Source organism: Eleutherodactylus coqui, chromosome 10 (genome assembly GCF_035609145.1).
Source record: "Eleutherodactylus coqui strain aEleCoq1 chromosome 10, aEleCoq1.hap1, whole genome shotgun sequence".
In the NCBI taxonomy this organism is placed as follows: Eukaryota; Metazoa; Chordata; class Amphibia; order Anura; family Eleutherodactylidae; genus Eleutherodactylus; species Eleutherodactylus coqui.
The window spans coordinates 65,950,296-66,022,384 of record NC_089846.1 but is presented as its reverse complement, the minus strand read 5'-3'; the positions used below and the strand labels follow the sequence as shown (position 1 = coordinate 66,022,384).

Here is a 72,089-nt window from a genome sequence, read left to right as displayed (position 1 = left end):
AAATAGGGGAGAGATTAACTATAAGCACGAACGTGCATATTGACTTGTGAGATCCATGCGTATAAGATTCAATACAACGCATGGTTCCTTGGGTGTCTATACAGAACACTAGGACTCGACTCTGTCAACTGATATAATATCTATAAGAATAGACACAATAGTTATATGTTTATCATCAACAATATATTTATTATATTATATAACATTGTGTCATTCTGATTTATTAGATACACAGAGTGAATCATACGGTTTTCCTCCTTGGTGTGAGCATAATATCATCAAAGATAATATCACGCATATACACACAACTTATATTGTTGTGTTTTTTACCACTATTTTTGTTTTGTTTGTCACGTATTTTTGAAATAAAAGTTACGTTTTATCTTATTAGTGGTTCCCTACAGTGAAAAATATTCTACCTACGGGAACTTATTTGCCTCGGTGATACCCCCCTTAACCCACTAATAGTCGCATTAAAATTGGAAAACTTTCCCAAAAGTCCCCTTTTTTTTTTTTTTTAGTTTTTAAATTTGTCTCCTGTGAATATATTGGACACAGAACTCAATTGCCTAAAGTGCACTTTTAACCCCTTAGTAACATAACTCAGTTTAGCCTTAAGAGCCAGTAAATCTTATCTCCTCTTGTGTTCTAGTGGTCATAAGTTTTGATCTTTTCATTAATGTAGCTCTACAATACATTATATTTTGCGGGATGAGTTCTAGTTTTTATAAGAACCAATTTTGGGTACATGTCATGTATCGAATAATTTTGTATTAATAATTTTTTTTAAGTATATATGATTTTTGATTTTTTTTTATTTCTGTTTTGGGAATTTATGATGATCACAAAATAGCTATTTTGACTTTTTTTTTTTTTTTACAGAATTTTGCCATGTTGGATAAATGTATTATTGTATAGTACATGGTGTTATGGATGTGGCGATACCAATTACTTGGAGAGCTTTGTATTTTTGTTTTTTTCTTTCAATGTTTAAAGCCTTGTGTATGAAGAAAAAGTGTTTACATTAATTTTCTGTAAAAACATTTAGATGCCATGGTCACCAATGACTGCAGCATCTGCGGGGTTAAATGGTTTAGAGTAGTGATTAGATGAGCAAGTTCTCATTATTTCACTCCTTTTCTAGCAAAAAAGACCCCCATATGTGACAATCAGAGAGCAAATATGCTCTCTTATTGATGGTAGGGAACAAAAATTCTTTTCACCCTTTACCTGGGACAGAGAGAGAAACCTAGATCTTCTCTGCTGCTGGCTTATCCACCTCCCTCTCTGCTCTTCATACACTGACTGAAAAGTGACAGCTCTAAGTTTTGTATTCCTAGCCCCACTTCAAACAGCTGTAGCCCTACCTATGTAAGTACTACTGATGGTTTCATTTTAAAACAAGAATCATTTATCTTTATTTGGGGTTCCAACAGGCAGACCCCGCACAATCAGTTAGTTATCTCCTGTACTACAAATAGGGGATAACAATGTCACCAGAATACCCCTTTAACTGTAGATGTGACCAAAACAATTTAGCTTTCTTAGCAAACCATGAGCTATGATATAAAACAAATTTGCTATTGCATAAAAGTTCACTGTGTTATAACACGGTAATATAATATTAATGTTAATTAGCAATAATAAAGAAAAATACGGCAAAACAAATGACTAAATCACCTCTGAACAAGTATCTCTGTACCCATAGCATGAAAGGTTTGAAACTTAAAGGGCTTATCTGGTTTACAAAACCCATTCTTGGGGTTTAGCAGTTAGAGCCTAGTGTCTGACAGGGGTAGGGAGACCTAAAGGCACCAAAAAAGCGCTGCAGAATAAGTTGGCGCTATACAAATAAAGATTATTATATTATTACCAGTGTTAGAAATGGTACATGATATGTGGGGGCCCCTGTTGCAGATTTTGCATTGTGCCCAGGAGCTTCAGGTTACACCTCTATCCATTTTGAAATATTCTATTAAGGAATTCTAATTTATTAGAGGGACCTCCGGTTCAGGACCCTCATATATTCACAACAGTGGAGTTGAAAGCAATTTTAAAGAGTGTCTATTGCTTTGGAAGACCAGCCACGTCCATGAGGTACCAATCATTTCATTGAGAACTCTGTAATGTTTTATTTTTCCTATGGGAGCGCTGCAGAAGAATTGAACACTTTTGATGGGTTCCAACTACAGCTGATTACTGGGGATCGTAACCGTACCCAACTACAAATAGTGATTATCCAAAACATACAGCTCCTTTAATATCTCTAAATGATCCAAATTCTGGGTTTTAAGTTATGAAACCCCCATCAAGCTATGCCACTTCATTGGCTGCAATCTTATTACAAAGACATGATGTATGATGATTTGCTGCCTACCTGCTCATCCACCAAGGAAAAATCCATCCTTCTATCTTGCTTCAGTGCCAGTCACAGTTCATCTGTTCAGGAGAGAACAGTCCATCAGTTCACTGTAAGTAATTCTATAGCAGTTGTATCATTCTCCCGAGAGGCGAATCTGCCCATCCCAATGTAATCGTAGTCCGTGTGCGCAGGGAACGAGACTTTAATTTGTTAAATCTCTCCAGATGTTCAGGGGCTGATTGCATTTTGTTAGTCAATAGGATTAAGAAGTGTATTTCTAGCCCTGTCCAAAAGCCTGATCCTGGCACTGTATCCATGGCATAGAGGGCAGAGCCCAGAGGACACTCAGACCTCTAGAAGAGATGACATGATGCTCTCGGGGTAGATTCAGATGGCTAAGACGGCACTAAAATTAGGAACACATCCACTAGTAAGTCATACCTGACTCTTAAAGGGACACGTTAACTCATTCTTTTTGACACCTTAGAAAGAGACTTCTTTCTCCGAGGAGAGAAATAACGGAGTCCCTAAATTGTCATTTTCTTTTAAGTTGTTAAAAAAAAATCTGTTAAGCCATTAGTTCAATCCATTTTTGGGAATGCTGGGTGACCACTAAGATTACAGTGTGACTCCCATGGGGGAAGTGTCATCCAATGTTCACTGATTTCTCAATGGCCAAATTATCCAGATATCGATACTACTCTCACTCTCTCATAGCATCACATTAATGAACAGATGTGACCTTTTAGTGTCTAGAAGAGTTGGCTTATATGGGAAGCTGTAGTAAAGGGTGATCCCAAGCAAATAGTTTATCACCTGTGTACAGGATAGGTGATGCTTGATTTACCAATGGGACCCCCTGCAGTCACGACAGAGACGCCCCCGAGTCTGCCAGGTGAATGGAGTGATGGTGCAGGTGTTCCGTTCATTATGGAAATAGCTGAGCGATTTCCTCTGCTGTCTGTCAGCCCCAGAGATGTGGATGGATCAGTGGTCACACATACACGTCACCATTCTGTTCATCCAGTTCTCATGATCATGGGGCTTATATGATTGGAAACCCCTTCAGCCAATCATTTATCACCTATCATGTGCACGGGTGACAATTTTTGGTGGGACAACCTCTTTTAAAGGGAACATATCACCTTTTTTTTTTTTTTTTACCAATTCAAACTAGATAGTGAAAAGTTTTCCATTTCTCTAAGCGGTTTTAATTTTCTGACTATTTTTATTTCAATTCTGGTCTGTATATGATTATGGGGGCAGCCATCTTGCATGAGCTACAGTCTACTGCATTTGGAGAGATGCTTTACAGCAGTCTCATAGGCCATAGACACAACAGACAGGAGCTAACCCATTGGCTTTTATAGGAGAGTGTTGTTGGTATGTTCTATGATCCGTGCAGGCAGGGGGAAGAGGTGAGCTGTGCTCATCACCTATTGTGAATGGTGGATCCTGTGTTATCTACAGTATATATAGATGTTGCCTCTCATTGTAATCCTGCCTGTGATGATAATGAGATGACTGCTGAGAAGTTTTCTCAACAGAACAAGAAGCATTAGACTATTACTATGCTTAGTGGTCAGTGTGAGAACTGCAGGATTTTAGCAATTTTTTTTTAAGTACGCATCATGCTATAGAAAAAAAATTTTTTAAATCACAAATTCTTTAAAAATATTCAGGATAAATGCCTAATTTATACAGAAGGTCATTTTTTGGTGACACATTCCTTTTCAGTTAGCTCAGTGCAGGAGAACATGTTGCCCAGGTTGCACTTCATATAATTGCCCAAATAAGCAGTTTTAGGGCTCATTCACATAGGTGTGAAAACTGTGCAGAAGATAGCTGCGCAAGAAAAAAATTGCGGCAAGTTGCACGAACATTGCATGAATGGACGATTTTCCGCAACCAAGTCCCGAGCCCCATTAGCGTGAAAACCGCCCATTCATATGATTGGGAGAGGTGTGTTGCTGAAAAAATGCACTACTGCAAGAGAGCACAAAATCTTCCACTCACTACATACACCCATGTGATATTCTTTATCAGCACTCCCCACTGTTAATCTGACTTCCCCTCCCTCTGGCATTGTTTCACAAACTCCCTGTCCTTGCCAATCCCATTGTTTAGCAGTATTAGCTATACAATGGCAATGCTTAGCTAAAGACCCATTTACACAGAATGAATTTCAGGCAAACGATGCCCAACACTTGTCCCTGTGTGCACTCGCCCCTGTGCAGTACCACAGGAGCGAGTATCGCTGGCTTGCTCACAGATAGAGAGGGGTGGGGAAGAATAGAGAGGGGCAGGGGAGAGCGAGGAGTGAAATTTCCTCCAGCTGCCCCAGCTCCCTGCTGGCTGCTCTGTCAGAGAGCTAGTGATACTCGCTCCTGTGCAGCAGCATGGGGGCATGTACACACAGGGACTATTATCAGGCATCGCTTGCCCGACATTCGTCCCGTATAAATGGGGCTTAACTCTGCTGATCTCACTCATTTCCCCTCCCCTCCCTTTTTTTCCAGCTCCCATAGGAGTCCATGGACACTCCTGTGATTTGCGCACCAAAGATAGATCAAGACTTATATTTTTTGCGCAACAGGGAATTTCAGTCGCTGATGTTCCATTTTTTTTAGGTGTGATTTTTTTTTTTTTTGAGTCATTAACTTAGCTGCGCGAATTCCCTCATGTGAACGAGCCCTTAATAGTGTGAAAAAGATAAATAAGGCCAGACTCACAGGGGCATATTTGGTTGTGCAAAGAAAAAAATGTGGCTGCTCTATTTTCCTGTGCCTTTACGTACCAAAATTTCCCATGTAAGTCAATGCAGAAGCGCAAATGCATGCAAAATACGCTGAGAGGTGTGAATTATGCGTTTTTACGCAGGAAAAAGAACACATCTGGAACTCTTTAGACTAATTAGCCCTTTTAATCGATGCATATTTTTTGGCTGGGCACAAATGCACATGTCTTGTGTGCAGAAAAAGTATAGTAAAATACTCCAGTGTGGGTGCAAAAAGTCAACGTTCGTTCTACAAAATCACTACACTCGTGTGCTCAAATGCGTATGAATCTGGCCGAAATCCTGTTCGATGATTTTTTTTTCTTTATTGCACCTCAGGTATAATTATCCAGTGTTCGTGAACTCTGTGGACTTCTATTTTAAGGGAACGCTGTGGGCAAATCTGATAAAACTTTGTGATACCCCATGCAGAGAGAGAAAGAATTCTAGCATGACGCCATGTAATTATTTAACAATCTTAACTTGTAATTAAACAGGTATCCACAAGGGGGCAGTCTAGAATCATTACTCTGATCTTGCGCTGATTTAAACCTCAACCTCATCATTATTTAAGAAGTGTCCTAATTGGGTTACGGCTGATACAGATTTCCCCTATTACTGATGGTAAATGATTCTTTAACTATTGACATTGTATGTGATAAGATGATAAAGATAAAACTTCCAAGAAGTTCTAGTGGTCAAATTGGTCAAGACAATTGTTTCAAGGTTGATGCAGAATTTCCTATATTTACCATGCTATTGTTTTCTGGAATCTGGCGAGAAACCTTCTGTCACTGTATGTTTCAATCTGCTACATTGTTTTGGAAATGTGTCAATTTCTTGTTTCATTGTTGCTACATCTAAGGCAATCTATTTTGTTACATTTTTAAGGATATATCATATCACAACAGCTTAAAATGGCTTAAAATGCTGTTTTTGTGGCTATTTAGTGTGAACAAGGCTTACTAGTAGCAGAGTGTATCTTGATCGGAGGTTGTAAAAGACTTGTCTACTTGTCTACTTTTAAGAATCACTTTAAGGGCACCATTCAGGCATCCTTGGTAGAGATGAGCGAGCACCAAAATGCTCGGGTGTTCGTTATTCGAAACGAACTTCCCGCGATGTTCGAGGGTTCGTTTCGAATAACGAACCCCATTGAAGTCAATGGGCGACCAGAGCATTTTTGTATTTCGCCGATGCTCGCTAAGGTTTTCATGTGTGAAAATCTGGGCAATTCAAGAAAGTGATGGGAACGACCCAGCAACGGATAGAGCAGGCGAGGGGCTACGTGTTGGGCTGCATCTCAAGTTCACAGGCCCCACTATTAAGCCACAATACCGGCAAGAGTGGGCCCCCCCCCCCCTCCCAACAACTTTTACTTCTGAAAAGCCCTCATTAGCATGGCATACCTTTGCTAAGCACCACACTACCTCCAACAAAGCACAATCGCTGCCTGCATGACACTCCACTGACACTTCTCCTGGGTTACATGCTGCCCAACCGCCCCCCCCTTCCCCCCACAGCGCACACCAAAGTGTCCCTGCGCAGCCTTCAGCTGCCCTCATGCCACACCACGCTGATGTCTATTTAGAATTGCGTCTGCCATGACGAGGGACCGCAGGCACACACTGCAGAGGTTGGCACGGCTAGGCAGCGACCCTCTTTAAAGTGGCGGGGCGATAGCCCACAATGCTGTACAGAAGCAATGAGAAATATAATCCTGTGCCACCGCCATCAGGAGCTGCACACGTGGGCATAGCAATGGGGAACCTATGTGCCACACACTATTCATTCTGTCAAGGTGTCTGCATGCCCCAGTCAGACCACGGTTTTTAATTCATAGACACAGGCAGGTACAACTCCCTATTGTGAAGTCCCTGTGGACCCACAGCATGGGTGGCTCCCTGGAACCCACCGGCGGTACACAGAAATATCCCATTGCATTGCCCAACACAGCTGAGGTAGTAATGTCGTGCTTAATGCAGGTGGGCTTCGGCCCACACTGCATGCCCCAGTCTGACTGGGGTCCTTTTCAAGTGGACAGATGTAGTAAAAACTCCGTGTGCACCTACAGCATGGGTGGGTGCCAGGAAGCCACCGGCGGTACATACAAATATCCCATTGCATTGCCCAACACAGCTGAGGTAACGTCAGCTGTAATGCAGGTGGGCTAAAAATTCATTTGATTACACTGTAGGCGAGGGCCCACAAAAATTGCTGTATCAACAGTACTAATGTACATCAGAAAAATTGGCCATGGCCAACCAAGAGGGCAGGTGAAACCCATTAATCGCTTTGGTTAATGTGGCTTAAGTGGTAACTAGGCCTGGAGGCAGCCCAGTGTAACGAAAAATTGGTTCAAGTTAAAGTTCCAAGGCTTTTAAGCGCATTGAAACTTTTAAAAATTGTTCAGAAAAATTATATGAGTGAGCCTTGTGGCCCTAAGAAAAATTGCCCGTTCAGCGTGATTACGTGAGGTTTCAGGAGGAGTAGCAGGAGGAGGAGGAGGAATATTAGACACAGATTGATGAAGCATAAATGTCCCCGTTTTGGATGGTGAGAGAGAACGTAGCTTCCATCCGCGGGTGCAGCCTACGTATTGCTTACGTATCGCTGCTGTCCGCTGGTGGAGAAGAGAAGTCTGGGGAAATCCAGGCTTTGTTCATCTTGATGAGTGTTAGCCTGTCGGCACTGTCGGTTGACAAGCGGCTACGCTTATCTGTGATGATTCCCCCAGCCGCACTAAACACCCTCTCCGACAAGACGCTAGCCGCAGGACAAGCAAGCACCTCCAGGGCATACAGCGCTAGTTCAGGCCACGTGTCCAGCTTCGACACCCAGTAGTTGTAGGTGGCAGAGGCGTCACGGAGGACGGTCGTGCGATCGGCTACGTACTCCCTCACCATCCTTTTACAGTGCTCCCGCCGACTCAGCCTTGACTGGGGAGCGGTGACACAGTCTTGGTGGGGAGCCATAAAGCTGTCTAGGCCCTTAAAGACTGTTGCACTGCCTGGGATGTACATGCTGCTCGATCTCCGCACCTCCCCTGCTACCTTGCCCTCGGTACTGCGCCTTCTGCCACTAGCGCTGTCGGCTGGGAATTTTACCATCAGCTTGTCCGCAAGGGTCCTGTGGTATAGCAACACTCTCGAACCCCTTTCCTCTTCGGGAATGAGAGTGGGCAGGTTCTCCTTATAGCGTGGGTCGAGCAGTGTGTACACCCAGTAATCCGTTGTGGCCAGAATGCGTGCAACGCGAGGGTCACGAGAAAGGCATCCTAACATGAAGTCAGCCATGTGTGCCAGGGTACCTGTACGCAACACATGGCTGTCCTCACTAGGAAGATCACTTTCAGGATCCTCCTCCTCCTCCTCAGGCCATACACGCTGAAAGGATGACAGGCAATCAGCCGGTGTACCGTCAGCAGCGGGCCAAGCTGTCTCTTCCCCCTCCTCCTCATCCTCCTCATGCTCCTCCTCCTCCTCCTCTACGCGCTGAGAAATAGACAGGAGGGTGCTCTGACTATCCAGCGACATACTGTCTTCCACCGCCCCCGTTTCCGAGCGCAAAGCGTCTGCCTTTATGCTTTGCAGGGAATTTCTCAAGATGCATAGCAGAGGAATGGTGACGCTAATGATTGCAGCATCGCCGCTCACCACCTGGGTAGACTCCTCAAAATTACCATGGACCTGGCAGATGTCTGCCAACCAGGCCCACTCTTCTGAAAAGAATTGAGGAGGCTGACTCCCACTGCGCCGCCCATGTTGGAGTTGGAATTCGACTATAGCTCTACGTTGTTCATAGAGCCTGGCCAACATGTGGAGCGTAGAGTTCCACCGTGTGGGCACGTCGCACAGCAGTCGGTGCACTGGCAGCTTAAAGCGATGTTGCAGGGTGCGCAGGGTGGCAGCGTCCGTGTGGGACTTGCGGAAATGTGCGCAGAGCCGGCGCGCCTTTACGAGCAGGTCTGACAAGCGTGGGTAGCTTTTCAGAAAGCGCTGAACCACCAAATTAAAGACGTGAGCCAGGCATGGCACGTGCGTGAGGCTGCCGAGCTGCAGAGCCGCCACCAGGTTACGGCCGTTGTCACACACGACCATGCCCGGTTGGAGGCTCAGCAGCGCAAGCCAGCGGTCGGTCTGCTGTGTCAGACCCTGCAGCAGTTCGTGGGCTGTGTGCCTCTTATCTCCTAAGCTGAGTAGTTTCAGCACGGCCTGCTGACGCTTGCCCACCGCTGTGCTGCCACACCGCGCGACACCGACTGCTGGCGACATGCTGCTGCTAACACATCTTGATTGCGAGACAGAGGTTGCGGAGGAGGAGGAGGAGGAGGGTGCTTTAGTGGAGGAAGCATACACCTCCGCAGATACCACCACCGAGCTGGGGCCCGCAATTCTGGGGGTGGGTAGGACGTGAGCGGTCCCAGGCTCTGACTCTGTCCCAGCCTCCACTAAATTCACCCAATGTGCCGTCAGGGAGATGTAGTGGCCCTGCCCGCCTGTGCTTGTCCACGTGTCCGTTGTTAAGTGGACCGTAGCAGTAACCGCGTTGGTGATGGCGCGTACAATGTTGCGGGAGACGTGGTCGTGCAGGGCTGGGACGGCACATCGGGAAAAGTAGTGGCGACTGGGAACTGAGTAGCGCGGGGCCGCCGCCTCCATGATACTTTTGAAGGACTCCGTTTCCACAACCCTATACGGCAGCATCTCAAGGCTGATGAATTTTGCTATGCGGACGGTTAACGTTTGAGCGTGCGGGTGCGTGGCGGCGTACTTGCGCTTGCGCTCCAACAGTTGCGCAAGCGACGGCTGGACGGTGCGCTGAACTACACTGGTGGATGGGGCCGAGGACAGTGGAGGTGAGGGTGTGGGTGCCAGGCCAGGAGACGGTAGTGCCTGTGTCCTGAGAGGGGGGTTGCATCTCAGTGGCAGGTTGGGGCACAGGGGGAGAGGCAGGGGTGCAAACCGGAGGCGGTGAACGGCCTTCGTCCCACCTTGTGGGGTGCTTGGCCATCATATGTCTGCGCATGGTGGTGGTGGTGAGGCTGTTGGTGTTGGCTCCCTGGCTAAGCTTTGCGCGAGAAAGGTTGCACACCACTGTTCGTCGGTCGTCAGGCGTCTCTGTGAAAAACTGCCAGACCTTAGAGCACCTCGGCCTCTGCAGGGTGGCATGGCGCGAGGGTGCGCTTTGGGAAACAGTTGGTGGATTATTCGGTCTGGCCCTGCCTCTACCCCTGGCCACCGCACTGCCTCTTGCAACCTGCCCTGCTGCTGCCCGTGCCTCCCCCTCTGAAGACCTGTCCTGTGTAGGCGTTGCACACCAGGTGGGGTCAGTCACCTCATCGTCCTGCTGCTCTTTCTCCGAATCCTCTGTGCGCTGCTCCCTCGGACTTACTGCCCTTACTACTACCTCACTGCAAGACAACTGTGTCTCATCGTCATCGTCCTCCTCACACACAGAAAGTTCTTGAGACAGTTGGCGGAAGTCCCCAGCCTCTTCCCCCGGACCCCGGGAACTTTCGAATGGTTGGGCATCAGTGACGATAAACTCCTCTGGTGGGAGAGGAACCACTCCTGCCCAATCTAAGCAGGGGCCCGAGAACAGTTCCTGGGAGTGTTCCCGCTCCTGAGCAGGTGTCATTGTAGTGGAGTGAGGAGGCTGGGAGGAAGGAGGAGCAGCAGACAGAGGATTCGGATTTGCAGCAGTGGACGGCGCAGAACTGCGGGTGGACGATAGGTTGCTCGAAGCACTTTCTGCCATCCAGGACAGGACCTGCTCACACTGCTCATTTTCTAATAACCGTCTCCCGCGTGGACCCATTAATTGGGCGATGAATGTGGGGACGCAGAAACGTGCGCCTCTCCTAATCGCGCAGCAGTCGGCTGCGACACACCTGGATCAGGAGCTCGGCCTGTGCCCACACCCTGACTTGGCCCTCCGCGTCCTCAGCCGCGTCCACATCCACTAGGCCTACCCCTACCCCTCAGCATGCTGTATTACCAGTGATTTGATTTCACAGGCAGGAAATAAATTGGCGCAAGACTGCAGGCCAAATATAATTTTTTCCCTTTTTTGAAAACGAAAGGCCCCACTGCCTCTATTGAATGAATAATCTAAGTTTAATAACTGTGCTGTGTCCCTGCTAATGTGTCACAGAACTTGAGGGTAGCAGAGTTATTAACTCTGGCAGAGCAGGTATTTTTTTCCCAATTAAGGAAAGCAAATGGCGAAGCCAGCAGTAAACCGTAGCTGGGTGCGTCTGATTTTTTAACGTTGTACACGCAGCTCACACGTGTCCACAGCCCTTAGGACGGACAGAGGCAGGACAAATAGATTTCGTTTCCCTTTTTTTACACCAAAAGGACCCACTGCGTATATTCAATGAATAATCTAAGTTTAATAACTGTGCTGTGTCCCTGCTAATGTGTCACAGAACTTGAGGGTAGCAGAGTTATTAACTCTGGCAGAGCAGGTATTTTTTTCCCAATTAAGGAAAGCAAATGGCGAAGCCAGCAGTAAACCGTAGCTGGGTGCGTCTGATTTTTTAACGTTGTACACGCAGCTCACACGTGTCCACAGCCCTTAGGACGGACAGAGGCAGGACAAATAGATTTCGTTTCCCTTTTTTTACACCAAAAGGACCCACTGCGTATATTCAATGAATAATCTAAGTTTAATAACTGTGCTGTGTCCCTGCTAATGTGTCACAGAACTTGAGGGTAGCAGAGTTATTAACTCTGGCAGAGCAGGTATTTTTTTCCCAATTAAGGAAAGCAAATGGCGAAGCCAGCAGTAAACCGTAGCTGGGTGCGTCTGATTTTTTAACGTTGTACACGCAGCTCACACGTGTCCACAGCCCTTAGGACGGACAGAGGCAGGACAAATAGATTTCGTTTCCCTTTTTTTTACACGAAAAGGACCCACTGCGTATATTCAATGAATAATAACTGTGTTGTGGCCCTGCCTACACAATTCTTTCCCTGTAGTATCAATGGAGGGTGCAATGCTCTGCAAAGGTGATTTTGAGAAAAAAAAATATGCAGCACAGCTAACAGCAGCCTGGACAGTACTGCACACGGATAAATATGGCCCTAGAAAGGACCGTTGAGGTTCTTGAAGGCTACACTCACTCCTAACACTCTCCCTGCCTATCCAACACTTCTGTCCCTAATGCCGGGTGCAACGCTCTGCAGAGGCGATTTTGAGAAAAAAAAAAAAAAGGCACTGCTAACAGCAGCCAACACACAGGTATTACTGGCCCTAATAAGGACCTTTGGGGTTCTTGAAGCCTACACTAACTGCTATTTCTCTCCCTACAGCAGCTCCGGTACCAGCAGCACTGTCCCTCATCTAACTCACAAGGCATCTGAGGCGAGCCGCGGGAGGGGCCGACTTTTATGTTCGGGTGACATCTGATCTTCCCAGCCACTCACAGCAGGGGGGTGGTATAGGGCTTGAACGTCACAGGGGGAAGTTGTAATGCCTTCCCTGTCTTTCAATTGGCCAGAAAAGCGCGCTAACGTCTCAGGGAAGGAAGTGAAAGTAACCCGAATACCGCATGGTGTTCGTTACGAATAACGAACATCCCGAACACCCTAATATTCGCACGAATATCAAGCTCGGACGAACACGTTCGCTCATCTCTAATCCTTGGAACTGCTTAATCATAATCTCAAAGCCCAGCCCTGAGCACAGGAGTGGATAGTGGACTAATGTGCCTTCCCTGCCATCCGGCTCTGTTTTGATCAGTGGGGTCTGAGTGCAGAGACCCTCACCTATAATCTGAAATTAAGGTACAGAAGCGCATAGCTGAGCACAGCATCTCATTAGCTCTCTTCTGCTCTCCTTGGGGAGGCAAGTTAGCAATCTATTGACTCATAGGGCAGATTTACAGTGTGTAGACTGGCATTTTGTAAGACGGTCTAAATCTAGAATATGTTGGAGCAAGAAGCACCGAATTTATTAAGAGGTGCCAGAAAATTAGATACATTGTTTTTTGCACCATTTTGTGAAACAGCTTAAAAAAACCCAGCAGACCTATTTTTGCTCTGCGCTATCTGCTTTACTTGAATACTGATAGGAGCAGAGAAAGATTAAATGATTTGCAATGTTTTTGTACAAATACTTAGAAAACTGGCACAAAGCTCTTGATTAATTCTCCTAAGGGTGAAGTCACACGAACGTATATCGGCTCGGTTTTGCAAATAGTGCAGAGGGGCGGAGAGGAGGCAGAGAGGGGGGTGGGAGCTCAGTTCCTGCTCCTGGCTCTTCCATCCCCCCCCCCTGCACACGAGGACAACGTATATCGGCTCGGCATAAAAACTGAGCCGATATACATTCGTGTGACTTCACCCTAAGGGCTCATGTCCACGGGGAAAATAGGATTTAGGATCCGCAGCGGATTTCCTGCATGCGGATCCGCATCCCATAGGGATGCATTGACCACCCGCGGGTACATAAATACCCGCGGATCGTCAATAAAAGTGATTTTAAAAAAAATGGAGCATGAAAAAATCTGGACCATGCTCCATTTTCATGCGGGTCTCCCGCGGGGACGGCTCCCGCGGGCTTCTATTGAAGCCTATGGAAGCCGTCCGGATCCGCGGGAGACCTAAAATAGGAATTTAAAGCATTTACTCACCCGCAGCGGACCGCGAAGCTCTTCTCTTCCTCACGGCCGCATCTCCCTTGCTTCGGCTCGGCGGATGTGCCCGGCGCATGCGCGCGGCACGTCGACGACGTGGCGCGTCAGGAATTCATCCGCCGGCCGAAAATGAAGATCCGGCCGTGAGGAAGAGCAGAGCTTCGTCGCCCGCGCCGGAAAGGTAAATGCTTTAAATTGCTATTTTCGGCGCTCATGTCCGCGGGGCAGGAGGGACCCGCTGCAGATTCTACATGTAGAATCTGCAGCGGATCTGATTTTCCCCGTGGACATGAGGCCTTATAGACTTCTTTTGTGCTTCGAGGACAGGCGATCACAGTCCAAGCGGCACACCCTTCATCTCAGCAGCTGGACCTCACAGAGATTAAAGGGGTTGCCTCGCGGCAGCAAGTGAGATTATACACTTCTGTATGGCCATATTAATGCACTTTGTAATGTACATTGTGCATTAAATATGAGCCATACAGAAGTTTATTCACTTACCTACTCCGTTTCTAGCGTCCCCGTCGCCATGGATCCGTCTAATTCTGATGTCTTCTTGCTTTTTTAGACGCGCTTGCGGTGTGCGGTGGTCTTCCTGGTGAATGGGGCTGCTCGTGCCAGAGAGCTAGTCCTCGTAGCTCCACCCCGTCACGTGTGCCGATTCCAGCCAATCAGGAGGCTGGAATCGGCAATGGACCGCACAGAGCCCACGGTGCACCATGTGAGAAGACCTGCAGTGCATCGTGGGTGAAGATCCCGGCGGCCATCTTGGTGAAGGAAGAAGGAAGACGTCGCAGAGCGGGGATTCGGGTAAGTAATAAAAATTATTTTTTTTTCACACATTCTTTGGGGTTGTCCTGCGCCGAACGGGGAGGCCTATGGAAAAAAAAAAAAACCCGTTTCGGCGCGAGACAACCCCTGTAAGGGCTCCTTCACACGGGCAGTAAATGCTGCTGAATTTCCGTTAGCAGAAAATCTGCAGTGTTTCCAGTACAAGCCATGTGGAGGAGATTTCAGAAACCTTCACATAGGGCAGAGGTTTTCTGTGACAAATCCGCAGAATGTCTATTCATGCTGCAGAATACAACCCTTGAAATACAAGGGTTAAAGGGGTTGTCCCGCGAAAGCAAGTGGGGGTATACACTTCTGTATGGCCATATTAATGCACTTTGTAATATACATCGTGCATTAAATATGAGCCAAACAGAAGTTATTCACTTACCTGCTCCGTTGCTAGCGTCCTCGTCTCCATGGTGCCGTCTAATTTCAGCGTCTAATCTCCCGATTAGACGCGCTTGCGCAGTCCGGTCTTCTCCCTTCTGTATGGGGCCGCTCATACTGGAGAGTTGCGCCCCGTCACGTGTGCCGATTCCAGCCAATCAGGAGGCTGGAATCGGCAATGGAACGCACAGAGCCCACGGTGCACCATGGGAGAAGACCTGCGGTCCACCGTGGGTGAAGATCCCGGCGGCCATCTTCGCAAGGTAAGTAAGAAGTCACCGGAGCGCGGGGATTCGGGTAAGTACTATGCGTTTTTTTTTTTTAAACCCCTGCATCGGGTTTGTCTCGCGCCGAACGGGGGGGGGGGGGGGGGGGGCTATTGAAAAAAAAAACCCGTTTCGGCACGGGACAACCCCTTTAAATTCTGCAGCTGATCTGCTATTTAAAATGCAAGCAAATCCGCACCCAAATGGGGCAATTTGGCTACTGCGAATTTACAGCGCAGTTACCGCCTGCAGCGATTTCACCATGTCTGAAGGTGCCTGAAACTTCTGACTTGTCAGTTTGACATGTCAGATAATTTCTGCAACAACAGCTACAGTATTATATATATTTCTATGGCCATACAATAATCCTGCACATGTGATAATCTGCCATCCATCAGGTCGCATTATTAACATCAGACTAAGGCTAACTTCACATGCGTGAGTGTGATATCGGGCCGTGAATCATGGCCCGATATCGCGCTCACCAACATGCGATAACCCCGCGGATGCAAGGCGTTTCTCATATCAAAACCTCCTTGCATCACTTCGGGGAAGTAGTGATCCTCCGCCACAGCTGACAGCCGTGGCTGAGGATTGTGGAGTTTCTCTCATTGTTTTCAATAGGGAAACCTGGCATTGTATCACATGCACCTAGCACGTTTTGGGATGCTGCTGCTGACCCCACTGAAAACAATGGGCTATGCGATGCAAGGACACGCCAAAGATAGGACGTGCCACAATTGCCATGCAATGCGAGGAAAAGGTTGCTCACATTTATGATCACATTCATATTCGTCTAAGACTTGTGAGTCTTACCACGCACATATCTCATGCGATTTTCTTGGCCCTGTGAAAATGGCCTAGCGGTATATTCCTGTGGGACGGAAGGTGATTGGTGCGGATTTCACCTACTTATTTTGCAGTCCACATTCAGCATTAACTGACATGCTGTGAATTTTGGGCGCCTTCGGACAGGCTGGAATCGCTAATGAATTTCTACAGCAAATTTTTCTGCAGCATTTACAGTACAAGACATAGGAAACCTCAACCACATAGAGAGAAACACTTCTTCTGCACAGAATCTACGGCATATATGAAATACCCTGCGGATAATTAAATCCGCAGTATGTCAATTTAGGCTGTGGATTACAACCTTTGGAATTCAAAGATTGAAACCTGCGGCAAATTCGTAACAAAATCTATGGCAGAATTTGTACCCTTTAGATTTGTCCATTACAAATTATCCCTGTATTCGCTGCCAATTTTCCGTTGTGGAAAGGCGAAAGCAAATACAGACTGTATGTAGCAACACTGCATTTCTGCTCTGTGCGAAGTTACCCCAAGGGCACTACTACACAGTGCTGCTAGCAATTTACAGCTATATGAATATATGATACCCGGAGTTCGGGTCTGGAGCCCGCAGTCAGGCTGGAATACACTTCCGAAGTCCATACGTAAAACAGATGCAACATAAAGCGATGTGGTTAGCCTCTAATTGCTGAACCTCACTTGTAAGTTCAACCCAGCAATTATCTGAAAACCGTGAATGCTGATAGCCGCCACTAGCCGTCATGTCGTGGCACCCTAAGGGGATTTTACTTTACAATTAGTGATGTAAGTGAAAGGTAAAGCACACATTTAACTACATCACTGCCCAGGGTATCGTAAAACATCTCGTTAACCTGCTGGCATCGGGGGATGCTGGGAGTTGTAGTCTCACAGCAGCTATAGAGCCACAGGTGGCATCGTGCTGCCATGCAGTAATGCAGAGGTTTAATCAACATTCAGATTTATTCATTACCTCCCACCAGCACGGCTCTGGAATGGGAAAGACATTGTTATTATGCACCTCCACTCACACCAGAGTATCTGATGCTCGCCAGCTCCAGTAATGATTAGCACCAGGCTGTAACGATCTCTACTAATTAACAAACACATCATCTTAATTTGGGGCTTTCGATTTTCTATCAGTTTTCACGCTGATTCTTAACTCTTTGTTCTCTTCTGCCTGGCTTTGCCTTTGTTCTGCTTCTATTTATTTGCATTCAAAGGAAAATGTTTATATGCAGATTTATAATGTTTCCAATAGAAATATTGGAACTAGGGGGGGCAGAAGTTGTGTTCGCACCTGTATCTTGGAGCCTGACGGGGTCCAAAAAAGGCTCCCTGCCCCATCTGATGAGACCAGTACTATAGATAACGCTTAACAGTTACACATCTTGCAACGGAGGTTCAAGTTCCACCTCTAGAATGGGGGTTCATGGTTGGTTGTCTGTATGGATGATGGACAACATTGGGGAAGATGGATTAGTGTGATGCATGCGACTGCATGGCACAAGCACACGGAAAAAAATCGCATTAAGAGTGGATCATAGCGGTTGCTTGGTGATAGGCCATTGTTACCAACGTTTTTGTATTGGGTAGCATGACATTTGACTCATTAAAGGGATGCACCTTTTTTCTTTTGCCCCAGTAAGATGGTGCACATAGGCTAGATCGGTCATAACTGCTTGACAAACAAGACAGTTTCACATTTTTATCCCATTTCCACCTAATACCATGACTATAGATCCTGAACAATGTAGAGGATATTTAAGCAGGTCCTTCTTCAAGACTTGTTTTTTCAAGGCCTTTGTATCTGACAAGGAAGCAAAGTGTTATATTTCAAGTCTCCCTTTCTTCCAATCCTTGCTAGAATTTAAGCATAGGAGAACAGGGTGGTCTTAAGTTTTTGGGGAGGTCTGAAAGATTGGCTTTTATTGGAGCATGTGCTACTTATTCTTTCAAGTAAGATCAATGGAATGGGTAACAGAGATAGTCAAGGTTATCTTTAATATATATATGTATATTTTTTTATGTATGTTTTTTTTCCCCCATTCATGATAGCACCCTTTCACGGGACTGGAAACCAACTTATAAAAATTGGAGCACCGCTTCCTTCGGGTTTCCTTTCTCCCCAGACAGGGGGACTGAAAGCAGCTTTCTTGAATCTCCAGAAACAGAACAGCTCAGAATGCTTCATTGCTGGGACATTCTTCAGCTCACTTACTTATCCACAGGATCCCCTCAAGTACAAGTCTCCCAGGAGCCACTGGCCAGCCTACTGGAGTAGTACATCTGTCAGACCCCTACACATGGTCCTAAGGCAAGCTCAAGGTGGAGAAAAAAACAACCTGTAAAGCAGAAGGTTCCCTGTTGTTAATCTGCAGTACCTTGTGGCCAGGTGCTGCAGTGCATAGTGGTCCTCTCCCTCTTTGTGATGTCAGCCAGCTCGATTAGCTTTAGGTTGGAAAACCATTCATAGTAACAGATACTAAGAGTGGCTTTACTCAGAAGGACTATCATCTGAATAACCGCTCAAAAGAGAGAATGCAAACGATAGGTGTTCTGTGTAAACACGGCCACCAAAATATAGTGTCTCGTCATTCAAAAGTCATCTGAGGGAAAGTCACAGGTGTTTGTATTTGAATGACTTTCAAACAAACTTGCATGGAGATCCCCCTATGAATGAGGTCTTGGCGAACAACTCTTGAGCAATAAGCACTCTGTACATAAAAGCACTCAAACAACTGTTATTCGTACTCTTCAGCGACTTTCTGAAAGTTAGCAGCCCAGTGTAAAGGTACCTTACGTGTGCACATAGTATAAAGTCGGCTGCTATGGGGTCTTGAAGAGAGCATGGCCCACCTCTGGTTGGTGCCATCCTCTTTGCTGTTGGGTGGGCAGTGACATTTTTCTGGATACCAGTGAGAAGCTAAGACTGAAAATAGTTATTACATCATGGTCCTGGCTCATTTTTGGCCAGTAGTCTTACCAACTGTCAATGTATTTGCTGCCAAAGAGCAAAGAGATAACAATTGTACAAGAAGCCAACATTTTTAGCTCTATAGACATTGAAGCCGAGATGTTTTTGTCTCAACTTGTGCACCATTATTTCTATTTTACACTTTTTTTCTGTACATGACAACAGAACTGATGAATCTTTTACAAGAAACAATTTCTTTCAATATATTATATAAACTGCAGTATTGGAAACATACAATGAGCATGGACAACAAATGGAAACCTAATGAGACACAAAACACATTTTTGTAAAGTTGTTGGTGGTACAGCCTCAGATCCTTCTTGTACGAGACAGGGTTTGTTCTTTGAAGCCCGATGGTGCTATAACTTCTATACTACACCTCATATCTAGCTATAGATGCAAGGAAATGAGTATATGATCCAGTGGAAGTTATTGTTATCTAAGACATGTTCCATACATGGTTGCTATGGTCCAGATAGGTATCTGTGGATGGACTGTGCTCTTGTGTAGCACCAACCAAATCAGCATATCGTCCAATATTTGCATGGCCATGAAATCTGTGAGTATAGTTAGTCTAAAGTCGAGGTTTGCAGATACTGACACTTTTAGGTTCTTGAGAAGCTGCTGTGTGGTGTCCACATATGTAAGGTTTGAGCTCTTGGATGCGGAACAGTCACATCTTGGCCTCCAGCATTTCTAAGAAAAGTTTGTGCATGGGAATCCTCCCCTCCAGCCTGATCTGGCAAAAGGTGCGAACAGCTTCATTTGCGGTCTGACGTAGTAGTGGCAAAGTCATAAGAAGTTTGCCAGATCGGTGGGGATCCTCAGCATGATGTTCCCTCTCGTAGTCCTGTAGGGCCTCGTGTAGACGGTCTTGAAGGTTTAGAACAGACTCCACATTCTCAATGCTGCTAGAATCTGAATAAGAGAAAGATGATCAGCTTGGAAAGAACTTTTTTGAAGAAGAATCATCATCACAGATCAGTTTGTCAGTATTGGGTCTCTACCTGTTTGCTACATTACTACAGTCTACAAGATGGCTGAAAATATGGCCATATACACAGAGCAGAGAACATGAGAAAATAAACTAAAGCAATAAATGGACGTTAACTAACAGAATGGTATTTAAGAAGGAGAAATGCAAGGTCCTACATCTGGGCAAGAAAAAAGAAAAAAACACGTACAGAATAGGAGGAATGGAGTTAAGCAGCAGCACCTGTGAAAAAGACTTGGGTATACTAAAGCTGGGTTCACACGGGACAGATTTGCTGCAGAATTTCCGTGCGGATTGTCTGCATGGAAATTCCGCACACGGCTCCTAATTCTGGGATTAGCCAGCAAAGTGGATTAGATTTTGCAAAAACGCTGCGGCCGATCTGTTGCAGACAAACGGTGTGGCAATTAAATACCCAGCATGTCAATTCTTTTTTTTTTTTTCTGCAGCAGTCTCTCTCCTCTCTATGGGGAGAGATGGCCGTGGCGGAAATGCAGGCGGCGAAGCCGCTCCAAAATCTGCAGCTGCTGTTTTGCAGCCGTTTTTAAGGTGTGGCCAATCCTCGAAAATTGTGCTGGAAATCCGACCTGTAAGAACCCAGCCTAATAGATCACAGACAACATTTGTCAACAATGTGATGCAGCAGCAAAAAAAGAAAACACAATTCTGGGATGTATTAAGAGAAGCGTAGAGTCTAGATCACATTAGGTAATTATCCCCCTCTACTCTTCCTTGGTCAGACCCCATCTCGAATACTGTGTCCTGTTCTGGGCACCCCAATCCAAAAATGACATGGACAAACTAGAGCAAGTGCAGAGAAGAGTTACCAGGATGGTGAACAGTCTGCAAATCATGTCCTATGAGGAACGGTTAAAGGATCTGGGAATGTTTAGCTTGCAAAAAAGAAGGCTGAGAGGAGACTTAATAACAGTCTACAAGTATCTGAAGGGTTGTCAGTGCAGAGGGATCAGCCCTATACTCATTTGCACAAGGAAAGACTAGAAGCAATGGGATGAAACTGAAAGGGAAGAGACACAGATTAGATATTAGAGAGAACTTTCTGACAGTGAGGGTGATCAATGAGTGGAACAGGTTACCAAAGGAGGTGGTGAGTTCTCCTTCAATGGAAGTGATCAAACAAAGGCTGGACAGACATCTGTCTGGGATGATTTAGTGATCCTGCAATGAGCAGGGGGGTTGGACTAGATGACCCTGGAGGTCCCTTCCAACTCTACCATTCTATGATTACTATTAAGCTTGAGGATTACTTTTACGATTGGAATTTCCCTGTGTGGAAATTAGACCTGTCACCCTGAAATCAATGGGAAACACTCACCGAACCTCCTACACGCATAAAAAAAGTGGCGGAGGATTGCAATTTCACTGAAGTGATGCAAGACCTTTTTACATGAAAAATGCCTCGCATCCGCGGCTAAAACATACGTTTACAAGTGCGATATCTGGCTGGGTTCCTCAGCTCAATATCGCACTGGCTCGTCTGAATGTAGTCTTTCTTTGATGAACACGCGACGCATGGTCAAGCAAAATTGCAGGTGAATACAACACTGGTGCTCAAATTAACGTGTCTAAACACATAAGTATACGTTCCTTAGCTTGAATGGGATATAACAGCAGAAGACCAGTTCCAGGGCCATTGCTGTTCCACTTTTTACGTTCCAAGAGCCATAAGATTTTTACATTTTTTTGTAGATCTAGCCATGAGGCTTTCTTGTATCTTCCAATGGTACCACTTTGGGGTACAAACAGTGTATAGTTAACCTATATTAACTTTTTTGGAGCGGATAGGAAAAATACATTTTGCCTTATTTTTTATTTTTATTTTTTTTAACAGCGTTCACCATATGGTATAAATGAAATGCTACTTTTCATTCTGTGGGTCAATATGATTACAGCACTGTTACATTTAAATAGTTTTTTCTACGATAAAAACCACTTTAAAAAATTTGTATTTGCATCACCGCATTCAGATCCATAATATTTTACATTTTTCACCCCCTCCGGCTTGGGATTCAGCTGGGAGGAGGACAGGGGATTGTTGGAAGGGGCGCTTGCCAGCATCGGTTAGAAACCCCGCTACCCTGCAAGGAAGTGGCAGGGAGCACAGCAGGTGCAATTTTGTTGGAGCCTTGTGTAAGGCTGCAGATAGGGTATCTGCTCCTTAGTGATAAGGGCGGTGGGGTAGCTAGCATGTAACTACCCAGAAGAACTGCCCCACGTTAGAGAATAAATAAGGCTCGGCCCACCGTACGAAGATTCTCTTAACTTCTATCACCATATATATAGAATGCTAGCTGCACACAGCAGTGCAGGGTAATACAGCTACTGTGAAGTGCAGTGTGTGAAGGCTGCAGAGTACATGGCAGCAGCTGTTGGGAGCTGTGGTCTAAGCACTGCCCTTTTTCTGAAAGAGCAGTGCAGAAAAAAAAAAAAAAAAAAGACTAAAAAGTGCTCTGATGACCGAAGGCTGAAATTGAGGATGGCGAAAGAGCCCGATGACAAATGGCTGAATGGAGATGGCTCAAGGGCCTGATAACCTAGGGGCCAAAAAGTACAGAAACAAGCCGCATGGAAGAAGATGGGAGACTCCCTTCCTGCAGGGGACTCAATCGCTGAAGAAGCAGACAATGCCATGACCGGGATTTGACAACACTGCGGTATATCCAGATGCCATAAAGCTAGTCCAATAACATTTTAATGTGCACACACAGAGACTATGACAAACAAGTACAGACTAGGGGAGTATCTTCCAAAAGGGGCTGTAGTTAGTTGAGAATCATGAATATAGTTTGGGGTTTATGGTTAATATGTGATGTGTACAACATTGTGCAATGTACAGATACATGGCTCCAATGGGGCTTTAGTCTGACTTTCTATGTGTAGTAAAGTTGTAACAGTCAGGTGACATGCTGCCGCCAGAACATATAAATTACATTTGGTGACTGTTGCTCCAAGGACACAATAGTATCCAATGTTATGATATGCAACATTTAAGTAGTCAAAACCTTCTATAGAGTGAGTTATAAGTAAAGTTATTTTTGTAAATATGCTACCTCTGCCTGTCAGCGCCGCGCCATAGTACCACCACCCACCTGCTTCCATAGGATAAATGACATTTGCATTTACCCTCCCTCCACGTTTCATTTCCTATTACCCTTTCATTATTTGTTACTTAATCTTTTACACCCACTTTTCTTGTAATAAGTAGGAGGGGACAGCTGAGCGATCTATGAGGAATTCACTAATCAATGCGGTTGATGGATTATTTCATTAGGAGATGATTAGTCTTGTAGTTGTACATTTGGTAATCACCCCTGCAGTAAGACAATCGTACAGCTGCAACACAGATGACCATTGGCCGCACCCTGATTTCTCCAGTGTACATTTACCTTATATTAATATGTCCGATATATTTGTACAAATACTGTTCATTGATTATGTTACGGATTATTAAAAGGTACATCAGTATTCACCATATAGTAGGACATTGTGTTATCTCCAATTCTTTAATATACTTCCTATAGCAGAATAGCAAAATTGTGAGAATTTCACAAATTCAGTATGGCTTCCCTGCTGCCCATCAACTGTTTTATTGTAGTCTGTTCTCCATAGAGAAACTGGAGTATGATAATAAGATCCAGAGACAACTACAGCAATCCACCATTGCTCCCTTTCTACAGCTGCTTGGTCCCCCACTGCTCTTTACTTCCTGCAGCAGTGATGACATCATCATGTGACAACTGCAGCCAATCACTAGCTCATTTTGGCTGGTAATTAGCTGCAGCGATCACATGTCCAGATTATTGTCAGTGCTGCACTGGGGGAAAAAATGGGAAATCAGGTGAGGTCATGATGTGACTCCACCCTGGATAACCCATTTTAAATAAATTGCCTGGTTTAGAAAACAGTTCTATACATCCTATTAGGGGATTCTGGCATTCAGAACCCTCATTGATTAGGTAGAGTAGGAACATATGACATACAGTAGTGTTGGAGGACTTAACGTGTTCAGGCATTACACACATAGCCCATAGTCTTCAATAAGAACTGTGTAATGCTTCATTTTCCCTATGGAGATGCTGCAGTGAAACAGAACATCTACTGCCTGGTTGGGCCACAGATTACAGCCGACTGCAGGGGGTCCGAGCAGCAGAAGATCTAGTGATCAACTTATCATTGGATGACTTTGTGGATAAAAAGGGATTGTGAACAACTCCTTTAAACTTAAAATTCCTGCACATCCACTCTGTTCTTCCCGCTTGCTGCTGACCATTACATGTGCCTGCTGCAGCCAATCACTGGCTATAGAAGGTCATTGCTGTGGCCAGTGATTGGCAGCAGCAGGCACATGTCCTGGTCAGCAGCAACCAGGAAGGGCAGAGTAGTTGTGAACCAATTTTAAGTTGTGGGAAAACCTCTTTAAAGAGGATCTGTCAACTTTAACAACCTGTCCAAACTGCAGGCATCATGTCATAGAGCAGGAGGAGCTGAGCAGACTGATCTACTGTATAGTTTTATGGGAAAGATTCAGTATAACTTGTATTTTATTCATTGAGATCTCTGCTCATTCTGAGCTGAACAGTCCATTGGGCGGAGCTATCAGTGATTGACAGCCTTCCCTGTATGTACAGTCATACACAGCTGTCAATCACTGATAGGACCGCCCATTGGATTGTTTAGCTCAGAATGAGTAAAACAAGAGTTATACTGAATCTTTCCCCATTAAACACTATATCAGTCTGCTTGGCTCCTCCAGCTATAGAACATCATGCCTGCAGTTTGGACAACATGTTGGAGCTGACAGGTTCCCTTTAAGGATCTTGCAAGTAATATAATTATTCAGTAGGGTGGACATGCACTGATTGGACAGTATCAAAGTATAAAGAAACACACCCCTTTGACAAGGGGGATGGTAACATCCAGCTGTCAATTTATTCATGCATTTCCAGGAGGAAGAACAGAGGAACTGCATAACACGAAGTTCTAAGCAAAGATGCTCCAGAATTACCAGAGTAGTAGTTTTATGGGGAATGCGAATATTTGTTGAAACAATCATGTCAGAAGAGCAGAGAGCGCCTCAGTGAGATCTGAGCACCCATTTATTAAAGACATTTCCAGTAACTAAAGCTCAGGGCCGTTCACACCTGTGGTTAGGGCTTCAGTCATAATACTGTTTCTCTGTTCTCTTTTTTGAGCAGAAAAATGGAATTAACACAGAAATACACGTTTTAACTTTCGTTTTGCTTCCGCTCCGTTTTGTTACAGAAAAAATAGCCCTGCAGACTGGGCCATTTGTACCTGGGGAAAAATGGACACCTAACCGGATGGAGGCAAAATGAAAGTGTTCCATTTACTTTTTAAAATTTTTAAAAAAATTCTCTTGAAATCAAAACCATTTATTTCCATATGAATTCTGCTTTTCTGCTCCAAAAACGGAACAGATAAACGAAATTGTGATTGAAGCCCTAAACGCAGGTGTGAATAGGCTCTTAATCTTTCATGAAAGGTTCTGCAACTTTAGAATATACTTTGTTTCAATTCATCACTATTTTTAAGATCTCTGTTTGCTGCCAGTAAATGGAAACATTGTTACATTTAGAGGCTGAAAAACAGATTTTGTTTTCTGCAGCTGCATCCAGGCTAAACAATCCTCTGAGATGAGCCATCTGGATGACTGAAACCACCTGCGCAAATACATTCTAGCAAAAGATCAAGCCGTGAGGGCGCCTTCACACTTGCGAGAAAATCACACATTTTTTTTAAACGATGCAAGAGTGAGTGAAAATACAAAGTAATGAAACCAATGATTTTCAATGGTTTCATTCCCATTTGCGATGTTTTCACTCATGCAATGTGGAGTTAAAAAAAATAAAAATCGCAGCGTGTCCATCATTCTGCGTTTTGCAATTTTTTTTTTTTTTTTTTAAATCTCCCATGTTTCCTATAGGAGCCTCTTTTTATCACATCGCAAAGCATGAACTTACAATTTTCGTGCAATGCGATTTTATCATTAGAAACGCCTATTGTCTATCGCAAGAAAAACGCGCAAGAAAACCACAAGCAGAAGCGATGTTTTTACAAGAAAAAGCTTCGCTGACATTCAGATATCTTGTGAGCAAAGTTGCAATCGCCAGTGTGAAGGAGCCCTGAGAGTGATTAGTACTTATGAATTAGTCAGCTCACAGAGCATTGCTTAGGGTGCCTTTACACGGGACAATCATATCACCTGAAGAGTTGCTCAGAATAGTTGCTAACGAGTATGAATGACTGCTGTTCGAGAGCTTTTACACAAAGTGATGATTATTCATCTAGGAGGCGTGAGGTTCTGTGGTTGCTGTGTACTTGAAATTTCAACCCCTTCCCATCGCACGCTCATCGATTGCCAAGTCCATTGAACACACATAAGATACGTGCGAGCGGTCTTCAAGTGGAAAGCAGTACACTCACTGCTGTGGTCTATCTTCAAAGACCATAGCCAACCAGGGACCGTAGCAGAAAGTGTTCTTTTAGAGACCAGCAGGGACTGTTCAGTCGAGGATCACTTGCACGTACTTATATGTTTTTGGGAACCAATGAGAGCTGAGTGAAAGCCAACCGCCATTCGGTTGGAGGCGCTCGCCAAACAAGCGCTCACCTCCCTGCAAAGTTGTTGGCTAGTTAAACGGTTACCTGTTTACACCAGACGATATAATTAATTAACCAGCGACTATTTTTAGGTGAGCTGAAACAAAATCAACAGGGTGATAAGCCAGAATTCGTTCACTAGTCGGTGGTTGTGTTTAGATGGAGCAACTGTCGCTTACATTCTCTATATTGAGCGACTCTTCGGTTGATGGTTGTCCCAAGTAAAGCTAGATTGTATAGAGTTGTGGTAAACTGTCTGTAATTAGTCTGTGTTGGTTTTAATTAAACAGCGATGTTTGGGTTCACTGAAAAGAGAGATCTTGAAAACAACTGCAACTAGCTGCGAAATGTATTCGCTTTATATAGGTGGATGGTAAGATACAATTGCTACAAGTGTTCCATCATGTAAGGAAAGGGTTAATGTAACAGGGCACTTAGGCGCTCATGAGTAGGACATCTGTACATCGGGCTGCTGACAGAATCCATTCTGTATCCCGCTCAGATCATTATGACTACAAACTGAAATCCAAAGCTACAGAAAAAGTGTTTGTAGCCAAATAAAGCAACTGACACAAATCCAAATTAAGCAAATCCATTTGCTGCATGGATCGCTCCAGGCTTCAAAGCATTTGCTTACTCTGCGAGGAGCAAGCCCCCCCTTCCTGCCCTCCTTTGTTCCGATCCATCCCACACACAAAACACCTCGGGACATTATTGATTCGCCATGCCAGACTCCAAGAGGCGGCCATCGATAACATAGCGCTGTCTATTTGTAAGAGCCTGTGACAGCTGTCAGTGGGATCATCTCATGACTCAGGTCTCACAGATCACCGAAGGACTGTATGGGAATAGTAAGAGAAGTTCTTAGGAGCCAGGATGCCGGAGCAGTGGGCACAAAAACCTCCAGAGAGGCTTGTGCACCAACCACGGCTGCCGGATGAGAAGAATAAAAAAATGTTGATCGAAATGGAAATACCCATTTGGTTTGCAGAAATGGGAATCCTTTTTGAGCATAATCAGGAAAAAGTCCTCCGCTTCATGGCCCTACTCTATTAGCCAGAGTACAGATCTGCTACGAAGAGCTGCTCTGGGAGGATTCTGCGCCATCATGTATTACACAATACGTTCTGTGTAAAAGGGCTTCAAGTAATAAAACTACTGCTATGAGGGACTAAGGTCACCAGTTCTGGGTTATACAGAGCCATAATAGGGTGCTAATGTGGTCTTTTGGTGGTCCCCATACCTCTGTGGGATACTCATTCTCAGGATCGGTGGGGGTCCCCGTGGTCAGAACTACTAAGCTAGTTGCTTCCTATCCTGCAGATAGGGAATAATTTCTTTTACTTAAACAGCCCCTTTAAAGAGGTTCTCCAGGACTTTTACTGTTGATGACCTAGTCTCGGGCTTCGTCATCTATAGTTGATCAGTGGGCTCCTCCGTTCGTGATCAATTTAGTGGCAGCTGTGGCTGTAGTACCAAACTGAGCCACTATAATGTTGACAGTGCTGTCTGCACTTACAATGAGACCAGCAATCCGCTGATTGGCAGGGATCCCAAACAGTAGACCCCACCAGTCAACTACTGATGACCTATCCTGAGGATTGGTCAACAATACTAAATGTCCCAGAGAACCCCTTTAAGTGGACCTGGCAAATACCACCACACACCTATCCACCTGGAACAGGAAAACCTGGTGCTTGTTTTCTCTCTCTCTTTTCTGTGATATTTGGATTAAATCCCCGTACCCTTGTTTGTAGGATCTGTTTAGAGAGCATCCCTGGACATGTTCTCACCACCCATTGAAATAAGAAATGCACCCAACCTGGTCCCTCACTGCAGGGGCCCCATAGCAGTCCCATGGTACATATTCCCTTTGTGCCATGCTCTGTAGGATGCAACATGAGTGGGAGAATTACCAAACAGGAGTCTATGGAGACTGAAAAATTGCAGCTATGAAATTCCTTGCAATGACGACTGGTTGCAAAACAGTTATTGCTTTGGTACCCAAGTGGAACCCCATACAGCATTTCACAAGTGCAGTATGCACTTCCATACAGCAGTAGGTCTTTCATACAGTTATGTGCACAGGCCTCACTTTGCTCACGTTTTTAGAAACCTCCCCATTGTCTTGTGTCATGTATCGGCCCTGGCAGATGAGTGATGAATACCTGAGTTAGCGAGGGCCATGGCCTTCAGGGTGACAAATTCTTCCTTGTCCAGCTTTGTCTTTCGATATTTCCTGACTAGCTGAAGCAGAACTGAATGGAGATTCAGAAGCCCTGAACTTCGACACTGTTCCCTGCCCAACAAGAAGTTCTCTGCCACCGCCAGCTCGTCATTCATCTGTAATGAGCGATAGACTATGCCCAGGACCAGGACCTCCATCCATGCACTCTGCAATAGTGCCATCTGATCCACCAGGGAGAGGACTGAAAAACCTAAGAGGTACAGTTAGACTTAGACATTGTGTGTTACATTGATACATGATGTGTAAGAGCATTGCTATATCATGTTAACAGCATTTTTTAACATCCCATTAATAAGTACACTACCCTACCAAAAATAATTGGACACTTGAGCAAAGAGGAAACGTAGTAGGTCAATACTTATTGGGGGCTCCTTTGGCCCTACTGACCTCAGATACTCTATGGCATACTTTCTACTACACTTCAACTAGTATTTCCCACCGTTTATCCTGCAAACATCTGATGAATTCTCTCAAAGATGATGTTCATATTTTCTGACCAGACGTCCAGTTCATTCCAAAGATGTTCAGTAGGGTTCAGGTTGGGACTCTGTGCAGCCAGTCCAATAGTGGAACATCCATATCCTCAAACCAACATAATACAGCAATGGAATAGTGACACGGTGCGTTGTATTATTGGAAATATTGCTGACCATTCCCAGAGTATTACCACATTGTTGGCAGCACATTATTGTCTGAAATACCAAGGTCCACCTCTGTGTTCATGGTTCTTTCTTCTACAACTAACAGACCGAGACCATGCCACATAACACATCCGCAGACCATAACAGGACCTCTGCTGTTCATAACTGTTGACACAACACAAGGCCTTCCCCAGGCATCTTCCAAACCCATCCGATTTGAAGATGGAGTTGCATGATTTATTCTTCCATTGCTCAACTGTCCAATGACAATGCTTCTTGCACCATTACAGATGAGCCGATGCATTGCAGATGGTTTGTATGCAATGGTGTAACCTGTCTGCCTAATAGCATGCAGGTCCCAACACAAATGATGGCTGACACCTCCAAGGTTCTGCATCTGATGTAGCATGGTATAGGAAATGTGACTTGCTAATTGGACACAATCCATTCTACTGATAGGGGGGTCCAAATACTTTTGGTAGGATAGTGTACCATTGGTCACAGTGGTAATACAACTCATGTGGCTTTCTTGAGACACAATCGTTAATTAGCTGATCACATCTTTTGTGCAGCCCAAAAAGTCATTGTTGTCAACAGCACATCGCCCATGAGAAATATGCTGCCAACGATCGGGAAACTGTATGGGAGACAAACATTCTTAAGTACCATAGTTCAAGCCTCATACATTCTGAAGTGTCTCATGTGAAGACCAGGTAAACGAGTGCCGATCTCGTTGATTGGCTCTAGTTATACAGCTCATGTTGAGCCATGTAAAAGGACCTTTAAGTGGGGTTCAATAAGACGTGACATATATAATTGTGTATTTGCAGTAACACATTATAGGGGGCACTGAGATCCAGTGGGTGTATGGACACGTATTTTTCAGGCAATGCTCCATGGGAAAAAGTGTGCAAATTAACTCTGGTAAGGAAACCAGAGAAAACTCCCAAAAAGAAAGACCAACCCAACTATACCCAGACAATTTTAACTGCATCTAAAGCATTTAATGCAACCAACTAGTACCCTGCTCTGTATGAAGGAACGTCAGGAATCCCGAAACACTGCGTCTGGAGATGGGTCACTCGTTCTTCTGGAGGAGCCTCTGCTTTGGCTGATGTGAGCTAATTTGCTTTAAACAGGTTTATATCTGTGATGGGCAGCAGATTCCGCCTTTCCCAGTAACCTTCACTGCAATCTGGGTGCATTTTGTTTCGAGTATCAGCCTGAACCTCCTGCCCTGTCACGCACTCTCCTTCCTTTCAATTAGCTCCTCTTTGTGGTGTCAGCCTCCATTACCCGTCTCTTTCACACTACGGCAATACAATTGTTTCTTTATATATTGAGTGCTCCATTTAATTGGGAAATATTGGAGATTGCTATCACTGGAGGAGGGGGCTCCGCCTTGTCACAATTGGAGAAGGGACCCTGAATACCATTAATTTGGAGATGATAATCTGTGTCCTTCTTGCAGCCACTCAATAGATGCCGGGGACGATAGCACAGAACCCAACTTGGAGGAGAGTCGGAGGCTGCCACAAAATGTCTTGGTTATCAGATGCTTTTTAAGGCCAAGTGTTCTGAATGCAGCCGGGCAAATAATTATCATAAGAGATTAGAGTTTTACTTGCAAAGCTAAAATTATTCTTCAAAAAGGTTGGTTTGTGGCTGCCCATAAAATACTGTAAAATAATGTCTTGTCTTTTAATTCCTTACCTCAAGCAAAGTCTAAGGCCATATTGAGTGCATATTCTTTACTGACTGGATACGGACAGCACACAGACTCATCGAAGTAAAGTGGTGTATTGAAACGTGCTTTTTTTACGCAGACCATTGCGTAAAAAGAACCACAGCATATCAGATTTTGGACCGTATTTGCGGACTAAAATTGCCCATTAAAGTCTATGGGTGCATAAAACATGCAGCGAGCACGCACTGGCATCTGTGCTTACTGCAGATTTGTTTACGCACCATTTTTTGTGGGTTGTGACAAAACTAAAATCATTTGAGTGTTTCCTATTGTTTTCAATGGGTAAACCTCACATTGATTACACTCGCGTGCACGTCGTGCAATCCTGTGCCAGCCCCATGGAAAACAATGGGTGATGCGAGGTGTTCTGAGGGAACGCCCAAAGATAAGACATGCTGCAATTTTTTTCCCATGCCGTGATGCGGGAAAGAAAAGACATTGCTCATGTGTATGGCCTCATTCAAATGAATAGGTTCATATTCGTGCATCTCCACAAATCTCGTCTGATTTTCTCGGCCGTGTGAAAGTGGCCTAACTGATTTCATGCTGCATGCGGTTTTCTTGTGCGTTTTCTTTACGTCTGTGTGATATCCACATATCGGCTATTTTGTTCTTTTGAAAAACAAAGGCAAGAAGGCCCAATTCATATCCCTTTTTACACCATTTCTTGACAACATGTGTAAAAAAAAAACACAGTGAACACCCATGTAACATCAGAGATCACTGTGTTTTTTTACATTTGCATAGACTGTCTGGGGTGATTTTAGGCCGTGAACCGTAATAGGACATGCTGCGATTAATTGTTTTTTGGGTTTTTTACACAGACCATGAGTCCACGTAAAAAACCTGCACGTCTGAACAGACACATTTATTTTAAAGGGTCCGTGTGCTGTCCGTATTGAGTCAGTAACAAATATGGACTAGACAAACGCCCGTGTGAATGAGCCCTTAAAGTGACAATCCACATTAAAAGGTTATATTAGGGAATTGCATCATTAACATTCCACAATATGTCTTAATGGATAACTTTGTCAGCCTTGGGGAATTAATCAGAGAAAAGGAGAGAAGTGCAAATATTTCTGCACCAAATATGCTGCCTGTGACTATGGCCTGAGGCAGCTTTCACACGGGATTTAAATGTTGCAGAATTTCCGTGGTGGAATTTGCTGCAGAAACTCAGCAGCATTTCCCATACAAGCCGTGTGGACAAGAGGCTTTAAATCTCATCCACTTGGAGCGAAATCCGCAACGTATTTGAAATAAGCAGATTCTAAATCCGCAACACATCAATTTTTGCGTATTTTGATAGAAGATAATCATTTAGATTGCAAAGGTTGAAACCCACAGCAAATCCACAAAAATCACGTAGATTTGGACCTTGCAGATAATCTGCTTTTTCATTGCCGATTTTCTATTGTGGAGAGTCGGCAGTGAATATGCCCCATGTGAAGTTATCCTTAGTCATAAGTGCACTTTGATGATACCAATAAGGCAATTGAAGGCACTTTGAATTTCCTGCGGCTGCCTAAGGGCTCATTGAGACAGCAGTATTTTGGGGCCGGTGCTGTCCGTGTATCCACAGATAGCCCACGGTCCCCTAATAGCCTGTTAGGTTTATCGCATGGGCAATTTTGTTTACATGGCGGACCAAAGAAATATCACTGCCTGTCCTTTTCTTGTCTGGTTTTATGGACAACAATAGCACATGCAATATGTAGGGTGTCCATGTGCTGTCCAATGTAAGTTGTCCCCAAATTTCCTGGGCACAACCAATTATAGCCTTAGAACACATGGTCTTGGATCATAGATTGAAATTAATGCAAAAAGAAAATTCCAATGCATTTGTTTGGGGTTTGTAGAACCCACTTTCCCTTCATTGACGGCGGATTATTAGATACGATGCCTATGTCCATGCCAAAATCCGTGTCAGATCAAGAACACGTGAAAATACCTTCACAGTAAGGTGTCCTACAATTAATAGCACCAGCACTACACAGGGGTTGGAGTGATCTACTTCCACTATGTACCCTGTGTTTGGGGCGCTGATCAATCGGAGTCCCCGGCAGCGGATCTCAGCCAATCAGCTATAGATGACTTAACCTGAGGATAGGTCATCAATAAAAATTGCCTGAAAAACCCCTTAACTATGTGGGGATAGGTCAAGTTTAGGGATATTTGGCATCTACACAAATCCGTACCTGGGACATGCTTCGCCCATCCAATGGTAACAAGCAGCTCTCGGTTGATAAGCTCACACACAGTGGTCAGGGTGCGCAGATCGCTGTCTTGAAGGTCAAGATCAGGGCTGGCAAATACTTCCCCGGGCTCCACCAATACCAAGTGAGACACTACTTTGTTTGCTGTAAGGAGAGATAGGAGAATAAGGGTGTAAGCATATAGTGACAGTGTACATGACCCAACATGTACTCAATCATGTGTCCACAAAACCTACTTGTCTTCTTTCCTTGGAACGAATGGTGAGCAATGAGGTAAGAGCAGGGATCGGGAGTCTCCACCTCCACTGGACGTCTGTACTTTTGTCTACCGCCTCGCACTCGATCCAACCTCACACCTAGAACAAAAGTTTTGCATATTTAATCAGACAAATTATGTATCCACTGGCGTAACTATAGAGGATGCAGGGGATGCAGTTACACCCGGGCCCAGGACCCTTAAGTGGCCCATAAGGCCTCTCTTCTCCATATAGGGAGCCCAGTACTATGAATAAAGCATTATAGTTGGGGGCCCTGTTACAGGTTTTGCATTGGGGCCCAGAAGCTTCAAGCTACGCCTCTGCGTTTGGGCTTTAAGAGAAGTAGGGGGGCCCCAAATAAACTTTTGCACCCGGGCCCATGAGCCTTTAGCTACGCCCCTGCATGTATCTGAACTCTATAGGTGTAGTATTAAAAGACACTGCCCCCTAAAATAACCGTCACCCACAGCCCCACATCAAATTAAGTCGTCCCCTTTTATCAAAGTGCTAAAAATTGTTATTTAACCACCATATTACCATGCTGTTAAGCAGCACATGGATGTTGGGCAGAGCACTTTCCATGATATGATGCCAATTAGAACAATTTTTAAAATTTGTGAAAGTGAACCCATGTATTAAACACTGCGGTAACATGTGGAGGGTGGTACACAAATATTTCTTCACATAAATGCATATATTTTGGGCAGACAATAATTTTTGCTATAGAGCTTCATTCATTAAAGGGGTTCTGACTAGAGATGAGTGAGCACGCTCATTAAAGGTAATTTACTCGAGCGAGCCTTGCTCATCTCGAGTAACTGCCTTCTACTCCGAGCGTGCTCGGGGGGGAGGTGGGGGAGAGCGGAGGGGAGTGGGGGGGGGGGGGGGGAGAGTGTATATATGTCCTCCACTTTAGTGGCACATCTTGCTGTATAGCATTCTGCCAGAAAAGAGAGATTGGGTCAGCACTTTGTCAGTTCAACCCTAATGAGGTGATGGAGTTGTAATGACCAGTTCTCAGCAATGAAAAGTGATACATGTTGTGGTCAAAGCAAGCCGAATTACCTGCTAATGAGAGGAAATACCAAAAATAAATATAGCCACATTGTTATCAAGTATTGATGATAAGTTAATTGGAGTACACATATTTGGTATTGGGAGTGTGAGATTTTTTTTTTTTTTTTTATAAATCAGGTTTTTTTTGTAAATTTATTACACTGAAATCGAAAGAAAAATTTTAATTGCATACTATTTCTGCCCATTTTTCTCTATATAAAAACGCAAAATTAAAAGGAACTGGCCCTGTCATGGTACCATAAGAAAGCCTAATCGTTGCCATAAACAACTAGGCATCAAATAAAAAATATTAACCCTTAGAATGTGTTTTGAAAATATGAAATGCTAATGTAGACATTTTGGAATCAAAGGCTTTGGTTACAAAGGGGTTAATGACTTGACCTAAGTTAAGCCCTATAATAAAGGCCCTTTTATATGCAACTATTATCGCTAAAACAGCTGCACGTCTGAACGAACTGACGACATTTTTGCATAAAATTACACATACAAATAATGGCTTTAAATCATTTCCATTTAAGTAAACTCAGTACAAGTTGTTTGCTCAGGTGGGCATGTGTTTATGCGCAGCATTATCTGGCCAGCAGGATTCCATTATCTTCTTCTGGCATAAGTAAACAATGTACTCATTATGCATGCAAGGCAAACACAATGAGTACATTCAAGTCAGCAAGCTGCTCAAAAGACTGAACGAATTCTATTCAAATGGAATGTCTTTTGAGCAGTCGAACGATGGTTTTTATGCAGACTAAAAACCATTGCTGGACAACAATTGAACGAATGGTGCACAACTGCCCGCGTTCACATGTAACGATTATCCCTCCCTTTCAGCTGTTTGAACGAATTTTGAGGGATAATCGTTGTGTGAAAAAGGGGCTTAAGTCAACAAGAACAAATTGGTACACCATAGCCCAATTATCAAATGTCAGAATGAAGGGGTTGCAAAGAAAGATAAGGACAATGATAAAGTTCTCTTGCATGTACCTTCTTTCATCATTCCGACTTTCAGGCACTTGCGGAAGCGGCAGGCTTGACAAGACTTCCTCCGCCGCTTGGTGATTTCACAGTCATTCACCACAGGACAGCTATATTCAATGTTACCTGTGGACGAGACGAGTGCAACACTGAAGATAGAAATATACCATAGATAATCACAAATCAGACTCATGCAAGGGCTTGTCTAGGACTGGAAAAAGGGTCTGTCTTTCAACCTTTCTTATAATAGTGCCAATTCTGGGCTGTACATATAGGAAATATCTGGGCAGAGCAACATGGGTAGATGCTGAAAGCAACAATAGGGTATGAATGTGCAATATTCAACGGCAAGTAGTGTGGATATAAGTACTGCTGGCCTAGTGTCACTGGTCAACCAAGGGTCGTATTAGCATCAGGTAGTGGAAAAGAAGTGATAGAAAGAACCTACAGCACTGACACAACTTCTAGGGGGTAGGATATTCTGAAGAGGGAAATGCCGACAATTCAGAACATAAGAGAGTTTTATTCAAAACCAGTAGGTAATACATTTCAAGACAACATCCACCTCTTCGTTAGACTGCTGCACAAAAGTATTGATTTTGTGACATTAAAAAAGAATTAAAAGCAGCAAAAAAAAGTGCTGAATAAGGAAGACAATAAAAACAAAATCTGAATCAGTATCAACATTCTGATATGGTTTTTAATTATTGCTATATTTGAATTTTATGTACCCTACTATGTTCTTGTAACTGGTGTTTAGCTTTATTTGTGTTTGAAGCGGTATCCTGGGCTTTTTAAACTGATAACCTATCCCCTGGATAGGTCATCGGTAGTTCATGGATGGGGGTCCACCACTTGGGACCTCCATACATCAGCTGATTGTTCAGCTGACATCATCATGATTGGTCAGAGGAGAAAATCGGAGCGCTGCCTTTACTCCAACTGAAATCAATAAGAGTGCTGCGCTGCTTCTACACCTCCTACTCAAAACAGGACGTGATGTCCTAACCACAGTCCTGAGAAGGAAGTGTGGTTGATTTCAATGGGAGTGAAACTGATGCTCAGTCTTTCTCCTATGACCACTTATGATGATGACTAACTGGCTACTATTGCTGTGAGATAGGCGATCAGCTGATGGACAGAGGTCCAGAGGTCATCAGTAAAAAAAAGCCCAGATGCAATTGCTTAATGTATTGATTTTTATATTGTTTTTATCCTGTTTTTACTATTTTTGTTTTATATTTTTTGTTTTTAATTACTTTTGCCCAGCTATCTGATGAAGAGGTGTGTGTTGCATTGAAACACGTTACCTGTTAGTTTTGAATAAAGCTCTCTTATGTTCTGAATCCTCTTCCTCTTCTTTCCTAAATGTCCTACCACCCAGATGTTGCTCCAGTGCTATTGTTTTTTTCTGCTACCTCCTTCCCCCTTCTGGCCTGTGTCTGGTATTGCAGAGCAGCCTCATTCACTTGAATAGGATTGAGCTGCAATTCCAGACACCACCAATGAGCAACAGTGGCACTGTTGTTTTGGACAACCCTTTTAACCTTCCCTATATAATCCTAGTCCCGCTGGTGCCAGAGATGTGGAATTCCGATAGTATTTGAAACTTTTCAGGGCAGGGCTGGATTTTCCATTAGGCACAAGAGACCTGTGCCAAACGGCATCCCTTTGAGAATGGGTGACTGTTCCTCAGGTGTAGAACCATATGATAGATGTTGGTGCAGCAGTCTCCGTTCAATACTTTTATACATGGGATATACTTCTGATGGTACTTGGTCTATAATCAATACTTATCAAAATATTCATCAAATGACCTGGAGATTTTGACGTGGGTCCGTGCCACAATCCGCAGAAGATTTTCTTGTGTGGACATAGCCCTATAAGTTATAGGATTCAAGAACTCAATGGGGAGACACTCACAATACAAGTCTCTGATAAAGCTGTCTATATAGACATCTTCAATGGTGACAGTAACAGTAAGACAGATGTAAACATGGTAGAACGGCTCATCTCTCCCCTCCCTGATCTTCCCCCCTTCATCCCTTTGGGGTATCTGCAGCTTATTTAATTACAAATGAGAATAAGCAGAGAGAAAGTGGAGGAGAGGCAGAGCCCGCTGTATAACGGCGGCGTGTCCCTAGGGGGGGCCCATGTTAGGATGTGACGGGATGCTCTGCCACTCAAAGCTTACACACACTAATGAATATTGACTGCTCTCTTTTGCCTGACAGATTCCTCCTCGGGTCCATGTGTGAGGATGGAGGGGAGACCAATCCTGGGGAAATTTGGCACTACCTCCCATCAATACTTCAATTAGCCGTTGTGTCCTCAATTGCAGTAAGATATTAAGGAGTTAAGGAGTTAAAGCAGAAATTATTATGAATGAATGGACTGGACAAACGCGGTCAGGAAAGTGGACATACGTGTTTTCGTTTTCTCGACGCGTTCCTTTTTCCAGAGCAGTTTTATGTAATGTGTAATATAAATCAATGTGAAGAGCCATATTTGCATATATGATAATATATATATAGTACTGTGCAAAAGGCTTAGGCAGGTGTGGAAAAAATTGTTGCCAAGTAAGAATGTTTTCAAGAATAAAACAGTTTTTTTTTGTCAATTAACAAAGCGTAAAGTGAATGAACAAAAGAGAAATCCAAATAAAAACATTTGGTGTGACCACCCTTCGCCTTCGAAACAGCATCAATTCTTCTAGGTACACTTGTACAAAGTCAGTGATTTTGTAGGATTATAGTCGGGTGTATGCTTAACCAGTTATATCAAACAGGTGATAATGATCATATTTTCAAATGTAGGTTGAAACACAGTCATTAACAGAAACAGCTGTATAGGAGGCTTAAAACTGGGTAAGGAACAGCCAAACTCTGCTGCAAAGGTGAGGTTGTGGAAGACAGTTTCCCTTCACAGGTCATACACCATGGCAAGACTAAGCACAAGTTAGTTATACTGCATCAGCAAGGTCTTTCTCAGACCACACCTGCCTATAACTTTTGCACAGTAAAATTATATGTATGTATATGTTCTTATCAGGTCAGATACTGGCTACTGGTGTACTGTAAGAAAAGAACAGCTGCGGCACACTCAGCTACTGACAAGATATTTGTGTATGGTCCTGGAAGAGCAATACTTTGCATTGAATCCAGCTCTGGATTTATGATTAAACATATACACCATAAATGGTAGCCCATTTGCTGGCTACAGCAGCCTTTAAGAGTGGGCACCCATTCCAGGCTGGTCTTGTCCCCATCGTTTGTGATAACTTGCCCAGGGAGGGACATGATGGTCTTCACAGGTGTTACCGCTAGTAAGCAAGGAAATGGAAAATATACCCAGAAGATGGCATGAAGGCACCAGGATGTCCTGTCTTGGGTAGTTAGGAGTATGTTAGTGTCCGGCAAGGTGCTAATGTTTTAGCTTTGCTATGGTGCCCCCATGCTCTATAAACACTCTAGGTTGGGAGGGCAATGATCTTCTAATCAGAAGTAGCATCTAGCATGGGATCACAAAGGACAGATAAATAGAGGTAATAGGAACTGTAATGCTGTAGGTACAGTACATGGATTAAAAGAATGGTTTTATTGTTATAGCCCGCAGTAAATAGGGTGCTTGGTTGCGAATTAATTTTTCTTAAAGGAAAGCGGTCAGCCATTCTGAGTAGGTAAACCCTACAGCTACAGAACACTGATTCGCTCATTATGCTGTTTGTGGGCAGATTCAGCTCACTCATCTGCATATGCGTCAGTCCGCTATCACCCAGTATATATGTGAGGTTTTAGTAGTCCAGTGGATGACATAGGAAATGTCATCTATGGCACGCAAGTAGAAATAATTGAGGTTATGGAACGAACTCCAGGCAAAACAGACCATTCAGCCATGAGTAGCATGTGGCGCAGGACTAATTCTCAAGGTATACTTTCTTCAGGAACTATAACCAGATAATCTTTGGACATAGCTCTACTTCAGTGTTCTATGACTGTAGGCAGTTTTACCTGCTCAGAAATGATGGTAGGTTTCCTTTAATACATGCCTAAATTAGCATTTCCAGGGACCACTGGTTTTAAAAGGCTAGGAAATGGTTCAAGCTATGCATTGACTCCTCTGGTCTCCTGTTGACTGGCCATGTATATGGTGAGAAGCCAACCTCGATGACCACAGAGATTTCCTCTGTTCCCAGAATCCCTTCTCTGGTCTAATCCTTCTCTTTTCTATGTAGGTTGTTTGGAAATCTTCCTCTATAGCTGCATTTTCAGTCCTAGTGAAAAGTTTAGACTCAACTTTTCATTCCATGCTTTTTCATGTTTTTTATATTATAGATTCATGTTAAAGACATGGAAATTATGTGTGAACGCATATGGAATTAGGTAGTGAACAAAAAAGTGTTAAACAAACCGGAATATGTTCCATATTTTAGATTCTTCAAAGTAGACCCCTTTTGCTTTGATAACTATGCACAGTCTTGCATGCTCTTAATCAGCTTTTCGAGGTAGTCACCTGGAATGGTTTTCCAACAGTCTGAAGGAGTTACCAAAGCACTTCTTGGCTGCTTTTTCTTCACTCTGCAGTCCAACTCACCACTAATAATCTCATTGTGGTTGGGTGGTTGTAGAGGCCATGTCATCTGATGTAGCACCATCTGCTCACTTTTTCTGCATCTCTCAAAGACATGATGGCTGCAACCAGAAATCTCAAATTTTGACTCATCAGCCCATTACAGCTTTCCACCTGCCTATGGTCCATTCCTTGTGTTTCTTGGTCTTCTTCTTGTTGATATTCCTTAGTAATGGTTTCCAGGCAGCAATTGGACCATAAAGGTCTGATTCTCACATTCTCCTCTGAACAGTTGATGCCAAGACGTGTCTGGTACTTGAGCTATCTGAAGCATTTATGTGGGCTCTAATCTGAGGTGCTGGTAATTTGCTATTTCTTAGGCTGGTAACTCTAATGAGTTTATCCTCTGCAGCAGATGTAACTCTCGGTCTTTCTTTCCTGGGGGTGTCCTCATGAGCATCAGTTTCATCATAGGGTTTGATGGTTTTCATGACTGCACTTGGAGGACGCCTTCAAAGTCCTCGAAATTTTCTGGATTGACTGACCTTCATGCCTTAATGTAATGATGGTCTGTCGTTTCTTAGTTGAGTAGTTCTTGCCATGATGTGCATTAGAACAGTACTTCAATAGGGCTAAACACTGTATGGGACTGTGTAACAACCCGACCTCCGCACAGCACAACTGATGGTCTCAAACACATTAGGAGTGCGTTCACACGTCGCTAATTGGCTGCAGATTTTATTGTGGATTTTGGTACAGATCTGCATCAGATTTCACACCTTTAATTTGAATTCAATTGAAAGGGTGAAATCTGCGACAAAATCTGCAGCACATAAGAGACACATGAAAGCACCCTAAGAAGGCAAGAAGTTCCACAAATTAACTCTTGACAAAGCATACCTGTTCATTGAAAACCATTCCAGCTGACAACCTCATGAAGCTAACTGAGAGAATGACAAGAGTGTGCAAAGTTGTCATCAAAGCAAAAAGGAGACTACCTTGAAGAATCTAAAGGCTTTTAGATGGGACGAATGTCAGACAAACGATGCCCGACACTCGTCCCTGCAAATACTAGCTCCCATGCACCTGTAAGGCAGCTAGTATCGTTAGCTCTCACCGGGAAAGCTGCAGGAGGTTTCTCTCCTCACTCTCCCCCTCCCTTCTCCCCTCTCCCCTCTCCATTGACTTTACATAGCGGCCATTCAGTACTGAATTGCTGCTGTTTATACTGAATGATCAGCGATTAGCTTATCGTCCATTGTTTATGCAGCATAAACAATGGACGATGAGCTGATCACCCAGTGTAAATAGCGGCCGTTCAGTACTGAACGACCGCTATGTTATGTCAACGGAGAGAAGCTGGGGAGTGTGAGGAGTGAAATCTCCTGCAGCCTCCCTGCCCCCCTGCTGGCCGCTCTGTGAGCAAGCCAAAGATACTAGTTCCCGTGTAGGAGCACGCGAACGAGGACACACAGGGACGAGTGTTGGGCATAGTTTGCCCAACATTCGTCCCATGTAAATGGACCTTAAGATATAAAACAGTCTAGTTTGCTTAAAACTCTTTTGTTTACCACTCATAGTAGTTTTTAGGTCTTCAATATCAATCAACAATGTAGAAAATTAAAAAAGCATGGAAAGTAAAGGTGTGTCCATACTTTTGACTAGTACTGCACTTTGTGTGAATCTTGGCCCAAAATCCCAATGTCTCCTGCTACCTGGGAAGTATCACATAAATCACAAGGAGTTTTACTATCATATTGTGGGATAATTTCTAAAAACAAAATCACCCCAATGTGGCTAAACCATTGCACAATGCATGTAAGTTTAGAGAATGTATCTCTATGGATCGTACCTTCATCAGCAAAATTACAAATATTACATTTATTCTTCATGAGATACCAAAAATTGACTGCAAACAAATTCATGAGTATCTCCAGCCCCTTATATCTCACTTTACACATGACCTCCACTAAAAGGTCCTACAAAAATGAACTTATTTTTACTTGAAATAAAAAAAAATGTCTATTTGGATATAATTATCATATGGTTACAGATTTGTATGTCTGATCTACTCAGCCTTCATTCCTGATGAACAGGAGCGGTCTAATGCCTTTTCCATTTCTCTCCCCATATTGAGCCTTCACACGCAGATCAATGATTACTCAACTAATTTAAGGCCTTTCTCTTTACTCATGTCATATCTCACAAAATCCATAACCTTCCAAGGGGGTAAGCGAGCTAAGTGAAATCTGGACAAGCTCTGCATGACTAGACACTGTATCTTGCTTTATGTACCTGATCGCTTCCCTTTGTCTCATCCTCTTGTATCATACCCCCCCCCCAGCTGCCCGGTGACACCAATGGACCCATGTTTGATTCTCCTTCTTATTTCACATAGATGGAATTTTTGTAGCTTCATTTTCTTTAATTATCCGATAAGTCACCCCATCCTGTACTTATCAGACATCTCCGATTATTGCACCACCTATAGACTATTCTTTTCACGACTATCTGATATGGCGGTCTTTCTTCTGCCACCCACCTTTCCAACAGTACATAACTTTGGCTATGTTACATGGGTGGTGTGGTTCTGTTCCATCAGATTACCACTAACAGAATAGCGTAATCTGCTGGGTGATAAAGATAGAATCCTGATGGACTGTTGCAAAACAGATCGGTCATGGATCCTTTAAAAACTGCACCCATCACACCATTATGATCCAAGCCTTTGTCATATGGTATTGGGTGTACAAGTTTTACAGGATCCATGAGAGATCTATTTTGTAAGGGGTTCTAATTGATCCCAACAGAAAAAGATGGGAACATGTCAAGTAGGTTCATGTTGCCCGATAAAAGGGCATCATAAAATACTGATCCTCCTTCATTACAAAAGAACAATGGAGGAGATGGCACACGCCTCTTAATAACTTTGGTGCATCTCAGGCTGTCTGTTTACTAGAAAACAAAATTTATGCCCGCTATGAGCAGGTAGATTTCCACTGCTTTTTGCTCCATTTTCTGGTGTAAAGCTTGCTGGTCTGAGGGTGGTTCTGCTACCTCGTGCTAAATCCTGCCCTCTTTTCTCTCTAAGTTGTATTTTTAAAGAGGTGCTGGAATTTTATTAAGTAATTTTGGAAAACCTCCCTCTTCAGCAGTCCACTGGGCTTCTGGGCACCCTTGAAAATAAGTCAAGCTGTCATTGCAGCTAGGGGCCTTCTGAAGTGCCCTAGAGCTGCAATGTATCTCTGCCTATTAAGACATGCTTGTGGCCTGTTTTAACAGATTAGCTGCAGAAATACCATGCACTGAAATACTGTAGTACAAGTATATGGTATAAGCGATCAAGACGGAAAAAGTACAGAATAAGTGAAAAAAAAAATCATTATTATTGTAAAAAAATAAAAGGGTGCTGAAAAAATAACCCTTTTCCCATATTTATAATTAAAATATATATAATATACATTTGGTATTGCAGTGTCCATAAAAGTCTGATCTATAAATATAATGCATTATTTATCTTATGCATTTTTTTCTGACGACATTCGCTGTACAACACCAGAATTGTGCTGTTTTGGTCACCATGTCTCCAAAAAAAAAAAAGCCTTGGGTCGAAATGTTGCCTTTTTATAACATGAAGCAATAAAGAGTTCTGGATTTTTACTTCACACCCTTGATGCTGCCACTATTTTTCGTGCCTTTGGATTTACTGTGGGGATTTGGAGGTCCGTGACCCCCGAACGGGGGCTGTGCATAGAATACCTTTACCTCCTTTGGAACTATATTTAAGTGCTGCGGGATACTTGGTGACGAGACTGTATGGCTTTTAGCCACGTCAGAGGATTGGCAAAGGTTTCCAATTGTTTTCAATGGGAAACCTTGCGTGCACATCATACACCGTGCAATGTATTTTACTGTCCCAGAGAAAACAACGGGCCATGTGTTCCAAAGAACGCAAAAAGATAGGACATGCGGGGGAAAACATCGCTTACGTATAGGACTCCAGTCAGAAGAATGGGATTCATATTTATGCAAGATTTGGGAGTCTTGCAATGCACAAATCTTGTGCGAGTCTCTTAGCTGTGTGAAACCTGCCTATGAGAGATGTTGTTTAAGGAAGGGCGAGTATGTGTGATGCAGCCAGTATTATCCCTAAAGAACGCCGTGCCATCCGCCTGTAAGCAAGCCGCTGGTATATAGGACTAGAGGGAGTCCCCCTCGTCCTCCTTACCTGCGATGACCGATGATGTTGCTGGACAGGTGGTGATGACCAGGCTATAGACAAGCAAGCGTCGGCGTTGAGTCAGAGTAAGGACCTTACTGCTTAGTTGCGGATGGAACAGAGAGATAAAGTGGAGCAGATAAAATGCCTCGTGTGAGGGACCCCAAGCTGGAGGAACCAAAAACACGTAGAACATCGCACCAGGATGGTCCCCGTTGGGGCTAAGGGACCGTAGATTGTATCCTTTCAGGCAAAAATCCCTGGTTAAGAGGTCCGCATGTTGATTTTCGGGACTAGCCCCTGTTAGGTTGGAATGTTTTAAAGTAATTTTCCCTTCTGGTGAAATGAAATCACATGTATGATAGGTTTCTACTCAAGTAAAGTTCGGGCTCAAATCACACAGGCGTATGCAAATTGGGTCCATGAATAATGGACCAATTTCACTGCTTTTGTATGTGAAGCTTGCGTTGTGCATTTTTCAAATTTTTTTCACATCTGTGTGTTATCCATCTTCCATGCAAATGAATAAAAAAAAGCTAGAAGACCCTAATGAGGTTACTTTTTTTGTTTTGTTTTGGTTGTCACCTGACAACATATGTAAAATATGTATGTATGTGTAAAGCATGCATGTTAGATTAGCTTTTTTTTCTTTTAAACACTTCCCTAGATTTTATGGTGTATTTTATGTGAATATGGCCAAAATAGGATATGCTGCATTTTTTTGTCCACACATGTACATGTGATTTGGCCTTAAAGGTTTTGTTGCAAACAAATCTGGGTCCGGCTCAGTCTGCCCACTGCTGCATCATCATCCTCCACCTGCATCTTGCAGTACTACGAGTAATACTTCACCTCCTGCATGGAGAGAAAGGGTTAATGCCGGGACTCCTTACAGATTTGTGATCAGGGGAGGACTCTTTAACTGTTTAGTTATGAAGATTAATCAATAAAGATTTAATTATGTTGTTATAACCTCTGGCCTCGTCCATCAGGGAGCTGCCAAAGAACATTGTGCCTGCGTGGGACCAGGGGAGGGCGAATGGCACGAAGATCACTCTAGAATTAAAGATATAGACAGGCTGCCATGTTACTCAATGCACTATTAATATTCATGACAATTCCCAAAACAGCGCCTCCGTAGTGTACTAGTAGGACCGATATCTACGGCTGGGTGTAATGGTTACTCCATGCATGTGACCCTACATGAGTATGTTCAGACAGCAGGAGCCATCATGGATTCCACCACTAAAACCTTGGCAGCTATCCATAGCTGGGCTGCTGCCATGCAGATGTAAGGCTGTAGATGCGGATTTAATCCATATCAATGGGCAAATGTATGTGTGGAATTCCAGGCGCAGAATTCACGTCAGACTGTATTTACACGGGCGAGAAACGCGTGTGATTTCCGTCCGATGTGATGAAAGGAATTTGCATGAGTGAAGAACCCATAGTTTTTTGTATACTTATACACATGGGAAATTTTTCAGTCATACTGAGTCCCAAATAGAAAAATGTTAGCATGTCCTATCTTGGGTGATTCTTGGTCAAGAATGGGTGCATTAAAATAAATAAAATCGCACTCATATGCCACTTTCCATTTTAACTATTTGAACAACATGCAGTTTCTTTTCATGTGTGTGAAAAATCACATGGAGTGCGGTTTTAAAGCTGAAACTCATCACATAGCTAAAAAAGTTTCAAAAAAGGTGACCTATATCACACTTGCCCGTGAAAATACAGCCTCAAGAAGTCACATGTCCCTTTTTTTAAAATTCTGCATGCGGCTTTGAAACTGAACTACGGCGCAGATTCCCCTTTAATGTAATGGAATGCGGATTTGCCGTAGAATGTGGAAAACTTTTGCAACAATATCCCACTACGTGAATGTACCCTGATGGGTTTATCCTTGCTGTGACAAGAGCGTAATAATGACAATGACGTGTGAAATGGGTCAGTCCTTTTAGGACCAGACTGTTATAGTGACAGTAATATATAATAGTTCAGTCCTTCCTTGGACCAGAGTGCAATAGTGACTGTGACATAGATAATGGCTCAGTCCTTCCTAGGACCAGTCTGTAATAGTGATTGAATCTCAGTGATTCTTACCTTGAATTGTGCGCTTAAAGAATGCTTTGCAGGCCTCACAAGATGCAACCCCGTAATGATATCCAGATGCGGTGTCCCCACATACCAGGCACAGTCGCTTGGGGACAGACCTTAGAACACACTGCATGGTGGGGTCATCACTAAGAGATGGGGGGCTATCGGCAAACAGCTTGTCCCCATTATCCGAAAATCCAAGTAAAGCAGTGGGAGAATCCAGTCCCTGAGACTGTCCTCCAACAGACAACCCATAGCTGCTGCTGGTGTCCGACATCCCGCCGGGGCTAAAATATCCCCCCGTGTCCATCTGTAGAGTAGGACTGGTGGGCTCCGCTTTTACCTGAAGGTTCAGATTGTGCGATATCCCACACAGAAACCTGGAAGACAAAGATGAAGGCGTAAAGAAGCTTCACTACAGTAACACAACAATTCCTACAGCATACTAGTCATGATCGGTCCTATGTACCAGACTCATGGAGCCATGACATAAACGGCAGTTTCATATGAGCATATCAAGGCCAGCTTCACGAGCGTAAGTGTATTTGGACGCACATGAGCATCGCATAATTGCGGAATTCTTCTTTTTCTTTTTAACGCACACAATTAGTCTAATTAGTTTAATAAGTTTAAGATGTGTTCTTTTTCCTGCACAATTACGCAGTGTTTCACACATCTAACGTATTGTGCGAATTTGCACGTCGCTATTGACTTCTATGAGGACTTTTGGTGTGCAAATGCGCAGGAAAATACAGCGTGCTGCGGGTTGTTATTTTTGTGTGACCAAAATGCACAGGAAAACGAACGCATGTAAATGAACCCATTGAAATAAATGGATACTGCAGATTGCGAATGCAAATTTTGCGTGCACAAATACATCCATGTGAAGCCATCCTTAAGCCACATTTCTAGGTCCATAATATGACGTGTGTCCCAGACAGACTGCAGGGTTTACTGACCTGAACGGTCCCCATCATAGGACTATCGGGTCAGTAAACGCCGCAGGCCAGGGGGATTCCATATTATGAACGGAGCAATGTGGCCGTAATATACTCATGCGAATCTGGTATGTAGGGAGTTTTTAATAAAACATGCTGCTTTCGATTATGGCATATACAAGACACCCCCTAAGGGCTCATTCACGTAAAAAAACGCGCCACTTTCTCTGTGTGCATTTGTGCTGTGTATGTGAACTTTTTTTCATAGTGTACACTTAGACCAAGAAGTAAGATTGTGACAAATTTGTCACAGTGGTTGGATGATAAATTTGGTGCACCGATAGACAACTTTGTCTAAGTTTATACGGCATATTGGTTGATTTACCAAGTGCCAAATACTTGTGCCAACATTTTGCTAAACTATATCACATTTAAGCCATAGTCCGTTTCCGCTAATCCAAGTTCCTTGTGGCGTAAAAAGTGTCTAAAGTACATAATAAATGTGGTCCAGTCTTTTGCGGTGCATTTAGCGGTGTCGATTTCTCCCATTCTGTGTTATGTCTATAACATGGAGGGGATAAAGCATGAAAAACTGTAAATAAGGGAGATAGAACAATACCTTCACAGTGCCACCTATTGGAAGGCAGCATTCCTTCAAGTCAATGTTAGATTCTTTATATAAGCCTTGTAACAATAACCGAGAATTAATATTCAATTGTTTTCAATTTCCAGTCATTGTTACAAGGCTTGTATAAGGAGTCTAATATTGACGTGCAGGAATGCTGCCTTCCAATAGGTGGCGCTGCAGAGGTATTGTTCCATCTCCCTTATTTTCATATTACCCAGAGGAGCATGGATGGCCTTATAAGTCTCCTCAGTCCTCACTCACCATCTAGGTCCTCTCCCTAAGGAGATAAGATAGCCTTTCTGGAAAACTGTCCTGCATCGCCCTCATTCTCATGGAGAGACATTCACATTTGGGAAATAGGACACAGATTTCAATGAAAATCTGCGCTAGTAATTCCCGTGGTTTCCGCGGATCTGCACGTGGATTAGCGTAGTTTAAGGTCAATATTTTTTCCCAAGATGCAGATTTCAGATCCTCTAGGCCTCGAGTGTTCCTTACCCAACACCACAATGGAATATTCAGTGACTGTGTAGTAGTAATATAATAAATGCCGACCAAACAGACATTATTGTTTTCCTCGTTAGACGTTGATAGAAATCTTAACGCAACTTTATCGTTACTCCGGATCAGTGGCAAATGCTGCCTGTAAACAGGCTGAAGGAATGTGGAAGGCGATATCATCTCATTTATCTGCTCAGTTAACTGCGTCATATCCAGTCCTCTACCATATGCAGATGATAACACGGACCGTAGAGTACCCACAGTACCTCGCGATTGTCTGTGGTCAGCAGACCCCATTCCAACAGGACCCAACACAGAGAAGGTGCGAGATGATAATGATAGAAGGAAAGAGTCAGACCCCATTATAAAAGCTGACATGAAAGGAGAACCTGTTTCTCGCCTTCTTCCCTTGACATCTCGATCAATACCGCTCAATGGCCTTTGAAAGAGATGCTTAACATAGATTCTGTCCATTTGACTGTCACCCCCTGGAGAATATTTGGAAGTAGGGACAAGAACTGCCTGATCTCACAATATCACAGCCCCCATATTGCTTGCATGAATAGCGGCGATGTCATTCCTTGTTAGCCATGAGGAGATCGGAACCAAGCTTGAAAAGGATGGAGCCTCAGACCACCGATCCCAGATACCCCATTATGCTGTAAACCCATATAGACCATGCTCAACTGATTCAGCTACAGGGCTTATTATAGGCATATGGCTTTCGAATTGTGTCTGATTGGTTGACTGACCACTGTTCAGAAGAGTGGTAACCTGGCACAGACCAGTAGTGGGCACCATATTCCCCAAGAGCTGTATATATCTGTTGGGAGATAAGCTGCACAGATTTGTTCACACCAACAATGCCCGACGGACCACAGTATCTAAATTATGGGGCCCTTCATTTTGCAAAATGCTACATTGTTTTTATTTTAAAAGCCATAGAGTGCATTACGTAAGAAGGTCCTTTCTATGGTCCACAGATTGCCGGCGAGCAGGTATGCCACATCGTACAGCCTGAACTTTGTACACGCAAATGTCTGACTTTGAGAGAGGCATATTTGAGAGATAATTGGCATATTTCAAACGAGGGCATCATATCATGAGATGGGTTTGTGAGGCAAACAGCTATGAGAGCAAAGAGGAGTTACTGGTTGTTGAATATCTAGACAGCTGCAGTATGTGAACGGGCATTATCCTGTTGGTCGATACCATTTTGGATGGTGGTCATGAAGTATACGACAACGGGTTGTACCATGCTTTCACAAGACACGCCTTGAAAGATGTCAGGATCATGAATTGGCCCACATGGTCTCCAGATGTATTTCCAATAGTGCATTTCTAGGATGCCACAGGTAGATGCATTACGTCATGTGGCCACCCACCACAAACTATACAACAGCTGATTGCACAAGTCATGTAGGCAAGGAGCAGGAAAGCGGAATCCCCAAGCAGATATGAAATCCCCCTTAGCAATATCTTTGCCTGCCTGTCTATATATTTATGCACAGCTCATCTATCCAATCCTGGCATGTTGGCATGTTACATGCTCACTCTTTGTAAGTGATCAAACTAGAAAAGTGGTTGTTGTAATTACTTCAGTAATTCCAATAGTAAGGTCACTTGCATCCATTAAACCTATGTAAAGGGGGAAGGAGGTATGAAGCATTAGGTAACATTCACACAAGGCAGATTTGTTGAAGACCTGTCCGTTTTTGCAGTGTGTGCATGGTGCATTCATATACAAAGGAATGGGACAAATCTCCTGCGTGTGAAGATACTTCCACAGGTATGTGATTGGCTCGGATCTCTCATCTCAGCCATCAGATGAATGCTTTTAAAGAACCCAATTATCCTTAGCTTCTACTGCCTTGCATTCTCAAGGGAAGCGGTTCCCTGGGGGGAGAACAATATTTTCTGGTCATATTATTGTCCCCCAGGAGAATAGGGCTCCATAGTTATCCCATTTATTGTTTGCATATTGCCCCATATACAAATAGAAAAAAAAATAGAAGATGTTCTCTTTGGGGTTTGTTCATACATAGCAGATTTTCCACTGCATGAAATCTGCTAAGTGTGAATGCATTCTAAATAGAGGATATAAAAGAATATAACAATTTATGATCAGAGTATACACAAGCAGAATCCTATATAATGTTATATATATATATATCATTTATGCTGACTATACAGAAGCAGGATATATTCCAAGGCGACGCATCCCTCTCCTGTCTACAATATACGGGATAATGTAAATAAGACCATCAGTCCCCAGCAAGCTCGAAAACCATAGAGAAGCTGCAGGATGTGCCCAGGAGACTCCTAACACTCTTTACTATATATTTTATGGGGAGTGGGGGGTCTATTATTCCTTATAAATCCTCAGCTGCCACAGAACCTCTTTCTGAAGAGCAAGGGGAAAATTCCTGTTTGCCATTGATATGAAACACCCCCCTGCTTTTCTGAATGAAGGTCTGCGGGATCCGAACTTTGTATCATTGTGTTTTGCGGCAGCAGGAACAGCCAGCCTTATAATTTACACTGCAGCTGCTGAAAAACCTCCCGTCAGTCAGGACGTACTCACGCGGGCGATTGTGATACGGATGGAACTTGCACGTGAAAAGAACACATTATTAAATCTGTTTATTCACATGAACGATTTTTCTCCCGGACCGATGATCTGAGATAGAAAAACCGGAGTATGCCCTATTTTTGGGAAATTCTTCTTTAAGAATCGCCCATTATTTCCTACAGGAACGTGAAAATACACTGCATCGCACTCACATGTAGATGCAATTTTTCATTCAAGTGTGATAGTAAAAATAAAAGGAAAAAAAGATCGCCATTTTCACAATGTGTGAAAATTACAAGTGCAGCAATGTGTTTTTCTGGCAAAATGCATCACAATCGCAGGTTTACAAATGCAATATTGGACAGAGTTTCTCGGACTGGTACTGCACTCGTCTATGTGGCTGCATCCCCAATCTATAACTGAAATGAGAAGGAACTTGCTGCAAAAGGGATCTGCAGGTAAATGCTTATGCAAGAAGAGATAAGCATTACCTATTGTGCAAGCTGCTGATCTCTGTATAATCGCCAAGTTCTCACATTGCAATGTGCCGTTTGTATGTATGAGTGTGGGCCACGGAAAAGTAGCCCGGCACCACACTCATGAAAGTTGTCTAAGAGAAAATCATGGTTATTCATAGCAACCATTCACAGCGCAGCTCTTAGTTTACTTCAGCAGTATAAAAAAATGAAAGTTGTGTTGTGATTGGCTACCTTTCCATGGCCCAACCTTTATATAGACGCCCATTTACCTTTTCTTGATCTGTAGCAGTCACCTGATATCCTATATGATCAAGCTTTGCAGCAAAACATAATCCGCTTATCAGACAAATCTTAACGAGGCGCTCACTTAAAACTTTTATGCCATCACTCTGACAGAGAAGTGTGATCGATCTGGAAATGCAAAATATGGAAACCTCTGTACTTGGGACTCAATGACTGAACCCCAACTGCAGAGGTGTAACTAGAAGCTCTTGGATGCCAATAGGAAATCTGCAACAAGGCCCCCTACCTACCATGTGTCATTTTTCATATATTGTGTACACTATGGCTGGTACACTTGTTGATCCAGAATTAATGTAAGTGGGGTGCTTAAACAGCACTCACACTGAAATGACCACGTGCAAAGTATCAAAAATCTCCAAATCTTTTATTAGGCTACATTCACACGGGCGAGAATCTCGCATGAATATTTACTCTTTTCTTTTGAATGGCGGTATTCACGTGACCCTTTTTTTCCCCGTTGCTGCAAGGATAGAAATTGTACCATGTTCTATCTTTTGACCCATTGTTTTCAATGAGACCTCAAAAGACATCGCATGGCACGCTCACGTCGTGCAATGTGAGGTTTTTCATTGAAATCAATGGGAAACACTAGCGACTCTCTGATGTGCGTGAAACAGGAACGCAAAAAAAAAATCCCAATTTCACAAAAGCGATGCGAGGTGCTTTTGAAGAAAAATGCACATTGGCAAGCATGACATCATGTGAATTTAGCCTTATTATGACATCCACCAAAGACTCACAGCATAGAACATTTTAAAAAATCCCCAGAAAATAGAAATAATTTGTATATCTGTATGTATCTCCACTGCAACAGTAGATAATTCAATGTTACCACCCAGCCAGACCCAACATTATAATAGTATAACTATATATTTATATTCATATTCAACAATAGACAGGAAAACCACCGGGTGTGTTATATGCAAACACAGATCATACTAGACCCACAAATACCAATAGAAAGTACCAATCTATATACTCTCACAGCCATTAAAGCAATATAGCCCCATTCGCACTGCCAGAACAACATGTAATAGTTTAGCCAACGCATGCCCAGGATACCACAAGATACCCCAATGCGTATTTCCACTGGGTTGGCTTCTTCAGGGGTAAAATTACACTCATTTATAATACTGGTTTATTCTTATGTGATAGAGAACCCTTTGAACCCTCTAAGGTTCGAGGGCCCGGTAGTGACTGCTACCTCTGCAACCCCTATAGCGACACCCCTCTTCAACTGATCACACCTTCATGATGTGTTTGATTGACAAGTTCTAAAAATGTTAGAGTGCGGATTTGCAGCAGATGTCACAATTTCCATTTAATTCAAATGAAATGAAAGGGCAGAAATCGGCTGCAGATCAGCAACAAAACCTGCAGCAAGTTAGCCATGTGTGAACATACCCTTAGTGGAAGTATTATGAGCATGTTAGATTGATATGGATGGAGCAGAGCTAAGTTTGACTTTTGCAGAAAGCATAGTGAGATTCGTAATCTTACCAAGGTATCGTTCAGAAATGGGAAAGTCAGAACCTCATTTACGACAAGGGTTAATTACCTTCCAATGAAATTGGCCCTATCGTACATCAAGGCACAAACTACAGATAGTGAATGAGATATCCAGTACTATGAAAAGTGACTTGTACCAAGACTTTATGCATTGGATTGCGATTCATTCTTGCAAAATAGAAGTCAATAATCTGTTAATTGATTTGTTAGATTTGGGCAATCCAATGAGGCCAATAGAGTTCCCATTACCCTTGGCTTAGTGTAATAAAATATGAAACCTCAAATCATCGTCCTCCGCCCTCGATACTAAAGGTATTGGTTCTACCCACTCAAGAAAAATGACTTTAGTCATTGTTAAGTCATCACGTGCCGAGGTTTACCAACACATCTTGTAACCGGAGGATATATTACCCAAAATTTGGAATATTCCCTTCTAGACCTAAAAGGTGGAAGATCCAGAGGGCAGCGACCCCGCAGAGGTGGTAAAAGACAGACATCAGGCCAGATACTTACGAAGGTGACGGATGCTTGTCCTGCTGGCTTGCTGGCATATCGAGCCAGGATAATTCTAAGTAATCCATGTGCAGGGGAGATGAAGGATTCTTTCTGGACAGACAAGACCCCAAGCTGTGAAGTGTCTCCAGCACAGTGAAATGGGAGAGCCGGACCACTCACCCCCCCTCCTCCCTCCGCTCTTTGGATTTGCATAGAGAGAGTGCTGTAAGGGGGAGATGGGACACATAATTGTAGACACACACAGAGGCGTCTATAGGGAAACAGTGACTGCTTACTAGTAATAATAATTAGCGGGTATAAAATAGCAGCATCCCCTTCCTCAACCCCGTGCATCCTTTATGGGAATATTTACTGTCACTTATAATCCCGTCACTCCGTACACTGCGGCCTTATATACTCGGATAGCACATCTATTAGTGCTCCTACATAGACCGTTCTATGAAGATTCCACGACAGTTGAATCAGATAGATATATTGAATGAAAGAAAGATACTTATGAGCGATACTTACGAGATAGATACTTATTAGACAGATGAAATGATACATCGATAAATAGAATGAAAGAAAGATAACTATAGGAGATAAGTACTTATTAGGCAGATCACTATGAGCGATAGATAATTACGAGAGTGATACCTAGGAGATATTAGATACTTATTAGAGAGAATGCAAGATAGATTTTTCCGAAAACGTAGCATGCACTAGATATGGCACTTTATGGGCTTTGCTATAGAGGAAATAAGTGCCTGAAAAGACACAACAAAAATGTGACCAAAAAATAAAAATGCCACACTAAAAATGCTTCTAAAAAACATATAAAAATCATGTTTTTTTGTTTGTTTGTTTTTACAACCCCCAAAACAAAAACTACACAAAAGAAGTTTGTGAAGGAGGCTCAAAATAAAACTAAATTAACAAACTTTGGCTACAGCTCTAAGGGCTCATGTCCACGGGGAAAATAAGAATTAAAATCCGCAGCGTTTTTCCCACACGCGGATCAGCGCCTCATAGGAATGCATTGACCACCCGCGAGTAGATAAATACCCGCGGATGGTAATTAAAAAATTTCTGGAGCATGAAAAAAAAAAATGGACATGCTCCATTTTAGTGCGGATCACGCGTGCGGGAGCTCATAGAGCACATAGCTCTATTGATCTCCCGCATGAAAAATCAAAGACAATTACAGTGCATCCGCAGCCCAAATCCGCGGTACAAATCCGCAGCAGATCTGATTTTCCCCGTGGACATGAGGCCTTAGGGTGAAGACGGAACACTTTATTGTTCGTACGAGCGAATGACAGCGTTCACTCATTCGCGCTTGCGGCCTGTTTATATAGGCAGATAAATCGCTTGCTTCTGAATTCTTTACATTCACTGCAGCAGTGAATGAGAGCGAGTGAACGATCAGCATTTATACTGAATGAGAGCAGAATGAGCCAACGATGATTTTCATGCCCATATGAAATGAATACTGAGAAAATTAATTAGATCATCGTCCAATTGTTGCCTGTGTTTACACTGAACGATTATCATTCGAATCTGAACAATCAGCAATTTTTCGTTCCGTGTAAATGCACCTTAACTTACGATTTACAAACATACGACGTGTTTAAGGTTCCAGGTGGGCAGCGCCTTTACAGCCAATCTCAAACCTCCCCTTTATTAAAGCTCATTAGCCTCAGCATACTGTATGAGCAGCAGGTACCCAATAACCATATTATTCATAGTTCAGCTGCCTGAACTTTATACCAGCTCTTGTGCCCCCATGACTCCAACCCAGAAGCCAACACTTACTAAAACTGGCATTTGATACACTGGTCTTCATGCAATGTGCAATGGAGTACGATGTGACAAACATATCAAGAGGCACGTCTCTACATGTTCTAGCGTATATATGCACTATAACTTACGCCATTTTAGTAAACTTACCAGGCCGTTCGTGGCCTTGCCTCCTTCCACTACGTTGTACTTACTTTTTAGGAACGGGGCAAGGATTGAGGAAAGAGGGCAAAAAGTTGCAAAATTTTACAAAAGTTCAGCTTACGCAAAAAGTTGTGATTATTTTTCTTTTTACTCTAGAATTCTGGAGCATGGCCCTTATTAAATCCCCCCAACAGTCTTGTGTATTTATGGCAGCTAAACAACCACACCAGGCGCTAATATTGATTCTATGTGTACATGTCGGTGGCTTAAGCAGCTATTTCAGAAGTGGGTCAGATACATCCCTCCCAGCGATTCATATTTTTAGCCTTATTAACAAGATGATCCGGGAGGTAACGGAAGATTTAACCATCACTATATTTGGCCAGGTTACCACAATGCAGTCATGTCGCACTCCTCTTGCTGCTTTATGGCATCAGGAAGACATGCAATGTTAAAGAATAAGAAGTTTTGAAATTCCCATTTGCACTCTGCATTAAAGGGGTTATAAAGTTATCCCATTTACAGTATAGGGGATAATGTTATGATTGATGGGATCCGATCACTGGGACCTTCACTGATCCTGAGAAGAGAGGTTCGGTCAGTCCCCAAACAAATGGAGTAGAGGTTGCACAGGCGCCACTGCTCCATTCACTTCAAACACTGCACCGAAGACTACTGAATTCAAGCACTTCAGCAATCTCTGGCGCCATCATCAAAGTGAATGGAGTGGCCATCCATGTGCATCACCTCCTGCCCCATTCACTCAGGGACCAACCGGACCTCCATTCTTGAGATCAATACGAGTCTCAGAAGTTGGACCCCCACCAATCATAAATTTCTGTGACTGCAAAATTGGTTCCACTCTACTGAAGGAAGTGGTTTCTGCAGAGCGCTCATGGATTTCTGCAAACGCCGTTCAAATGAAAGAACAGTAGCAGAAACGTCTGCAACAAATCTGTTTGTGCGAATCTCAAACTGCCCATCTATAGAAGTAGAGTTTTGGCCAACCATCATTGAAAAAACAAAGCGCAGTGGCCAACGCAAGATTATGGTCCGTCAAAGATGTACTCAGTCAGCTTGAAAAATTTGGGCTGTGATTGGCTGACAACAGAAGTGTATGGCATTCTCAGCCAAATTCAGATGATCATTTGCCCTGAGGTCTGTGACTGACTGCAGCCTGTAAACACAGCGCCGAAGAGAGGTATAGGTACCCGAGGCTTGTTTATCGTTTTAGTGCACTTATTTAAAGGGAATGTCAGGGATATAGGGGTGCTCACATCTTGGCCAAACATGGCGAAGATGAGGACGGCACTGATTATGAGCTTGGCTGAGCTACAATGTTTCAGGAACTGCTATAGAAAAGTCAGTAAGAGTTATGCAAACAGTGTACCACAGCAAGCTAAGCTGTTTCTGTAACTTGGGAACGGTAGAAACAGTGTAGCTTGCTGTGCTATGCCATTTGTATAACTCCCGTTGCTTATATGGGAATTACAAAAAGAACAAAGCGCAGGGCACTTTGGTATTTCCATCCTCCTGACCACTGCAATCAAGGTGATCTTGGGCCCTAACTCAAGATATGCCATCACCTCAGGGGCGTAACTATAGAGGATGCAGGGGATGCGGTTGCACCCGGGCCCAGGAGCCTTAGGGGGTCCATAAGGCCTCTCTTCTCCATATAAGTAGCCCAGTACTATGAGTAAAGCATTATAGTTGGGGGCCCTGTTACAGGTTTTGCATTGGGGCCCGGGAGCTTCAAGTTACGCCTCTGCATCACCTGATAGCTATGCCATAAAGGTCTGAGATGGAAAAAAACCCTTTAAATGTGTAACCAAGAGTTCACCCAGTACTGTAAATATATATTTAGCAGCATTTTAGGAGACTGAAGATGAACTGTAGTCCACTATTTTTTTTTCTCTGTAAGCCAGCCTAGAAGTACAGGCTACACCCCCAACCGGCAAATTGTGTCCATCAACAGTGCCAGTAGAGCGCCGCCTGATACACAGCACCAGAAGCTCTCTTAACGTAGCCATAGAATAAGAGCGACCCTCCAGGCTCCCCTTAATCTGCCCCATTATTTGCAGCAGTTACCTAATAATTCTCTTTTTTCCGCTGATGGTTTAGGGATCAGCACTTTAATAACCATCCTGTCCTTGCTAGGATAGAAATCTCTGTACAGATTGCCTGAGCAACCAGACAAGGCAGAGCTGAAGGGGGAGGGACAAAAGCAGCTGTAACCAATGATGAGACAGGGGGTGTGTCTAGGACTACTCAAAAAAAAACAACCTATAGATAAACTGTAGTCACAAGTTAAAGCCCTCCTTAAAGGAAATGAGCAAAAAAATAAAAATGAAAAAAGCAGCCATGGGTCAATGAGGACAATAAACAGCAGTTAAGTATCGCCTATAGGTATTGACTGACAGTTGCTTTAAATGAAGAAAAAAACATGTCTGCTTGCAGCTGACACAAGTTGCAGCTCACTTCATGCATATTTTTATGGCTCCCTTTAAAGTCAAGGAGAACAATATAAATACACATGCAGCAAGCCTAAACTGCCAGGAGCCTTGTCCAGTCTGCTGGAAATGCAGGAAATCTCAATTTAGGGAAGGTAGGTATTTGATAATGAGCAACAGCGGACATATTGTAGAACCCGTAGTGGTGCCTACATTCCTGAATATATTTCACTGTATACAACCAATTTTACGCCTCTATACTTCAATTATGCAGATCACGGTGCATGGAGCATAGAAAAGACTAAAAAAATCCTGGCTTGCTTAATGGAGTATATAAATCATATGAATAATCACACACAATTTTCATTCTTCTTCCATTAATGATGTAAACACTAAAACAAGAAGATACAAGACCCTCCGAAGATGATAAAATACCTAATAGATGGAGTCTACTATATTTTGCACCTGCATTGTAAGGAGCTGGAGAAGAAATTGCCTGGGATAACTCTGCCCTCTTGTGGCAAAAATCACAATTACAGTAAAGCTGTGAAAATTGATAAAAATAAAAAGGTTCACTGAAGGACATTATTAAAAATATCTATTTATAGGTCTGTGTAAGAAAATGTACTAATTTACATATAAAATACATCACCTATAGAAGGGCGCCCATGTACTATAGGAGTTGCACGTTCACAGCAACTGGACAACTGCAAATTGGAGACCACCTCTATACAGTCTTTGGCCTTGTCCATACGAGCCCATCGGTAAGCAATGCATCCATAATACAGGCCTATTGCAGATATATTACATCCCCAGTCTATCAGCATTCCCTCTGTATTTGTATTTGTATTTGCTTTTATGAGTTTTAATTTTCTACTGGGGAAAACCAGATCTGCTTTTTGCCCAATAGAAGCAATACTGATAAAAAATGATGACCTAGCAATGCCCCATATTTCAGTCACTCTCCATAGACTTTAATGGGCATTTTACTTCTGTAAGATGCTCGTTTATACAGCCATAGATTTTCATTAGCTCCGAAGTACAATCTGGTCAACTATGGATTTGAACCAGATTCATCTGAAAGAGGCCTTCTTGGCTCCAGTTATCATTCACTCCTCTTTAAACATGTAGAAATCTATGGCGTCTCTATATTTCGTCCAGTGACATCACAGGACTTCGCCAGCATCCTTAATACAGGCGTGTGTCCTGGCATGAACTGAGGTCAGATTATCATAGGAATCTATGAGGCTCCAAGTTTGGGTCACGCCGGGACACTTGTCCATATTACAGATTCAAGAACCACAGCCAAAATACGGTAGAGTGTTACTGCCCTATACAGAGGACAACTAAGATGGTAGTTAAATACAAAACAACATTCATTTTTCGTTTTTTCAGTTCCCTAGATATAGTCAAGTGTTTTTTCTCACTGCAGGGTTTTATGACCCCTCAACAGCACAGACCCTAAAACATTAATTGTTGGCTCAGGTTTTAGTGAAATGTTGGACACACTTGTAGTCTTGCCCTGCTGAAATTAATGGGTGGTACAAAAACTCCTGAAAGTTGCAAGCAGTCCACCCCCCACCCCCCTCCACTGACTCCCAAAAACTGATGTAAAAACCCCTTTAAGTATTAAACTGCTAAATGGTATTTGGGAAGTTTGGGGAATTGCAATAAAAAGGCAGTAAACACACATTTATAGTTTAAGGACCCTGGGATTATAAACCGCTATCATATAATAAAAGTGACAAGCAATATCCTACTATATTCACAGATTACATGAAAAATTGTATATCATTATAGGATTTTAAAAAAGCAAAAAACAAACAATTTTTCACTCCTACAGTAGGAAATATTTCATTTGTAAAAAATTAATGTCCTCCATGATAATGCAAGAAAAGCTTCCAGAAAGTTACATTTACTTACATGGTCCGTAGGTGGCTTTTGTGGTATAAAGAGGCGACTTTCTTGGATCAAGTACTGGAAGTATTTGCTGACTGCGCTCACCACAGTGATGAGCTGGGATCCACACAGCAAAAGGCTAATCCAATTACACTATATTAACCCACAAGCATGGTCAAGACTTTGTGGGGTTCACAAGCGCATGTCAAGCCATTAAAACCAGTGGCAGCCTGAGGTTACGGTCATCATTGAAGACTAATGGGGCATCTGTGTTCATCACCTCTTCCGGGGATCAGTGATCCTACCAGTCATGTAAGGCTGTGGGGTTGGTACATGAGACAGAAGACTTCCTTGCAGGATCTAGATGTAGGCTTGTATGTGGAGCCACCATGCCAGCCCTGTAGGAGTGTTAGTGAAAGTTTCTGCATAGCGACTGTGAAGCAGGTCAGTGGGGTGAGATGTTAATTCAGGAAGGGATAATCCTGGAGATTAAAGTTACCTCTGGGAGATGAGGGGCCGATAGAGCTTTATGCTGAGCCAGCCACTCCGCCCCCACCTGTACTGTATCTGGTAATATACTGCTCAGTCATTATTCTATAGCACTGACATATTACGCCACCCATGGCAGCTATACCGGATGCAGTCAGGACTTTGACTAGGCCAAACCAAGACATTACTTTGGTTTCTTCTCAGTCATTGAAATGTAGACTGGATCCTGTGTTTAAAATAATTTGGAAAATAATCCAATAGGTGCAAATACGCCCCCCCCCCCCAAAAAAAAAATTACGTTATATATAATACTAACCTCCTCATATGACGCTAAAGGACCTTTTGGTCCCCTAAGGCTACATGAGCCAAGTGTTACCACAACCTCTTTACCTTACAGCCCAGAGTTTTGCTATAGCTACCGTGAAAGATGACTGGACGTTCTTCTTAAGTAAAGGGGTTGTCTGGTTTTGGGAACTTTCTTTGTACATGACTGGTCTACTTCATTCGTATTTTACCATTTAACAGATGAGGAGTTTAAAGGAGTTTTCCCACGCAAATATTATTGATGACCTACACTCAAGATAAGTCTTTAATCCCTTAAATGTTACAGGCTGCAAGTTTACGTCCTGGCTGCAGGTGAACTTAATGCAACAGGATGTAAGCTTACGTCCTGTGGATGGTGCGGGCTCAGAAGCGAGCCCACGCCACCCTGCTGCAGGAGCTGGCTGTGACTGATAGCCTGCCTCCTGCTGCATCAGCAGGAATGAATAATAACAATGATCCCTGCTGTTAACCCCCCTACATACCACGATCAATGTACATTGTGGCATGTAAAGGGTTCACAAAGGGAGCACACTCCCTCTGTGATGTCATCGGCCAACTGTGATGTAAATCACTGAAGGATGATGGGTAGAGATGAGCGAACGTACTCGTTAAGGCCGATTTCGCAATCGAGCACCGCGATTTTCGAGTACTTCACTACTCGGGTGAAAAGTACTCGGGGGCGCTGTGTGGCGGGGCGTGGCGTGGTGGAGCGGGGGGTAGCAGCGCGGAACAGTGGGGAGCTCTCTCTCTCTCCCCCCCACTCCCCTCTGCAACCCCCCGCTCACCCATAGCGCCCCTGAGTACTTTTTTTACCCGAGTAGTGAAGTACTCGAAAATCGCGGTGCTCAATTGCGAAATCGGCCTTACCGAGTACGTTCGCTCATCTCTAATGATGGGTTTTCATGATAAGTGGATGCCAGACACTTGTTACACGCTATTATAAGTGATAAGGTATTGCAGTACAGAAGAAGTACTGCAATGCATTATCATAGCTTTAATGGTTCAAGTCCCTTACAGGGACATAAAAGAAAAAATAGTGTGGGGGGAAAAAATGTAAATTAACAAAAGCCCCTTTTTTGCACACTTCCCAGTTTGTATTAAAAAAATATATATCAATTTTTTTTAATCCCACATAGTTGGTATCATTGCATCTGTAATGACCTGTACAATAAATTGAACACACTATTTATTCTGCGCAGCGAAAAAAAACAAAAACAAACAAAATAAACTCAACAATTTAAAAAACCAAGGTGAAATGCTTATTTTGCTAATTTTGCCTTCCAAAAATGCAATAAAAGTTATCAAAAAAGCCATATGCATCCCAAAATGGCACCAATATAAACTACAGCTCATTACTCAAAAAACAAGCCCTCACAGAGCTTAGTCCATGGAAAAATTAAAAAAAAAAAAAAAAGTAATAGGATTTTGAATGCAATGATGTAAAAAACAGAAAAAGGATTTTTTTATTGTGAAGTGTAAAAAACCTGAAAAAAATAATTGGTATTATTGCAATCATAGAGACAGGCAGAAAAAAATAACATGACATTTAGGGCGGCTTCAGCTAAGTTCCAGGAATTAGCTCCGCCCACATCCCAGCTCCCCTTATTGCAAATAGTGCAGAGGGGCGGAGAGGGGGTGGAGAGTTGGCGGAGAGGGGGCGGGAGCTCAGAGCACTGCACACTAATGTCCATTAGCAGCTTATCACCTTCATTTGCATGTAAATGAGCCTCCAGGAGCTTTATGAACAGATCAGCAGGTGGTCTGTTCACTACATTCATCGCACTTGTTCTGCCATGGGTTGTCACGGCTTTCTGCTGAATACAACGTAATCAGCAGCTCCTGTGGAGAATACAGCACCATGGACAGCAAATACAGCATGCAGTCTGTGTTATCTTCTCTCCAGCTGAACAATGGATTTTATGCTCACCTAAAAATCATCGTTCAGCCGAAGAGTGAAAGATGGGAGCATTTACACAACGATTATTGCTGAAACGATGGCGTTTGAGTGAATTTTGAGTGATAATCATTGCATGTAAATGGGCTTTAAGACTTACCAGCCTGTAGTTTTCAGGTTAACTTTTTGACCCTCTTTAAATATCGGCACCACATTGGCTATGTGGCAATCCATTGGAATAGACCCCGTCACTATAGAGACCTTAAATATAAGACACAAGGGTCTGTGTATCACATTACTTAATTCCCTTATAACCTAGGGGTGTACAACATCGGGACACAGCGATTTGTCTATTTTAATCTTTTTAAGACTGCTCTGCACTTCTTCCTGGGTTAGACTGGTGACATTTAGTAGAGAGTTTACTTTATCGCTCTGCATATCATCTGACATTTCATTTTCCTCTGTGAATAAACTGGAGAAAAAGCTATTTAATAGATTTGTTTTCTCCTCCTCATCCTCTAAAATTTCTCCTACATTTTTGCTGTTTATTGCCCCCTTTACAGCTTTATTAAGCCATATTGGTTTTCTCCCATTATGAAGTCTTTTATTATTGTAAGGTATGCACCGCTCACAGTAAGTAATTAGGATGTTTTAAATGTTTCCCATTTATTGTTTCGACTATTTTTGAGGACATTATCCCAGTCAATAAGGTTAAGAGAATCACTAAGCTTATCGAACTTGGCCTTCCTAAAGTTCAGCATTTTTGTAGCTCCTCTATAAAACTCTCTTGAAGGACAAGTTGAAAAGTATTACATTATTATGGTCCTTATTTCCCAAGTGCCCCCCAACCTGCACCCGTTATTCCGTCAAGTCTGTTGGTTAGTATTAAAGGGGTTCTGTCAATAGGAAACAAAAATTCTATAATTATCTATCCCTCCTCGGTCAGTCTTCTTAATGCATCTTCTCCTGTCTCCTGCAGTCCCCGAGGTCACATCACCTCCAGCTGGCAGAGACTGGGGGCACACTAATCTTAACTGTATGCTCGCTTACCTATAACAAACATATACTTACACCTTCTTGCTTGAAACGTGGGTTGGCCACAGCTTTATTAGCATATTTAAAACATATTTTAATCTTCCGTTTAACTTCATTTAACTTAATTTAACTATCTTCTGTCTAACACCTTCCCATGCCGCAAACTGCTGCAATTCTTAAAACCGTAACGGCCACAGGACGTTTGTAAGCCCCTGTATCTCCCTTGGGCTTGAAAACCTTCCTCTATGCCGTAGCCCGCATGGGAAGCTTCCGGCCTACCTTCACCAGCTGTGACAACTTCCATGAACAGTCCTTTACTCCCGCATCAAGTCCTATATTGCCCTCAATCTGCCAGGGCGGGTGGGTGGGCGTCTGATCTTGTATCCTTCTTCTTCACTGTCCAAGCCGTTTGTGCTCTTTCCCGCTCTCTGGCCGTCTCCTTCCTGTCTTAGCTCCACCCCCTTTACCTAAGCTCGCTCTTTAACCCTTTCCTTCCCTGCCCCCAGTCCCACGCCGCATCGTTATTCACTTTGCGGCATACAAGACTGGGGGCACACTAATCTTAACTGTATGCTCGCTTACCTATAACAAACATATACTTACACCTTCTTGCTTGAAACGTGGGTTGGCCACAGCTTTATTAGCATATTTAAAACATATTTTAATCTTCCGTTTAACTTAATTTAACTTAATTTAACTATCTTCTGTCTAACACCTTCCCATGCCGCAAACTGCTGCAATTCTTAAAACCGTAACGGCCACAGGACGTTTGTAAGCCCCTGTATCTCCCTTGGCCTTGGAAACCTTCCTCTATGCCGTAGCCCGCATGGGAAGCTTCCGGCCACGCGGAATGCGCCGTACACCTACGGCGCATCCCGCCCCCACAACGCCAACCCGAGCCAAAGCCATCTCCACTCCGTCTTATAGTCCTGACAAAGGTATCCAGTCCCACCTTGTTAAGGTGCACACCATCATCCCTTAATGCTCCTCTCTCCTTGTCCTCCAGCTCCCAGTGGCGGACTGCCACTCTGCCCAGCGATTACACGAACCTGGACATCCTTAGATTTATCATCCTTGTTTACCTAAGTCGTTCCCCCCGGCGTGAACGACCAGTATGACTCTCCGGGGGGTCCACCTGCTTATCTCCAGAACAAATTGCAACATCCTGGGCCTTTGCAGCCCACGTACACCGATCCAGTTTATGAGAGCGCCGCTCAGACCTAGATTCCTCTCCCTAGGCCGAGTAGCCGCTCTTCTCTCCACCCAATAAATAATAGAATGTCCAACAATCCAAACGTGCCCCGGTTCCAGGGCTGAAAAAATAGACATAGCCAATACCCCCGTAATTACCAACAACCCATCCCAACAAAAAACACCCCGAAAAAACCCGCTTATAATGAAAAACCGAGGTATGACGACAACTACCAGTTAAACCGTGACCAAGGATCCTTCCACAGTACGGTCCGGTCTTACTTACGATTTATACGCCTGTGATTATCACCTCTCCAACCGCTTCCAACCCCTTTTCGTCATGCCGAGAGCGTCCGCTGTCGTCGCGGCCCCAGTGGGTTCCAAATTCCCCCGGATCCAAACCACACCTCTTTAGCGCCGACCGCCAAAACTGGAAACGGGTGGGGGTACCTGGCCTCTTGTACTGAGAACGGTTCACTATGGGGCGCTTTTTTTTTTTTTTTTTTGTATACTGGTCCATCGGCTCCACTGGACACCATTGTGTCCCCCATCAATCAATAATGATCCACTCACCTCAACCCATACACATGTTGTCGACTTCCTGATGCCTATCCGAATCGATGCTCCCGTAGTAATAACATCATTTACCCGTAACCCCCCGTCTTTACTTTGCCTGCCGGGACCATCTCACCGATATGCAAAGCCGCGAAAACGCCAGCAAAATGGCCTGCACAAAAACGTCTCGTACTCATCCGAACATAACTTAATTAACAATGAAAATGTAATGGGTCGGCGCGTATCCGTTTGATCTTTTTCCTCTTCTCAACCACGAACTGTTTGTTGAAACGCAAATTCCTTAGTCACATCTTGCATTCCGCGTAATTTTAGCAAACGGCCACTCCTGCCAAGTGTTTTCCAACCGACAACCATCTACCACGCAACTCCGTCAACATATCCAACGTAGCCGACCTTGCTCTTGCTCCTCCTACCACCCTTCCACCAACAAATTTCAACCATACCAACCAAACTGTATTATAATTTTTCACGTTGTAACCAACACCAATTCGTCCACCAGCTTCAGCAACTCTCCTCTGCCAGACTCCACAAGTAAGGCGGGCAGCGTACCCCCTCGGCATCAACCCGTGGGTGCCGCTCCCTGAACAGCTCCATCCGCGAACGAGAGAGTGCGTCAGCTGCTCCTTTGTCACAACCAGGGACATGTTTTGCACGTAAATACATATAACCTTGCAAACATCTTAATACCACATGCCTTCACAAAGCCAGAACCGGCGTGAACGCCGACGATTGTTTATTTATCGTTTGCACAACCACTGTGTTATGTGTCCACAAACCAAAATTAATTAAATTTTTTTTTTTTTTTGCACCACGCTCCATCGTCGGCTCTTTATCCACCATCACGTGGTCCGCTGATAGCAAGGACCATATATCAATGTAAACACCGTTCTTAATTTTCTCAACCGTATCAACAAGCAGACCAACCCCCAGAGGGGCCACACCACAGAACATAGAATTCGCATATCACAAACCATCGGTTGGATCACCTCCTGTACCCGCTGTTGAGCCAACTCCAGTATTAACCACAGGCGGGCCTGCACCCCCTGGAGCCACACAGGACACTAAAAGCCCCTTTTTGTATCAATCTTGCTCAACAGCGACCTTAAAACAGTTTTACACCAAATCACCATTCGTAAACCATCCGTTGGGTCACCATCTGCAGTGGCTGCTGAGCTGACTCCGGTATTACCCGCAGGCGGGCCTGAACCCCCTGGAACCACACAGGACACTAAAAGCCCCTCTTTTGGATCAATCTTGCTCAGCAGCGACCGCAAAACCGTCACCAAATCACCTTTCTCCGCAACCTTTGCGGGATCCGTCACATATTTTAAAACATCGTATATTGCAGACTCACCAGCTGGACCGACCTCCGGCGTTGCCAAGGGTGATGTCCTTGCTGTACCGCTCCCGCGGCTCCTGACTGACTCGTGCGTGGGCTGCCGACTTGCTGGATACAGAGCCCCTTCGTCCACTTTCTGATTGCGACATGCCAGGCTGGTCCAGTCCCGACCGACTCTGCGCGTGGTCCTGCCACCCTCGGCGTTCCCGGTCCTCACGATAGAGGGATAACTGCGAGTCCGACCACCGTGGCTGTTCCACAAATCGCTGGGGTTCCTCTTGCCCGCTGCTGGAACTTGACTCGCGCGCCCTACCACTGCTGCCGCGTGCAAATCCTGGCTGCTGCACTTTCTCACTCTCTAAACGATCCTGCCTTTCTTGCCTGGCTCGCTCCTTCTGCCTGCGCCTAGCCCCCTGGCCCTGCCTCTTTGCCCTCCTGCGGGGCGCCTTGGTTTGTGAATGGGGGTAGCCTGAGTACTCGGCTGGTGGGGCTATGTATCGGGGGTTAATATAGCAGCGCCGGTAAGCGCCCGATGGCTCATATGGGTGATTGTATGTGAACCGGCCAAACTGCTGGGGCCCCGCTGTAGCCATACTCAGCGGGGGGGGGGGGGGGGGTTTGATTCGTGGAGGGGGGGTTGTTGCAGTGTGCGACTAATATGCCTGCTGGCGGGTCTGTACTGTCGCCTACCTTCCCCCCTTTCAAGCATTATGTGATCCTCCGCTCCTGAGCTGACTAATTCCCCTGTGGGATCACCCAAACCGCCTCCCCTCCCCCTGCTGCTGCCAGACTCACTACTATAACTCTCTGGGCTATGTGCTGGGGGGTTGTGTGTGGCCCTGCTACCTGCTTTCTTTCTCCCACCCCCGCTCCCCCTCCCCCTATTCTCATGCTGCGCCGGGTGAAACTGCTGCATGCCTCTTGCGCTGCCGCCCCCCCGCGTGCTGCGCCGCCATCTTGTGAGGACGGGCGGCCTGACCGCGTGCTCCCCTGCCTCTCTCCGCTCAGCCAAAGCTCACCTCTCGCTGCTGCTGTTGTCCTGCGCCCGGTCGCGCGCTCCTGCAACAGTCCGGAGCCTACCCGGGCTGCCGAACGGTGTCCTCCGCTTTCCGGCCCCCCGGAAATTGATGCCCGTAGCGCCCGTGCTGCCGGTCTTGCCGCCGCGCGCCTAGGTGCTGGCGCCCTTACTCCGCTAGGGCTTCCGGACCCTCTCGGGCAATCGCTGGCTCGGCTCTCTCTTTGTCCTCCTGTCTTTTCGCTGGGCTCGGGCTGAGCCTTGCCGGAGGCTGCTTCCTACGACTCGGCCGTCCCCGCGGAGCCTCGTCCTGGATGGCGGCGTCTTCACCGGGTCCTTGATGTTGCTCCTCCTGCCCGGCTGTCATTGTAGGTTCCGTGGCTGTCCTGCATGTCGCCAAAAGCTCTTCGAGCCAACGGATCCCGTCCTGCTTCACAGCCTCTCTTATCTTCAGACGTAAGTCCTCCATTATTATTAATCCTCCGATGCCTTTGCTTCTCCGCTTGCGCTCTCCCTGAACATCTTCCTCCGCTGGACACCTCTTCCACACGATATTCTTGCTCCTTCTTCCTCTTTTAACCAGCCACTTCTTCAACCCGATCCCCTGCTCTTTTAACCGCTTTCTTTAACTTCTCGTCCGTCTGATCTTGTATCCTTCTTCTTCACTGTCCAAGCCGTTTGTGCTCTTTCCCGCTCTCTGGCCGTCTCCTTCCTGTCTTAGCTCCACCCCCTTTACCTAAGCTCGCTCTTTAACCCTTTCCTTCCCTGCCCCCAGTCCCACGCCGCATCGCTATTCACTTTGCGGCCTACAATTCTCCTTCCTGTAGGATAATGTACGCTATGTCACTAGGGACGTAGCGTTCAAAGCCTAGCAGGGAGTGATAGTGTATAAATACAATAGATCGGCACTCCTTTCCAGGCAGTGAAGATTACGTTGCTAGTGACGTAACCTACACTGACCTGCCGGAATAGTAAAAACAAATACGGCACAGGATTAAAGCCCCTGTTCTGCAATCAAGCAGAAACAGGTCGGGTTGTCAGCTTTTAGTCACAGCTGAGAACCCAGAGAAGGGAGAAGCGTTTTTTTAACCACTTCTGCCTTCTCCTTTCCTTGGTAAGCAGCGCTCAATGGGTGCTATGTACTAAGAAGTGAAAGTGGAAGGGTTTCTTTCACTACACCAGCCGTCAGTCTCATGACCGCCGAGATCACCTGGCAGAGCAGAGATACAGGGTCCTAGAACACACTGATCAGCTCTGCCAGTGACTATTGTCACTACAGGGGGATGTTTTCCCCAGTAACTGAGGGTCCAATAGATGCCCCAGCTACAGTGGAAAAGTGTGCAATAAAATTTTTTTTTAAAGCATGTGAATATCTCCCAGAGGTCTTATATGACGTCATGGGGGACATAGATATTTATGTAATTATTATTTTTTTACTAAGAAAAAGAAAATTACAGAATAAAATAAAAATCTATACATAAAAAAAGAAAATAACTAGAGATGAGCGAGCGTACTCGGAAAAGCACTACTCGCTCGAGTAATTTGCTTTATCCGAGTATCGCTGTGCTCGTCCCTGAAGATTCGGGTGCCGGCACGGAGCGGGGAGGAACGGAGGGGAGATCTTTCTCTCCCTCTCTCCCGCCCGCTCTCCCCTGCTCCCCGCTGCGACTCACCTGTCAGCCGCAGCGGCACCCGAATCTTCAGGGACGAGCACAGCGATACTCGGATAAAGCAAATTACTCAAGCGAGTAGTGCTTTTCCGAGTACGCTCGCTCATCTCTAAAAATAACCCAAAAAGATGACGCCAACCAAAACTGTCGCCATATGTGCCCTCCAATTCAAAACTATACATATTATACATCAAAACGTCCGAAACAAAAGGAGGAACCAAGTCCTGTAATTTATCTTAGCGTAAATATACTAATTAAAAAGGTTAAAAAAAAGAAAAACAACTTTTTTTTTAGCCCCAATAAAATGGGGAAAAAAAGTCAGTCCCTGAAAAAGCCGTATATGTCACGGGAAAAAAAAAATTGGTAGCTGCAAGGAAAAAAAATAAAAATAGGACAGCTAAACCACCACATGGGTAAAATCCCTAAAAAGTGTCTGGTCCTTAAGGTACAGAACAGCCTGGTCCTTAGGGGTGGGGGTTAAATGACAAAACTACTTTAAGTCCAAAATGGCCGTCCCTCTAGTTGGGTCCTGTACAAGTTGGGTCAGGTAATTATCTGTAGTAAATGACAAAAAGTTGTTACCTTTACCTTTAGGGTGCCTTCACACTTGCAATAGCGATATCACTGCGTTTTTTTTAATGCAAATGTCAATAGGACTTCCATATGTTAAAAACAAATCGCACAAAAATCGCAAAGCACAAACTTGACATTCGCATTAAAAAAAAGCGATATTGCGATTGCAAGTCTGAAAGTATCCTTATGAGATCCCCAGGTTTTACTTCCCATTTTATGTTTAATCTCTTTTTATTAAATTTTCAAAGTATTTCAAACATTAGAAAATAACAATAGGGATAAAAAAAATGAAAACGGGTCTCGCAGGACCTTCAATTCTTCCCAGTTAATTAAAGTCTTCCATAATATGTAACATCATTGTGATTTGCTGCTTCATCCATTTGCTTCAATAATAGATCTTCAGTAGCTTTTATTTGTTTTTTTTTTGTTTTCTTCTCCATGTATTTCCACCTATAAAGACTCCACATGTTCTTCTCCCTCCCATGTATCTTCCCATAATGTGGGCTTTTAACAGGATTTTACAGAAAGACAAACCCCTCCCCCTTTTCCTTTTTTATGATCTCTTATGAGCAGGCTGTAAACCCGTAAATAGAGATGAGCGAACGTACTCGTCCGAGCTTGATACTCGTTCAAGTATTAGTGTGTTCGAGATGCTCGTTACTAGAGGCGAGTACCACGCGAGTTACTTTCACTTTCATCTCTGAGACGTTAGCACGCTTTTCTGGCCAATAGAAAGACAGGGAAGGCATTACAACTTCCCCCTGCGACGTTCAAGCCCTATACCACCCCCCTGCAGTGAGTGGCTGGCAAGATCAGGTGTCACCGGAGTATATAAATCGGCCCCTCCCACGGCTCGCCACAGATGCATTCTGACAGAGATCAGGGAAAGTGCTGCTGATGCCGGAGCTGCTATAGGGAGAGTGTTAGGATTGATTTTAGGCTTCAAGAACCCCAACGGTCCTTCTTAGGGCCACATCTGACCGTGTGCATTACTGTTGAGGCTGCTTTTTGCAGTGTTGCAAATTTTTTATTTTTTTTTTGTATATCGGCCGTGCAGAGCATTGCGTCCTGCAGTAATTTTACATAGTCCACGGTCAGTAGTGGTGGTGAGGCAGGGACAGTGAAAGACATATCCAGTCTATATAGGCAGTGGGCTTTTCAAAAAAAATTGGGGAAAAAAAATCTATTTGGGCTGCCTGTGACCGTCCTGACTGTACTGCGTCTCTGCTGGGGGTAGTTGTCCTAATTCATACGCAGCCAGCTAAGTGTTACAGCAGGCTTGCGCAGAATTCTTTCCTGGCTCTGCGTTGCCTCTTACATCACCGCTGTCATCCTGTCCAGAGTGAAACAGTCTGCAGTAATTTTACATAGTCCACGACCAGTAATGGTGGTGAGGCAGGGACAGTGAAAGACATATCCAGTCTATATAGGCAGTGTGCTTTTCCCAAAAAATTTGGGGAAAAAAATCTATTTGGGCTGCCTGTGACCGTCCTGACTGTACTGCGTCTC

The 72,089-nt window shown here is 44.0% G+C and overlaps 1 protein-coding gene across 1 annotated transcript; it reads right to left on the bottom strand.

Annotated features, from left to right (window-relative positions):
* Window positions 1-19,297: 19,297 nt before the first annotated feature.
* LOC136579766 (estrogen-related receptor gamma-like) lies at window positions 19,298-54,267 on the bottom strand. The gene is made up of 7 exons (XM_066579832.1): window positions 54,200-54,267; window positions 46,763-47,136; window positions 35,878-35,994; window positions 33,799-33,918; window positions 33,545-33,706; window positions 28,879-29,148; window positions 19,298-19,992 (listed from the first exon to the last, which is right to left on the bottom strand). The coding sequence occupies exons 1-7, from the start codon at window positions 54,265-54,267 to the stop codon at window positions 19,748-19,750; spliced, it is 1,356 nt and encodes a 451-aa protein (XP_066435929.1). The 3' UTR covers window positions 19,298-19,747.
* Window positions 54,268-72,089: the final 17,822 nt, after the last annotated feature.

What these genes read in the sequence shown, in the direction of transcription:
- LOC136579766 (XM_066579832.1), bottom strand. Translation starts at nt 54,267, where the DNA reads ATGGATTACTTAGAATTATCCTGGCTCGATATGCCAGCAAGCCAGCAG. An exon ending in CTTTAAGCGCACAATTCAAG is followed by an intron (nt 35,995 to 46,762) that starts GTAAGAATCACT and finishes TCTCGTCCACAG; the next exon opens with GTAACATTGAATATAGCTGT. An exon ending in ATGGGCGAAGCATGTCCCAG is followed by an intron (nt 29,149 to 33,544) that starts GTACGGATTTGT and finishes TGTACCTCTTAG; the next exon opens with GTTTTTCAGTCCTCTCCCTG.